We start from the raw sequence: 72,089 nt of genomic DNA, 5'->3' as shown, positions 1-72,089 counted from the left end.
GCCAGGCTTTGAATACATTATCCACAGTAATCGTGAGGACACTATTGCTCTTCCTTATGCTTCATGGGCCATGCCAGCTAACATGCCTAATTTCACATTCTGAAGCTCCAATGGCTTCCCAAATTACATAGTGTGGAATAAGCATTAACTGACTCAGGTTATTCTGTTCACTCACCTGCTACAGAAAAAGAAAAAAAATTACTTGGCTAGACAGAGAAAATTCATTAGCCAAGTTTTACCATATTTAAAAATGAATGAGAATGAGCTCTCTCTTGGCTGTGTTACCTATGTTCAGTAGTTGTTTTATAACAATATTTTTTAGTGGCTTCTAGCCCATTAAAAATATGTTGAGCCTATATTCAAAAGGTTAAAATAGTCTTTGACCCTCAAGAGCTGGGATGCAAATTAAAAGCATTACACACTTGCCCAGAATTACAACACAGAATCACAGAACTTTAGAGGTTGGAAGGGACCTCCAGACATCATCGAGTCCAACCTCTCTGCCAAGGCAGGAACACTCAGGGTAGTCTGCACAGGAACACATCCAGGAGGGTTTTGAACATCTCTAGAGAAGGAGACTCCACAACCTCTCTGGGCAGCCTGTTCCAGTGCTCTGTCATCCTCACTCTAAAGAAGTTTCTCCCCATGTTGAGCTGAAACCTTCTTCATTTCATTTTGTATCTGTTGCTTCTTGTCTTACTTCTGCTGACCACGGAAAAGACCTTGGCCCCAGCTACTTGACACCCACCCCTCAGATACTTTTACACAATCATCAGATTTCCTCTCAGTTTTCTCTTCTCCAGAATAAACAGCACTAAGTTTCAGTCTCTCTTCATAGGGGTGATGCCCAAGTCCCTCAGCCAGTTTAAATTTTTAATACAGCTGAAGTCTGTGCAGCCATCCAGTGAGACCTGGACAGACTGGAGAGCTGGGCACAGAGGAACCCAATGAAGATCAACAAGGAAAAGTGCAGACACCTACATCTGGGGAGGAATACCAAACTCCATCAGTACAGGCTGGGAGGTGATCTGCTGGAAAGCAGTCCTGTGGAGAGGGACCTGGGGGTCCTGGTGGTTAACAAGTTAACCATGGCATAGCAGTGTCCCTTGTGTCCAAGAAGGCCAATGGGATCCTGGGGTGTGTTAGGAAGAGTGTGTCCAGCAGATTAAGGGAGGTTCTCCTGCCCCTCTACTTTGCCCTGCTGAGATCTTATCTTGAATACTGTGTTCAGTTTTGGGGTCCTCAGTTCAACAGGGACAGGGATCTGCTGGTGACATCCAGTGGAGGGCTACAAGGATGATGAGGGTACTGGAGGGCATGGCTTATGAGGAGAGGCTGAGGGACCTGGGGCTTTTTAGTATGCAGAAAAGAAGACTTAGAGGGAATTTGATAAGTGTTTATAAGTATTTGAAGGCTGACCAGGAACAGGGGCACAGGCTCTTCTCACTTGCTCCCTGTGATAGGACAAGGAGCAATGGGTGTACGTTGCAGCAAAAGACATTCTACCTCAACACAAGAGGGAACTTCTTTCCTGTAAGAATCACAGAGCACTGGAATAAGCTTCCCAGAGAGGTTGTGGAGTCTCCTCTGGAGACTTTCAAGCCCTGTCTGGGTGTGTTCCTCTGTGATCTGTGTTAGATAGTATTGTCCTGCTCTGGCAGAGAGGTTGGTCTCTATGACCTCCTTGGGTCTCTTCCAACCCCTAATGTCCTGTGATCCTGTGATCCTGTGAGTAAGAATAAATTTAAAGATCTGGATACATGCACAGGAAACACAGGAATTCAGGTTTAACTGAATCTTTGGGAACAGTTTGTTTAACAACTTTTGTTCAGAAATTCAGGATCTCACACTTTTTTCATCATTCCATTGCATTTCCTGGGTGAAATATTTCAGATTTGAACAGCAACTGATGAAAAGCACAATGTTAGATGCACAGCAGAGTATGTTTTGGTATAAACCCAGACTTTACAAGAGCCAGAAAAACTGTACATTTAGATGCATGGTCATTCCTTAATGAAACAAGCTTGGAAATTCTATAGCATCTGCACATAATTGTACAATTAGCATCTCACTGAAGCAAAATAAACATCACATTACGTTTCTAGATTACTTTTTCTTTTATCCAAATATATTTCCAGTATGGTATGTTCATGACAGCAGCTTAATCTATAATAACTAGTTTAGCAGATAATAATTTTGATGTCATTTGCTCTTCTGAAGACTTCTTAAAATGCAGATATATTGGTGTGAACAACATATTTTTCCTGTCACATTTTATATTAATCATCTGTACTAGTAATAAAAATATCAATATTAATCATTAGAAAAAAGTTACAACTGCAAGACTGTTTGAGAGGACAGGACAAGAAAGGCATAGGTAGGAAGATTTTGAGTCTTTGACAATAAAGAAAGATAATCAGAGATTGTTAACTTCCCCAACTTTTTACCCTACTCCAGTGAAATTCTTGTAGAAATAGGTCAACTGAGATTGATTTTGTAGTGGCTCTGAACTGCATTCGCACCCCACACTCATCTTTTGAAGGGCAGAAGTACAATCTAAGCACTACAAAAGTGTTTACAGAGAGTACGTTAGCTTTCTCAGATGTATAGAGCTACTTGCTGGCCGGATCCCAGCAGCGCCACGCACGGTGCTGCCCCTCGACGCCCTGTGTAGTCTCACGAGGCACGAAGCCTTGAATTCACTGGCCAAAACAGTGATGCTGGTGCCTATTGGCCGGGTTCATTTTCACATTAATGCATTTAACGGGGGTATGATTCAGAAGGCAGGCCTTGCAGTGCTGACTCTCCACTCTGAGGCACACCGCATTTGTGGCTCATTTTAACTGGGAACCACCATGGCAGCCACATGTTCGTGGCTTGCAGTGGCATCTTAGCAGCAATCCAATTCCCTCTGCCTCTCTCTCTCTCTCTCTCTCTCTCTCTCTCTCTCTCTCTCTCTCTCCCTCTCTCCCTCTCTCTCTGTCTGGAATAGTCTGTATTTTTACCCCTGGGATCATAATCACAGTTTTGGAAGCATCTTTATATGGGAAAGAGACGCAGAGAACCAGTGGGTTGTGAGTATATGTGCCTGTGATGTAGCTTCAGATTTTCCATGTTTTGCTTCTCTATTTTCCAGGTTCTGATTGTTCAAACTGATTCATTCTGTTTTAATAACTACACTTTGTGCAACTACTTCCTGTCAACCAAGAATCAAAAAGAATCTTAAGAAATTTTCTCAAATTTTTGAATATTTTTAATAAAAAATAATATTCATACCCAAATTAACACTTATAATTCCTATTTGGTTGTTAATTTCCATAACCCCTATCTAGGTAAGCATGTAGGGAGTGGATCTGGTCATGGCTGCAGAGGCCCTGTTTGAAACTAGTGGCAGGTAGAAGCACTAGGGAAAAAGAAAAGGAGCACTGGAAATTGTAGATTTAGTTTCAGGTATGGGTAAGATTTAGGAAGCTTGCTATGAAGTGCTGTATATTCTCTGCAATTTTTCTATATCTTTCTTTTCAAATGTAATTCCTTTTTTTCTTTCCAATTCATCTGAGAGAGTCTCATCTGTCAGCTCATTAACAAACACGACACAAGTGTTGGATTATCATTGATTATGTATTGCATGCACGCAATGTTGCTGTGGGAGCCAGATGAAGAGCAGTCATGTGTTGACTTCAGTTCAACATGCAGTTCCATCTCACAGAATCACAGAAACATTCAGGTTGAAAAAGACCCTTGGGATCACCAAGCCCAACTGACAAACCTACTCTACAAGGTTCACCCCTAACCATCTCCTTGTGCCAAGAAGTAACATCCCACAGGAGATAAATTCCACTTGTCTTGCATTTTAAAATGATCTAAGTAAGACAGACTCTATGCAACTGCTTTTATTTTTCTCTCAACTGCATCAAAGAGTGCAAACAAGACACATGTCTGGTTTCTAAGCAAATAGGAGAGAATAAATGTTTGGTGAATTTCAACCCACCGAATATTTCAAATCTGAACATTATGTATATTACATTTTAAAACAGCAAGACAATTCTGTCTTTTCCTGATGACTGAAACTTAAATACTTATCACAGTAACTTGCCACACTAAAATTGTGTATGTGATACAGGAGAGAGGAAAAGGCAAACAAACAGAAGATCGTATACCTGCTTTGAAAAGCTTCAGATATGGTATAAAACAGGATAGGAGGATTATAGATAGAGTTTGGGAAATTATTTTCTGGGAGCATAGCAGTTATGACCTTTCTTTCACATAGCTGTCTTACTGTACCAGTGCTTAAAGGTCACAGCCAAACTGAAGACAATGAACCTTTTGCCTGATTAAGGACATGAGAAGATTAAAGTAATAATCATTAAAATCAGGGCCCTAATACACTTCATCTCATTTGGACTAATCAAAGCGGCAAAATGAAAGTCTGCAGCATTAATGATTAGGTGCATATATAAAGTAATTCGCAATGTAAATCGTAGTGTAAATGTAAGAGATTTTCAAGGTAACTGAGATCGAATTAAAAATAGAAGCTTGAGTGATCTGTGCAATGCGTTAGCTTGAAAATCTATATACTTCAAGACTACTTTAAATAATACTTGATTTGTTCATTACAACTTTGTAAGAATAGCTGTAAATATTAACAGAATATTAACTAAAAAAAATACTCACTGCAGTCTTTTTGACTTTCATTTTCAAACACTGTTTTCATATGCAACTATCCCCATTGTGATATAATTAACTGCTGGGTGTTTTTTGTTGTATTTCCTGAAAATCTAACTACCAATAAATAACATTTTTCCAACACCAATGGCAGACTATTTAAGAGTCCTGGGCATTATTCATGCATTCCATTTTCTTCTAGATGATAATTTGTTTAGAATGTAGTTCTTCATTTTTTTTCTTTCCTTAAAGTAAAGGCACATAGGATATGAAGGAACTTTCAGCATTTCTGCTAGAACATCTTGTTAGTTTTTCTGCTTAACAGCCTCACCAGATTAAAGTACTCAAATTGCTGTTCTAAACATTGTGCTGCTGGTAAAAGCTGTCAAGCATGGATTTAGTTGCAAAAGAATCAGGAAGAGTTTTGCACTGGTAACTGTAGATTACCTTCCTATAACTTTTGGTGCTAAATATATACTCTCAGATTTCCGATTGAACTCAGATTGACATTTCTTGATGAACTAAAAACCTGACACAATACTTTTCCCAGTAGCTAGCTTTAAAATCATGATGAAGTCAGAGGGGAGAAGAAAAGCCTGCAGAGTTAATATTCTTAGAGTGTCAGATAAAGCATTTTGGGCTTTGATGTTCAGGCAAAGTTTGAAGAAAAGGATCCGCATAGAGGCAGATACATATCTCAGGAAGCTTGGCTAAGAGCACTTAAGTGCCTTCTTTTTTATTTAGAAAACACTATGTGGGAGCACATTGGGACCCCGTCTGTGTCCGGCTTTTGTAATGACTAATACTCAGACTGCAGACAGCTGGCTCTTGGTAACAGGTTTTAACAGTCCTAAGCCAGTCTGCCTCCCAGTGGGGAACAGAGAGATAAAGGTGGTACTCCAAGTTTAGACGTCCTTGGTTTATATACATCTTTACTTCCCCGTACCTGAGTTCTAAATGGGGGAAACTTCAGGCAGCACTGAAATTCCCACTTGATACTGTGAGGGGTTAAGTTATTCACTGAAAGTCTTCAGCACAGTAAACTAGAAACACATAATATACAGAACATACCACCTCCTCTGAGCAACAGAAGCACAATTATTTTATTTCCCCACTGTTATCCACTACCCATATTACTTCAAAAAACCTTTCTTTTCCAAAACTCTATTTAAAATTAACGTGCTATATTACCTGATGATTCTTGTCAAATAACAATTATTATGTCTTGGTTGATGTAAAGTTCAACATGAGCCAGGAAAGTGTGCACATAGCCCAGACAGCAACCATGTCCTGGGCTGCAGCAAGAGCAGCATGGCCAGCAAGGCAAGGGAGGGGATTCTATGCCTTTGCTCTGCTCTCCTGAGACCCCACCTGCAGTACTGTGTGCAGTTCTGGAGCTCTCAGCACAAGAAGGACAGGGAACTGTTTGAGCCAGTCCAGAGGAGGCCACAAAGATGCTCAGAGGACTGCAGCAGCTCTGCCATGAGGACAGGCTATGAGAGTTGGGGCTCTACCGCCTGGAGAAAAGAAGGCTTTGAAGAGACCTTGGAGTGGCCTTCCAGGAGCTGAAGGGGCCTACAGGAGGGATGAGGTCTTGTAGTGACATGATGAAGACAAATGGGTTTAAATTGGCATAGGGGAGATTTCAATTGGATGTTAGGAAGAAGTTCTTTCAAGTGAGGGTGTTGAGACACCGGCACAGGTTGCCCAGGGAGGTTGTGGCTGCTCCCTCCCTGGAGGTGTTCAAGGCCAGGTTGGATGAGGCCTTGAGTGATCTGTTCTAGTGGGAGGTGTCCCTGCCTATGGTGGGGGGTTGGAACTGGATAAACTTGGAGGTCACTTCCAATCTAAACCATTCTATAATTCTGAGTCTATGTAACTAGGGAACTTCTCCACATGTTTTGACTTCAGAGCACTTCATTTCCTTTAAAAGCATCTGAAAATGCCTAAAAATTAACTTCTATCTAAATTATTTCACTAAATGAACTTTCCCAGAAGGAAATTTACACAACAGATACTCTCGCAGTGTGGAAGTAATTTGGGGACGATAAGGTGATGGGTTTGCACTTTGGCACCTTTATCTCTGTGCTTGCTCAAACTTACCCAGCAATGCCATTTGCAGGAAGCTGTAACCACTACACTTTGTCCAAATTAATTTTGTCAGAATCTTACACGCTGTTAGCTGACATTTTGGAACTTCCAGCCTTTTGACACTGTGTGCCATGACGAATATAACCTTTAACGTGGTACTTCCAGGCTAGTGAACACTACTGACTTCAGTACCTCTGCTTGTTGAATATATTCATCAATGACCTGGATGAGAACACAGAGTGCACTGTCAGCAAGCTCACTGATGACACCAAACTGGGTGGAGTGGCTGCTACACCAGAAGGCTGTGCTGCCATTCAGCCAGACTTGGGCAGACTGGAGGGTTAAGCAGGAAGAAATTGAACGAAATTCAACGAGGGCAAATGTAGACCCTGGCACTTGGGAAAGAACAACCCAGGGATCAGGATAGACTAGGGACTGACCTGATGGAAGGCAGCAAAGGGGGAAAGGATTTGGAGGTCCTAGTGGATGGGAGGTTGACCATGAGCCAGGTCAAACTAATGGCCAGGAGGAGCAATGTCATTCTGGGCTGGATTTAAAGGGCTGTAGTTAGTAGGTTGAGAGAGGTTCTCTTGCTCCTCTGCTCTGCCCTGGTGTGGCAGCATCTGGAGTGCTGTATCCAGTTCTGGGCCTCCCAGTTCAAGAGGGACATAGAATTGCTTGGGACAGTCCAAAAGAGAGTCACAAAGATAATGAAGGGAAAGGAAAATCTCTGTTATGAGGAGAGCCTGAGGGAGCTGGGGCTGTGCTGTTTGGAGAAGAGGAGACTGAGAGGTGACCTCATCAATGTTTGTCAATATGTGCAGAGTGAGTGCCAGGAAGATGGAGCCAGGCTCTGCTGGGTGATGCCCAATGACAGGATAAGGGGCAATGGGTGGAAGCTGAGGCATAGGAAGTCTCATTTAAACATGAGGAGGATCTTTTTTTTCCCTATGAATCATAGAATCATAGAATCATAGAATCATAGAATCATAGAATCAACCAGGTTGGAAGAGACCTCCAAGATCATCGAGTCCAACCTATCACCCAGCCCTAGCCAGTCAACTAGACCATGGCACTGAGTGCCTCATCCAGTCTTTTCTTGAAGACCCCCAGGGACGGTGCCTCCACCACCTCCCTGGGCAGCCCATTCCAATGGGAAATCACTCTCTCTGTGAAGAACTTCTTCCTAACATCCAGCCTATACCTACCCTGGCACAACTTGAGACTGTGTCCCCTTGTTCTATTGCTGGTTACCTGGGAGAAGAGGCCAACCCCCACCTGGCTACAATGTCCCTTCAGGTAGTTGTAGACAGTAATAAGATCACCCCTGAGCCTCCTCTTCTCCAGGCTAAACAGGCCCAGTTCCCTCAACCTCTCCTCATAGGATTTGTGTTCCAGGCCCCTCACCAGCTTCGTTGCCCTTCTCTGGACATGTTCCAGTACCTCAACATCTTTCTTGAATTGAGGGGCCCAGAACTGGACACAGTACTCAAGGTGTGGCCTGACCAGTGCTGAGTACAGGGGAAGAATAACCTCCCTTGTCCTACTGGCCACACTGTTCCTGATGCAGGCCAGGATGCCATTGGCTCTCTTGGCCACCTGGGCACACTGCTGGCTCATCTTCAGCTTACTATCTATCAGTACCCCCAGGTCCCTTTCCTCCTGGCTGCTCTCCAGCCACTCAGTCCCCAGCCTATAGCGCTGCTTGGGGTTATTGTGGCCGAAGTGCAGAACCCTGCACTTGGCCTTGTTAAATCTCATCCCATTGGCCTCTGCCCACCCATCCAGCCTGTCCAGGTCCCTCTGCAGGGCTCTCCTACCTTCCAACAGATCAACACCTGCTCCTAGCTTGGTGTCATCTGCAAACTTACTGATGCTGGACTCAATCCCCTCGTCCAGATCATCAATAAAGATATTGAACAGGACTGGGCCCAGCACTGATCCTTGGGGAACACCACTTGTGACTGGCTGCCAACTGGACGTGGCACCATTCACCACCACTCTCTGAGCTCTGCCATCCAGCCAGTTCTTGATCCAGCACAGAGTGAATCTGTCCAAACCATGAGCTGCCAGCTTGGCTAGGAGCTTCTTGTGGCAGACAGTGTCAAAGGCTTTGCTGAAGTCCAAGTAGACTACATCCACAGCCTTCCCCACATTCACCAGGCGGGTAACCTGATCATAAAAGGAGATCAGGTTGGTGAGGCAGGACCTGCCCTTCCTAAACCCATGCTGGCTGGGCCTGATCCCTTGGCTATCCTGTAGGTGCTTTGTGATGGCACCCAAGATTACCTGTTCCATGACCTTGCCTGGCACTGAGGTCAGGCTCACAGGTCTGTAGTTTTCTGGCTCCTCCTTACGACCCTTCTTGTGAATGGGAATCACACTGGCCAGCTTCCAGTCTTCAGGGACCTCTCCAGTGAGCCAGGACTGCTGATAAATGATGGAGAGTGGCTTGGCCAGCTCAGCTGCCAGCTCTCTCAGCACCCTAGGGTGGATCCCATCCGGTCCCGTGGACTTGTGAGGATCCAAGTGACTTAGCAGATCCCTTACTGCTTCCTCATGGATTAGAGGGGGACTGTACTGGTCCCTGACTCCATCCACCACTTCAGGAGTCCAGCTGTCCTGGAGACAACCTGTCCCACTAGTGAAGATTGAGGCAAAGAAGGTGTTAAGCACCTCTGCCTTTTCCTCATCCTTTGTCACTATGTTCCCCTCTCTATCTAACAAGGACTGGAGGTTGTCCTTGGCCCTTCTCTTGCCATTCATATATTTAAAGAAATGAGGTTGACAGAACACTGGAACAGGCTTCCTAGGGGTGTTATGGAGTCTCCTTCTCTGGAGATATTCAAAACCTGCCTGGATGTGTTCCTGTATGATCTGGTATAGATGATTCTCTCTGTCAGGGGATTGGACTGGATGAGCTTTTGAGGTCCCTTCCAGCCCCTGACATTGTGATTCTGTGAATCTTGTAGAGTAGAGTTATTAGGTGGTCTTGGTGATCCTGAGGGTCTTTTCCAAACTGAATATTTCTGTGATTCTATGATTCTGTGAACTTGTCATCAAGAAAATGCAAACTATGAGAATCCAGCTCATCCCATGAGATGCTCAACTCTCCATGTCCATTGTTTATAAAGCACTGACAGTCTGCTTTGACATAATATGCACATCACATCTCTTCATACATAGGTTATACAGAAGAATCTATCATTGATGGTGTTTGTTGTGGACTCAGGGAATTAATGGAGCCAAGTCAGGAATATATATAAAAATAGAATTATTTTATTTTCCCAAAACCCACTCCCAAAACTATATACAGAAATTAATTTAGTTTTAATTAGCAGATTGAGTTTGATTAAGAAGATCTTACAAGGATACCATGGATAAATTTGACTATTTTAGAAGTCAGGAGATGGAAAAGGCTAAGCTACTAAATGTAGCATTCCCCATTATTTATTAATCAGGCTGAGCCAAGCTTACTCACAGATGAGTCAGGCTGAGGGAAATGGCAGTCCAGATGCTTGTCTGCCAGCTCTCTTTCAAAAGACATCCAAGGCTCGTTAAGGCCTGTCAAGCCTGCATAAAGGGGGTGCTTATGGTGGGAAGCTGTCCAAAGCAGGGAATGGCCCTGTCCCCCAGGAGCTTGTCCTTTGGAGTGCCAGGGGACTCCTCTGCAGGAACTATTCAGGAGGGGGAGAACTGTAAGGAGGGAACCCCAAGGCAGGAAGTCCCCCAATATTTATATCCTTCTTAGACAAAGAGCAGAGTTACCACTTCCTAGACACGAAGACCACAGCCAATCCCCAGCCCAATTCCAGCACGGCCATCTGCACAGGCACTCCTCGTGACAGAAGGACCCCTTGCTCCCCCGCTTCACGCCTGCAGGGTGTGTGTGTGTGTGGGGAAACAGGTCTTTTTGTGCTTTTTCCTCTCCCATTAAAACCACAGAGGGAGAGGAATTTTGGGGTATACAGGACTCCAGGACAGTGCTTGAGTTATTTAGTGTTACATTTTATAATGGCAGATATTCTAAAAGAAATTTATTTCTTAAATATTATTTATTTAGAAATTCTATTTATTTTAATTTGTTTTTAATAATCTCAGACCTCTTTAAAAGCAGAATGTTGTTAGTCCTTCATCTTTGGACTAGCAATAGGACCCAATGTATATAAAAGTGTTTTCCAACCTTAATGATTCTATGACATAGCCAAGTAGGAATTGATCTCAAGCTGAGATTGGGGAGGTTTAGACTGGACATTAGGGGAAAAAAAAACAAAAAACAAAAAAAAAACCCCAACATGGAGAGAGCAGTCAGGCACTGGAATGAGCTGCCCAGGGAGATGGGGGAGTCACCCACCCTGGATGTGTTTAAGGGTCATTTGGATGTGGTGCTTAGGGATATGGTTTAAGGTGAATCTTGTAGAGTAGGGTTATAGGTTGGACTTGGTGACCCTGAGGGGCTTTTCCAACCTGGATGCTTCTGTGATTCTGTGAATTCATCACTTGCACAGCAGAAGACAGCAAGCCTGTAATGGTGAGTAAAAAAAAATATTGCCTTTGGTGAAAAAGGTAAAATAGAAGAGCTAGGAAAGTTATATGCAAAACCAGAATTTACTGAAGAAATAATTTAACTTTCATCCCTTTCTGAAAGCAATTGTGTGCTTTCAATGCATCATTTCTCCTCTGTGTGTGAGTTTCTGGGTGATTCTAAATAGTTCTATCACTGCTTTCCAAAACTATGCATCATATAGCACAGCACAAGAAACTAATGTAGCCTCTGAACATACAGAAATCGTTTCATCTTAATCTCATATTAATGCTTCTAAACTGTAGGGACCTCTTTTCTCTTTAAGCTCAATAAAACCAATTTCTTTCCCTGTTCCTTAGAAGGAGAGCCAGGTCAGGTCTACTGTGGTTTCCTGAAGGAATACCTTAGATTTTGGGAAATATGAATGAAATACAGGAATAACTGTAAGAAAACTGTGCTTGAATGCAGATTTCTCCAAAGGGCTGTCATATAACATTAAAGCTGATATGCTAAGTGTCTGGTAGCTAAGGGAAGAAAAAAAGATGAAGGAAAGTGGTACATGGTGTGATTCTGATTAATTCATATTGGCTTTCTGGGAGATACACACATGAAAATGCTAAATGCAATGACATTAAAGCCTTTAAAGATATCAAATGAGAAAGAAAGAAAGAAAGAAAGAAAGAAAGAAAGAAAGAAAGAAAGAAAGAAAGAAATAAAGAAAGAAAGAAAGAAAGAAAGAAAGAAAGAAAGAAAGAAAGAAAGAAAGAGAGAAAGAGAGAAAGAGAGAAAGAGAGAAAGAGAGAGAGAGAGAGAGAGAGAGAGAGAGAGACAGAGAGAGAAAGAGAGAAAGAGAGAAAGAGAGAAAGAGAGAAAGAGAGAAAGAGAGAAAGAAAGAAAGAAAGAAAGAAAGAAAGAAAGAAAGAAAGAAAGAAAGAAAGAAAGAAAGAAAGAAAGAAAGAAAGAAAGAAAGAAAGAAAGAAAGAAAGAAAGAAAGAAAGAAAGAGGGGAAGGAAGGAAGGAAGGAAGGAAGAGGAAGGAAGGAAGGAAGGAAGGAAGGAAGGAAGGAAGGAAGGAAGGAAGGAAGGAAGGAAGGAAGGAAGGAAGGAAGGAAGGAAGGAAGGAAGGAAGGAAGGAAGGAAGGAAGAAAACACTAAAGTCACAACATCTCAAAGGCTCTTTAAAAGTCTTACTCAATAAAATAAATTTGCATGAAAATAATTTGAGAATCTGCCAAGACAGATACAGGTTAGTAAGTCAGAAATTTATTCAAGAGCTAAGTACAATTGTCTTGATTCTATTTTAAACTTCCCAGAGACTAAAATAACATTAATAGAACCAATAACAATTACAGGATGCCTTTCCCTCTTCTCCCTTTTTTTCAAAGAAAAGGAATTAGATGTAGAGAGGAAAAAGCAAAACACACCCAAATAAATAGTCTCACTTAGATTTGGAAGCTAAAAGAGAAAACATTAAGAATAAATAAAAGGTGTTCGAGGTAGGGGGGTTACAAAGAGGTACAGGGAAGGGAAAACAAAATATGACATATATATACATGCAAACAGATTGACAGCAGTAAGTTTGTCCACCTCGTGGAATGATGGCCACGGGGTAAAACAAAGAGCAGCAGGAACAGGAGGGTGGTGCTGACAGGCAGAGAGGCAGAGCAAGAGAGAATGAAACAGGAAGTTGTTGGAGTTTAAACCGATGGAGCACCTTGGGTAAATGACTCTTTGTTCACCGATATGGTTAGATGGTCAAATCCCCCTTGTTTCTGTGACACAGTGACTTATATGCATTCTAGGAAGAGGCGTGCTCCACCAAGATTGGTTACAGTCAGAGGGTCCAGGATTACTTGTAAGGCATGGATAGGTCAGCATACCATAACATTCTGAGGATCAGCCTCTGGGGCTGGCTAATCTCTGCCCACCTGCAGCTGCATGTGGGGGGAAGCCACCCTGTGCCTGCTATCTAAATTCCCTGGATGGATTCAGGGTCTTCCCAGCACGAGTTGCTCATGTTTATCACTTCTGTGTGCTTCTGCTAACAAGAATTTCTCCAACAGGAAGTCCCTCTGTTTTTATGAGGGGCTACACAGGAGGTGGGAGTGGGCTAAGCACTGCACCTGAAGTAAGGTTCAAACCTACTCATGAGGAGTCAGGAGGACTTGGGGTCAGGGTCAAGACCACTCCCCCAGAAGCATTAACCCTTTACAACCTTGAAAGTCAATATGTTAAACCTGAATTCAGTCCCTTTAAGAGCCACGCTGGGTGACGTGCCTGTAAAACTGATATGAAAGGAATTGTACAACTAGACTGAATAACACTGGGGTTTACCTGCTGGAAATCTGAAGGTACAGTACAGAGACAAACATACCTTAGGGAGCATTAACCTCATGGCACAAGTATTACTGTTTAGGGAGGCAAGAAAGCAGAAACATAAGACCTTTTACTGTGACTCAGGGTATGCTGGGAAATCATCAACTGATTAAAAAAAAAAAAACAAAATACTGTCTAAAAGTTAATAAATTAGAAACAGTTTGACACACATAGCCAGATAGCTAGGAATGAACTTAAAATAATATTAACAGTAGTGACAGTGAAATAAAGCCTATTTCATGTGCATTTTTTTTCTTGTTGGTAAGAATAAGAATTATATTATTCCATGCAGAAATTGTTTTCTACTGATCACCAGCGCACTCTTCCAAGGCCACAAACTACTTAACCCTAACTTTGGCTTGAGGGGGTCTATAAAAGTAACTTTTAATTATTTATATTGCATAAAGCCTCAAACTATTTTCTTTTTTTCTAGAAAGCAATAAAGACCATAATTGCATGAATCCAGTATGAGATTAGAAAAACTCTCACAGCCTGATTTATTTCACAATTGTTTTTACTGGATTTCATTTTCTGCTCATGCAGAGATTCCCTTGGGACTCCTGTTGGCTGACCTTTGGACGTATAAATGCTTTATAATTTTTGAAGCACCAGACAGTGCTTTACAGCTGTGCTAACTGTGGTACCAACCAGCTTGCTTCTGTTGTTCTTGTCCATAGGAAAACAAGAGCTGGCAATGTGTGCGTGCAGCCCAGACATCTAACCATGTCCTGGGCTGCAGCAAGGACCAGCAGGGCAAGGGAAGGGATTCTGCCTCTTTGCTCTGCTCTCCTGAGACCCCACCTGCAGTACTGTGTGCAGTTCTGGAGCCCCCAACACAAGAAGGACATGGAACTGTTTGAGCCAGTCCAGAGGAGGCCACAAAGATGTTCAGAGGGCTGCAGCAGCTCTGCCATGAGGACAGGCTATGAGAGTTGGGGCTCTGCAGCCTGGAGAAAAGAAGGCTTTGAAGAGACCTTGGAGTGGCCTTCCAGGATCTGAAGGGGGCTACGGGGAGGGATTTCTGACAAGGTCTTGTAATGACAGGATGAGGAATAATGGGTTTAAAGTGGCAGGGGGAAGATATAAACTGGATGTTAGGAAGAAGTTCTTTCCAGTGAGGGCGTTGAGACACTGGCACAGGCTGCCCTGAGAGGTTGTGGCTGCTCCCTCCCTGGAGGTGTTGAAGGCCAGGTTGGATGAGGCCTTGAGCAACCTGTTCTAGTGGGAAGTGTCTTTACCTATGGCAGGGGATTAGAACTGTATGATCTTTGAGGTCCTTTACAACCTAAACCATTCTATGATTCTATGATTTTTTTAAATGCAACTTATGGAAGATGTTAGCAGTGTCAGCCATGCAGCAATAGCCACAGTCCTCAAAACAATGGAGTCATTGAAACACTTTGCAGGAAAACAATCTCAGAAATGGAAGTGAATCCCCAGTGAAGGCTACCAGAGCACGCAGCATGAAGACTGACAGAAATCACCCAAAGACACTTTGATCTGTAATGCAGTGTTACATTACCTGGGAACAGAAGAGCAGCAAGACAGAGAACGCTAGCACCCCAGTGCCAGACCCAACTGAAGTAATTGCACCTTCTCACGGTAAGAGTTATAGGGCAAAGCAATGCATTACAAAGTAATGCACAGCCCTAGGAAAACACTGGCCTGGAAATAAATCTAAAAAATCTAATTACTTGTTCTAAGCCTGTAGCACATCCTGCTAAGTAGTGAAAAATGTTATAAGGGCACTTACAAATTGAAAAATCTTATACTATACAATTTGTCTTCATTAACACATATCTATTATTTTGTAACACATTTCTGGTCTTTTGTTCATAATGTACTTCCCTTTCGCATCTTCCAGTGCTTTAACAGTATCAGAGGTTTTAATGATACACTGCAATATTTAATTTAATGTTGCCTTCTTTTTAATATGGTGCAAACAAAAGCAAATTGCTACGTTTGCCAAATTTAAAGCAATTGACTCACTGATGACCCACTCTTTCCGTGGTGAATTGTCTGAATCTTATCTTTAACCTTCATTTCTCACCATTTATACTATAATAACACTTTATCTTGCTAAGATTTTAGCAGTTAGATTTTTCTTAAATTAATAATTACTTCTGGTAACTAATGAACAGTCTGTGCTCCTGCCCTATTCTCCTAGTGCTTCTCACAGTTTAAGGGGTTCTGAAAATCATTTTTCTCTCCTGTGCTGCCTTCTGATGTAGCGAACGGGATCAAACACTTACACAGAAACTATTAGTTCTTACACACTGGGTATATTTCATGGACTTGCACTTCAGTATGATCACAGATATTTCATTTCTACTTCATGGTGCTAGCTGCATCTCCCTAGGAGCCAGGTGCTTACCAAACACAGTATGATGAAGTATTGCTATGTTTCCTCATCTGGAAACTGACAACTTTTCCTGCCACTGAAGTGTACACTGTGCATTACAAATCTCTCCAAGACCCACAAGGAGGAAAGAACAAGTGTAGAGGTCAAAAAGGAATGCTTTAGGAAACTTGGAAAGAATGAGTAGTGTCATAAACAAAATAGGTTTACAACTGCCTCCGAGAACTACTTCATCAAATCGTCCTCCTCAGGGAAATAACAAAATTAACTACTGCTCTGGACTCAAAAAATCATTGCACATCCCTTTAAGAAACAATTTTTCTAAATGCTTTATTTTTTCCCAGGAATGTTCCAGACTGTCAAGAAAATGCACACTTCCATTCATCAAAAGAAAAATAAAATATTTTTGCAGGAACCTGCTCTTTCTTCTTGTTAAGGCCTAACTTATATTGGGAGGCTTCAAGTGAGATGTAAATCTTTATAGATTTTTATATTAACTCAGGGCCAAAAGTGTCAAAGATAACATCCCAGGGATGCCCTATAGAATGTAAGCAGGATTTCATACAGTAAAATACACATTCCTGGTTTTTTGGCAGGTAATTTTCTTTATGGCACAACTGTTGCAGACCCTTGTCTATCACCTCTTTCTTTGGGAGATGAAAATATGCCTCAAGCAGGTTACAATACTTAATGTAGTTGCAAGAACAAGATTAGGAGCAGTCCACTCTAAGTTTTGTTCTGTTTTGTTCTTTTTAACTAATCCTGTGCTTTGAAATTTGATTATGTTACACATGAGAGAGATGAAGAATTACCTGGATTAAAATTGTAAATGCAGATCTCATGGCTCCATTGCAGTAGTGTCTGGCCTCGGGTATGTACCTGATAGTTGCACTCTCAAATACATCCTCCAAGGTCTTGAAATGCAACATCTGATCCTGTCAGAATTTGCTGACTTTAACAGGTCTTCAAATTGTGTAGTGATAAATTTGGCTTTGATAAGGAGTAGAACTGGGCAAAACAAAGAAAACCAGAAAATGCTTCTTCCACACTTTGCAGATGGAAAGACACAGATATTTAATATTAAAATAATATCAACAAATGTTACTTTTATTATTGTTGTTAACCTGTGAGCAACTGTTTAATCTCACCTCTCTTCAGTGATAATTTTCTTCACACTATTCATGAAAGCAGTTGAGTTTGAAGACTGCATGTAAAGTTAAACACTGTACGCTTGGCCTAAGTACAGTTTGCTCAAGGTTATGTGAAATCTATTAACAAAGGTGGCATTTTGAGACTGATAGTTAAAATCCACTGCCTTAAGCATCAGCTCTTCTTTTATTTAAATAGCACTTTCTTCTATGCATACTTGTGAGAGCTAGTTGACCTGGACCTTCCTACCCTAGGAAGAAGGCAGAGAAGTAGAATTCAAAGTGCAACTGTGTCCTTAATTATATCCATGTGTGTTTGTGTGTGTATAAATACTATATACACAGTAGAGACACACTCAAGCCTCTCTGGCTTCAATTTTGGACCATTGTGGAAAGATTTGTGGGTCTGTGTAGACCTGAAGGTGTTAATTCTCTGACCATAAACCTCATACTAGACTAACCTCACTATTCACTGCTGTAGGACTCTGTAACTAAATCTCTACTGGTTACCATTTGAATTCTCATATTCACATTCCTTCCTGAGAGCACAGTGCTTGGCTGTCTCACTGGGTTTCTACTGAGAGACTCCACTGGAATCATCTGAGAACAGCAACAGGTCTGCAATGTACTACAACCCTGAATTTCCATGTTATGAATGTGGAACCCTCTGACAATAATGCCAAGAGACAAAGTAAGAAATCACTAAGACAGTGCCAAGCAGATATCTTCTAATTATTGCTGTGACATTGACAATGTTCTCATGAATGTATAAAAGCTCACTTACTCTAAATAAGGGCCATTAAAATTTTAAGTGCAAGGACTTGGGAGAAAAGGTTACTCAGCCAGCCAGATAAATACAAAACTCCTCCTTGCCTGTTCACGTTAAATTCCCTGAACATGATCTGCAATTCTTTGTGAAATCTGTAATGATTATCACTTGAACAGCTTTATTTGAAAGGTCTGATGACAGCTGAACTTATCATAATTACTAGAGAAAAAAAAAAAAAGAAAAAAGAATATGCAACTGCCATGAGAAGCAAAACCACTTAAAGAAGCTGCAATTGTCAAAAACTTCATAAAATGCCACGAAATAACTATTTTGTGGAAATGTGTAGTCATTCTTTTGGACATTTTTTAAACACTTGTACCCTTTATGATTGCTCTGTTATACACAAGCAGAACACAACAGAATAAGGCCTTGCAAAATTAAAATCCAAAGCAGAAACTGAGGCTTGTTAGCTGACTTGATGTAGTGGGTGCAGTCACACTTTGACAAATGGCTTCTTTTGCAAACGAAGGAATACTCAGGAGTAAATTCTTCTGAGCATTTTCTTAATGCAGAGAGGAATGAGGAAGGACCCTCAGATTATTTTATCTTTGGTGATATTCAAGCTGATTCCAGAATATGATCCTAATTGATGAAGTCTAGCACAAAGACTCTACCTTGTGCTACATCCTCCTGTATCTGAGCAGAACTTGTAGTTTCTGCAGCTCTGATTATTTTATAACTACATTTACTTTTTATATCTAAATTCACATTTGCAGTGTTTGCAGTCGTTTCATGGAACATGAGATTTCCCCTATTTTTCTGGTCATCCGTGCCAAGCTACACAATTTATCCTGTTCCACATTCAACATATTCTTAAATGAGTCAAATGCAGATATAATGTCACTATTTTCCTAATCCTAAACATTCACAAACTGGAATGTTCATGATCAGGAAAATAGTGACCTCAGAACTTGAAACTCCGCAAGTCAAAAACAAGAAAAAAAATTACATATATATACACATAAATGTATTTTGTTACTTATCATAGAATCAACCAGGCTGGAAGAGACCTCCAAGCTCATCCAGTCCAACCTATCACCCAGCCCTGTCCAGTCAACTAGACCATGGCACTAAGTGCCTCATCCAGGCTTTTCTTGAACACCTCCAGTGATGGTGACTCCACCACCTCCCTGGGCAGCCCTTTCCAATGCTAATCACTCTCTCTGTGAAGAACTTCCTCCTAACATCCAGCCTATACCTCCCCTGGCACAACTTGAGACAGGGTCCCTTTGTTCTGTTGCTGGTTACCTGGGAGAAGAGACTGACCCCCACCTGGCTACAACCTCCCTTCAGGTAGTTGTAGACAGCAATGAGGTCATCCCTGAGCCTCCCCTTCTCCAGGCTAAACAACCCCAGCTCCCTCAGTCTCTCTTCACAGGGCTGTGCTCCAGGCCTCTCACCAACTTTGTTGCCCTTCTCTGGACACATTCCAGTATCTCAACATCTCTCTTGAAGTGAAAGGCACAGAACTGGACACAGTACTCAAGGTGTGGCCTGACCAGTGTTGACTACAGGGGAAGAATAACCTCCCTCGTCCTACTGGCCACACTGTTCCTGATGCAGGCCAAGATGTCATTGGCTCTCTTGGCCACCTGGGCACACTGCTGCCTCATTTTCAGCCTACTATCTGTCAGTACCCCCAGGTCCCTCTCTATCTGGCTGCTCTCCAGCTACTCTGTCTCCAGCCTATATTGCTGCTTGGGGTTGTTGTGGCCAAAGTGCAGAACCCTGCACTTGGCCTTCTTAAATCACATCCCATTGGCCTCTGCCCACCCATCCAGCCTGTCCAGGTCCCTCTGCAGGGCTCTCCTACCTTCCAACAGATTAACACCTGCTCCTAGCTTGGTGTCATCTACAACTTACTGATGCTGGACTCAATCCCCTCATCCAGATCATCAATAAAGATATTGAACAAGACTGAGACCAGCACTGATCCTTGGGGAACACCACTAGTGACTGGCTGCCAACTGGATGTGGCACCATTCACCACCACACTCTGGGCTCTGCCTTCCAGCCAGTTTTTGACCCAGCACAGAGTGAATCTGTCCAAGCCATGAGCTGCCAGCTTTGCCAGGAGCTTCTTGTGGCAGACAGTGTCAAAGACTTTGCTGAAGTCCAGGGAGACTACATCCACAGTCTGCCCCACATTCACCAGGCAGGTAACCTGATCATAAAAGGAGATCAGGTTGGTCAGGTAGGACCTGCCCTTCCTAAACCCATGCTGGCTGGGCCTGATCCCTTGGCCATCCTGTAGGTGTTTTGTGATGGCACCCAAGATTACCTGTTCCATCACCTTGCCTGGCACTGAGGTCAGGCTCACAGGTCTGTAGTTTTCTGGCTCCTCCTTACGACCCTTCTTGTGAATGGGTATCACATTGGACAGATTCCAGTCTTCAGGGACCTCTCCAGTGAGCCAGGACTGCTGATAAATGATGGAGAGTGGCTTGGCCAGCTCAGCTGCCAGCTCTCTCAGCACCCTAGGATGGATCCCATCCGGTCCCATGGACCTGTGAGGATCCAAGTGTCTCAGCAGGTCCCTTACTTCTTCCTCATGGATTAGAGGGGGACTATACTGGACCCTGACTCCATTTGCCACATTAGGAGTCCAGCTGTCCTGGAGACAACCTGTCCCACTATTGAAGATTGAGGCAAAGAAGGTGTTAAGCACCTCTGCCTTTTCCTCATCCTTTGTCACTATATTCCCCTCTCTATCTAATAAGGTCTGGAAGTTGTCCTTGGCCCTTCTCTTGCCATTCATATATTTAAAGAAACACTTTTTATTTTCTTTGACAGCCGCGGCCAGCCTGAGCTCCAAGTGGGCTTTTGCCTCTCTAATTTTTCCTCTACAAGACCTAGCAACACCCTTGAACTTCTCCTGGTCCACCTCTCCTCTTTTCCAAAGGTGATACACTCTCTTTTTAATCTTTAATTCCTTCAGCAGCTCCCTGCCCATCCAGTCTGGCTGCCTCCCTCGTCAGCTCATCTTCCAGCATACTGGGACAGCTGCTCCTGTGCCTTCAGGAGTTCTTTCTTGAAGTAGGTCCAACCTTCCTGGACCCCTTTTTTTTAAGGGCTGTTTCCCAAGGAAATTTCTGACTTAGTTTACTAAATAAGCCAAAGTCTGCCCTCTGGAAGTCCAGTGTGGAGGTTTTGTTGATGGCCCTCCTGGTTTCATCGCATACTGAAAACTCTACAATTTCATGGTCACTGAACAACAGGCAGCCTCTGACCACCACATCTCCCAACAGCTCTTCTCTATTTGTGAACAGCAGGTCAAGCAAGACTGCATTCCTGGTAGGCTAGTAACAGCTGAAATAAGAATTTGTCCTCCATACACTCTAGGAACCATCTAGACTGGCTCTTCTCTTCGGTGTTAAAGTCTCAGCAAATGTCTGGAAGGTTAAAGTCACCCACAAGAACAAGGGCAGGTGATCTTGAGGCAGCCTCCAACTGCTTAAAAAAATAATAAATTAACCTCTTCTTCCTGGTTGGGTGTTCTATAACAGCCTTGTTGGCTTTCCCCTTAATTCTCATCCATAGGGACTCAACCCTATGTCGTAAGTCCTCAGTTTCATGATAACTCATGTACTGAATTGAGCTGTGAATCGATGTTATTCAATTCAAAAGTACCTTGTGGGTATGGCAGATGTTGAATAAACCTTTATTTTGATGGCATTTACCTGGCATTAAAGCAGATGAATATATTTACAAGTAGTGGATGGCAAATCCTTGGAAGATCAGACACTCTTACCACTTCTCTATTGCTCAAAATCTGCAGGTGTACTGATACTTAAAGCAGCATTTTTAAGTTCCAATTTCTACTTGTAACACCATATCTTGCAGTTCCATAGAGCATCCTTAGCTGTTTCCTTCCCCTTCCAAACATTGATGTGAAGTATACTTTGCAGTTTTGAGGCTGTGCAGTCTTCACCCTGAGGACTTTTCAAGACCAACCAGATAAAAACCTGAGAAACTTGATCTGCTCTGGCCTCAGAGATGAAAGAAAAGTACCTAAAAATGACTTCCTAAATTCTATTTGAGCATTGATGCAAGAGGTCTTGCCCTCAAACTGCAATCTCTTGGCTTAATTGATACTTATTACTAAAAACTCCCAATCCTTTGCAGTGCAGTTTTGACTTTGCTAGTGGAACTCCCAAATTTTCCAGAAGATAAAATTTCAGAGTGACTCATCTATCTTTGCACACTTTGGGCTCAATTAGTTTTGCAAATATTTTAAGTCTAATCTAGCTGTATCCTAAAAGCATATTCCAGCAGTATTGGCTTAAACATATCCATATGGCTCATGTAATATAAAATCTAAATCTGACAGCTTCTCCAAGGAATGTTTTAATTTCTTTTCATCTACACTAACACTCTGTAGGAAACAGATAAAGCACATGAAAGATTACTCATAGAATTAAGAAAAAAAAACCTCAATACATTCCAGTCAGAAATTAAACATCTTTTTACAGTCAACATGTCAATTTTAACTTATATATATTTTTTTCTGTCAAAAAAAAAAAAAAAAGTAACCATTTTAGCATTATTTTTATGCATTATTGGTAATACAAATATTTTCCTTTATATCTTTTAAAGAATGTAACTGAAAACTCCTTTGGAAAAAAATCTTTTCCCCCCCTCACAAAAGTAGGATTTTCATGGATTTTTTTTTATGCTAAACTGACATTTCTTCACCAAGCAGCTCTCATTAAAAAAAATATAATATTACTCCATTTCACTAAACTGCTATTTCTGTGTCGTAACTTGACACTGGCATTTTAAAAACATATTTTGGTGACACTTTTCACTTACTAACATTTCAGGTATCTTCTTAATCTGATTTGCAGATATAATGGCTGACAATATTATTGTCTCAGAGAACACAAATTGCCTGGTTTAGGAGCAATAAAAAATGAAATTACAAGAACTTTAAAGCAGAAATGGATAAATTCAGGCTATTTTCCCAAAAAGTGTAGAGCAGAGTTACTTCACTGCCTGATTTTTTTTATCTCACTTTATAAATGTTATGCTTAAACCAGATTAAAGGCACAACATTCTTCACAATATTTTTTTTAATAGGATAATATTGCTTGTCCTTGTGGTTCTCATTGATTTCTCTCATAGATTTTGTTATGGAATTGTGAATTATGAATATCAATACAATTATTTATTATTTATTGCTACACATAATTATGTTCTTAACTCATATACTGGTTTTCTTGTGCTCGGATGTGCAAATAAGTTGCGGGATGTGTACAGGGCATAGGGCAATACCAAATAATTTCAACAGTAAGCTTCGGGAGATTCTTGTGGTGCAATATGTTTCTTGCCCTCTAGGGGGACTCCAGAGACTCCTTTCTGTCGAAGCAGAGAGGGTAGAGAGAACTTTGTCATTAAAGCAAGCAGAGAACTTACTACAAAGGGACATTCTAGAATATTTACTCACAAGTTAGTATCTTCACGTCTCTGGGGCTGCATCATAGACCAGACCGTACCCAAAGCACTTGGAGGGTTGCTGTCTGTGTCATGGTAACTGTTGGAAACTTTTAGAGTTTCCCCAGGGCTCTGGCTGGGTGCTAGAACTTGCACAGTCTCTGACTGGGTCTTGCTCCGTCCTCAGGCAGACAGTGTCCTTCCAGGCTCTGGGCTCAGCACGGAGGTTCTCAGGTGTGCAGGCAGGCAGGGACCTTGCTGCGAGGCAGTAACCTGCTGTCTCTCACCGGGCAGGCTGCGGGGAGATCTGTGTAAGTAGCTCTCCAGCTAGGGGCAGCTTATGGCTTCCCAACAGCTGTCACTGCTAGTGGCAGTAATGCAGCCTGCTTGGGGGCACTTGGCATTCCAGGTCTTACCCCTTCTGCACGGCCCAGGCTGTCATCCCCTACTGGTAGGGTTGTTCATGCTACAGCTGCCAGTTTTTTGGGCAGCTTTTGGCAATGACTCTTGTCTACATTGTGAAGGGCACTTATACTTCTCCCTGGTAAACTGAAGCATGGCAAAGTTCCCAGCTAGACAAGCTTGAAGCATCAAAGCTTGGTATAGCAGCAAGGCCAGTCTTGAAGCAATAAGGCTTTCTGGTGCCCAAGTTAACAAGGGGAGGCTTGGTAAGGCAAAGCTTGGCAAAGCAAAGCAAGGCAAGGGGAAGCAAGGCATGGTGAGTTGTTTACAACTTCTGGACTACTTTTATCAATTAGCTGAGCCTTAACTGCTTTAGCAGGCAAATGTGATAAGCATATCCATTAACCAATCAGAATGACATGGTGCCAGAACTAACCATATTAGGTGAAACCATGGGTTTGCTTTACCCAAATTTGGGAAGACACAGGCCTTGCACGAGACAGGCGCAAGCCAAGTGTGTGTTCCTTGCTTACCACAGGATGTAAACAGGAGCAAAACAAGTCTGGACAAGCCCTGATTTCTAGACTCAGTGGCTCTTTCTCATCCTTTTCCTGTGTGTCTCCCTACCCCAGAAAGGAGAGAGGGAGTGGGTGACCATGCCTGGACATGCCAGGACACATATTAGACCTATTTTGGGCCTACCACGACAGATTTAGCTTCACAAAATGTCTTGTTTTGATGTATTTTTCCCTCTATCTAGGTATTTACTTGAACATAGAAAGTTGCGCTTTCCTAACCATTTGACTGGATGTTGCGACCAGCTTTTCATTTGCTACAAACCTAACAGGTCAAAGACCTCCTGAACACCCAAGAGACTATTTGGCACTTTCAGGGCAGGAGATGAACCTAAGGATAGAGTTGGATATGGCTGATCTGTGAGCTCCTGTAAGCATCCTGCCCTTGAAGACATAGATGTGAGTTTATGAGCCATTAAATGACATTGTGGATATGTTTTTTTTTTTCAAGTGCCACAGAGAAATTCAGCATCATGGGATGTCAGGGGGTGGAAGAGACCCAAAGAGATCAACGAGTTGAACCCTCCTTCCAGAGCAGGACCATACAATCTAGCTCAAGTAACACAGAAACACATCCAGACAGGGCTTGAAAGGTCACAACCTCTCTGGGGAGCCTGTTCCAGTGCTCTGGGACCCTTACAGGAAAGAAGTTCCCCCTTCTGTCTAGGTGGAACCTCCTGTGCTGCAGCTTATTATCCATTGCTCCTTGTCCTATTCCAGGCAGCAAGTGAGCAGAGCCTGTCTCCCCATCCCTGATCCCCTGTCTTCAGCTATTTATAAACATTTATTAAATCTCCTCTCAGTCTTCTCTTCTCCAGACTAAACAGCCCCAGGTCCTTCAGCCTCTCCTTATCAGGCAGTGTTCCAATCCCCTAATCATCCTCGTAGCCCTCTGCTGGACCTTCTCCAATAGATCCCTGTTCCTCTTTAACTTAATTCAGCTATTCACTCTAAAGTCTGTTCTAGTTCGAGCCTAGCTGGGATATTTGTAGTGAGAGAAATTAGATTATTCCTGTGAAAAGGAAACAATGTTGATGTCTACTTCACTCATAGGCTTGCTGAGATGTATAAAAAACAAGAACAGAAACATAGATACCAAAGTTGCTCTCTGGCTTTGGCTGCATGCACTTCTCTCTCTAAATTGCTGTCTGTGTAACGAATCCTTCTTCATTCTAACCCCCCTGGCCAATCATCTAAACTCACCCTGCATGTAAGGAAAAGTCTGAGGATAAGGTAGAGGGGTGGAAAAGAGGTGGAAGGGTGGTTGGGAGCCCCCCTGGGGACTCTGGTTTCTGGGAGGGGTAATCTGTTTCTGTATTACTTTTTAACTTGTATATTTCTGTATATAGCTGTATATATTGTAAAGACATGTTTGTATATTGTGCTAACCTGTAAATTTAGCTTCATTCTTTAATTTTCAGCTGTCTGAGTCTAGTCTGGGTGATTTTCGTGAGGGATGGGGTGGTGTGGGTAACTCCCAAACCATCACAAGTCTTACAAACACATGCTTTCTGAAGTGAAAATTACCTCAGAATACAGATGGCACAGTAACCCATTTGACTAATAGATAGACAAAGTAACCAAAATGCTATGCTTTCAATGCGATCTGCAACCCCCAGATAAAGTAATGCCTTAACTTGGGAAAGACATTCATTATCAAAAAAGGTTCCATTGGGGGATATAGGGACAAGGGGGATTAAACCAATGCAAAATCTCACTAATGCTATTAATGGGAAGCAACCAAAAAGTATAAGCAGTATACATTAGTGCCTACTGTTTCAAAGGAATAATAATAATTTTTAAAAATAATGTTTACTTCAAAACCAGAACTTGGACACAAAAGAATCTCAGCTGGTATTGTCGCTCTAGATGAAAACTGAAACAACAAAACCAACCCAAAACTACAGGGACTGGTTTGTTAACCATTGTGTGATTTGAATGTCTCATTTTCAATTCAGGCAGCAGCACTAGATACCAACTCTATGCTAAAAGATAAGAGCTAGAGTTAGAATCAAGGTTAATACTCACGTTTAGAAGGACTGGTGTAGCACGGTCTGAACTGTCGCTAAATCCTGTCAGGTTGGGGGAGCAAAGCCAACAGTTAACATCAGAAGATAAATGTGCCTTAGTTTTACTTTTTTTGTTTAGTTCTTACTCCTCCACTTCAATGAAGGATGGATTTAGGACTGAAATTTGAGAAAGCAAGGGATGAAATTAGTGCTGTAGGCATCAATAGCTATACAAGAGAATGAAAAGCTCATATAAGTAGCCCTGAATACCTAATTTTACATTTCCAGGCTTCCAGATTCCTGTTCGCATGTAAAGTGTAATGGTATCATCGAAATTAATTCATATGGCCATATAGATGAAGAAACTTATTGATCATTTTTTTCCAAGACTGTAATGATAAACAGAGTGCTACCACTAGAAGACTCAGAAATCTTAATTTAGGAGCATCAGGCTCCTTTCAAGCATGGGAGTATGGCCCCTTTACAAAATGAAGGCAAGGACAATTCAGGAAGGCAAGAATGACAACGCTTCAGCTTGCCAAGCCAGTAGAGGTCACCTACTGACAGGTGTGAAATGATGGTTCAGTTGTACAGAGTATCAGTATCCAGAGCAGCTGTATCAAAAGGCACTGCCAGTGCCACTTCCACTATCTTTCAGATTCCTTCCCACATTCCTCATCCAGCGGTTGTTAAATGGCTCAAAAGGACCATTCAGTAGTGTGGCCTGGAGACATTTACTACCCTTGTAACTGCAGTTCTGATTACATCTTTGCAGAGTTGGGGCAATTTCAGTTAATCTTAAGTAGGATTGTTCTCATCATTATGAAGCAAATGGTCAAAATTTCCAAATCCTGGAAGATGCCTTTGGGTAGGCTCCTTTATTGCCTCTTTTTATTGCTTGCAATTCCAAGCATCAGAAAGGACTGAGTTTAAGGCCATATTTGAAACAAGAGATTTCCCTCTGAGTGCCATTTGCCCTCTTACTTCCTTAAGCACCTCTTCTGTTTGCTTCTTCAGTAATTCCTCCCTACAGGACTAAAGTGGAGGAGACAGTGAGGAGACTGAAAGGCTACACTACCTCTGCTTTGGTTTTCTACACCAGAAAGATAACTACAAAGATATTTTTTTGCTGGTGCAGGAGCTCCTTTTCCCCTTAGGATCTTTAAGATTTTATGGATCCCAAAGGCTAAAAAAGGCACAGTGGGACAGACTCCTCTGACCCATTCTCACAACAGAAAAAAACACCACACAAAGAAATAAATTAAATGTTAACCCAGAACGTGACTTGTTGAGTGAGTTAGTTATTAACAGCATCATTAAGAAAGTTCATATAATCATTCCTATTAAACTGAAAAATGAACACTAAGGAGGAGGAGAACTCTACCCTCTGTGCCAATCTGAAGAAGTCATCAAATCTTAACTGTCAACTGTTACACAACCATACTGAACACAACAACCAGATGTTTAACGTCTCTCAGAAAGATGTGATAAATCCATTAGTGGCTATTAAGCATGATGATCTACAATGCAGCTCCTCAGGAAATTGCTAAAGCAATTCATTGGAGGTGTGAGGAAAAGATCATTCTATGCTGCTCTGCTCCTTCCATGTGTATTGGATGCTTTTGAACAGTAAGGCATTAGCAGAGATGAACCTACAGTTTGTAACAACAAAGTGATTATTTTGTTCTTAAAGACCGAGGCATATGCCTAAGGTGCATCATGACTCTTAGGATACCTCTAGGATACTGACTAAAAGGTGCAGGAGAGAGTAAGGCAACATAGAAAAATGACAGTTGGCAACACTGTGAGTCTTCAGAGCATGCTAAAGAAAAGACAATTTTAAAAATCCTTACACTCAAATAAGAATGAAAAAAAAAAAAAAAGAAAGATATGCTGACATCTATCTGTTGTGGAACTTCAGCTGCTAGTTTTGTGATCTGTGGAGAAGGGCTGCAGCAAGAGAAGTGTGGCCAGCAGGGCAAGGGAGGGGATTCTGCCCCTCTGCTCTGCTGAGACTCCACCCGCAGTACTGTGTGCAGTTCTGGAACCCCCAACACAAGAAGGACATGGAACTGTTGGAGCGAGCCCAGAGGAGGCCACGAAGATGCTCAGAGGGCTGAAGCAGCTCTGCTATGAGGACAGGCTGAGAGACTTGAGGCTTTGAAGCCTGGAGAAGGGTTTGAAGAGACCTTAGAGTGGCCTTCAGGGATATGAAGGGGGCTACAGGAGGACTGGGGAGGGAGTACTGACAAGGTCTTGTGATGAGAGGACAAAGAGTAGTGAGTTTAAACTGGCAGAAGGGAGATTTAAACTGGATGTTAGGAAGAAGTTCTTTCCAGTGAGTGTGTTGAGACACTGGCAGTTTGCCCAGAGAGGTTATGGCTGCTCCCTCCCTGGAGGTGTTCAAGGCCAGGTTGGATGAGGCCTTGAGCGACCTGTTCTAGTGTGCCTGCCTATGGCAGGGGCAGGGGTTTGGAACTGAATGATCTTTGAGGTCACTTCCAAACTTAACCAGTCTATGATTCTATGATCTAAAAACTGCCTTTCAGTTTGACACAAGTTATTCTATGCAGTGCCTGAAACCACTGCTGTGAATTGACAGAACACCAAAATACGTATTCACAGGTCAAGCTTGGCTTCTATTTTTCTAATCTAATTTCAGCAGCTATGTAGACAGAACACTAAACATTGGGGGTTTTTTTTTGTTTAATTTTCTTAGTCCTGAAGTGTTCTGTCAATCATAGCAATCCTTGCTCGTGGGAACATTTACAAAGAGAGACCTCTCCATTGTGATATTTATGTTCTTGCTAAGATCCTAATACATCACTTCTTGGTGTTAATAGCCTGAAAACTATATATGACTGGTGTGCACTCCAAATTACTCAATTTACCTGAGGTTCTTATTTCTTTTCCTTCTGCTAAATATGCCTTTTACAACTTTCTCATTTGTGCACAAGAATATAACTTGAATGTATCTTTCAACAGTTTTCTATTGAAGAGGTTTCACTTTGTTGTTGTTGTTGTTGTTTAGTTTGATACTTTTATTACTTTTCACCCTCAGAAAGAGTTACAGCATGTTCAAATTGTTGTAATTCTTTTCTCCACTATTCACAGTTCACCCTATAATTCTATTCCAAATTATAAGATGTGTAAAATACATATTCAACAAAATGTGTGAATATTCTCAGCTCTATTACTAGCCAATCTAACTTCTTTGGTATTTCCTTCTCAATACCAAATGTATTATACTCAAGATTCCTTGAGGTTGTTATAATACTGGGATACTGAGCAAGGCAACAATTTTCCCTCTTACTCATACTTCTTTTTTTCAAATGTGAATACATAAAGTTCTCACAGCCCACTCTTCCACACAGCATTGCCTGGCACACCAGAGCTGTGCACCATCTGACTTTTGCATTTGCTATTCAAATGCCTGATCTATTCCTTTGAAAGATTAACACTTTTAGCTAGATGAAATTCAAATTTTTTTTTCTTCTTTTTTTTAATCCCAAACGTTATTGTATTCCATGCTGGCACCATGCAATGCTGACAATAAAGCTCAGCCACACTGCTGGTCACCCAATCATTTTTCGTCAACTACTTTACAGCCATTGCTATGACTGCCTGGCACTATAACGGCATGCACATCACATACCTGACAATAACAAAAGTGTCTGGGCACGCTAGAAACCCTACTGAGGTTATGGTAGACTTATAAAGCATTTTGAGTATTGCTCTGCATCTGCACATAAATTAAGCAACTTAAACATAGCTTGACTTCTGTGCTTTTGTGCTGCCCAAACACTTCCACTTCTTCAGGATGTAGATCACAGGATCACAGGATGTTAGGGGTTGGAAGGGACCCAAAGAGATCATTGAGTCCAACTCCCCTGCCGCAGCAGGACCATACAATTTAGCTCAGGTCATACAGGAACACATCCAGACAGGCCTTGAAAGTCTCCAGAGAAAGTGACTCCACATCCTCTCTGGGGAGCCTGTGCCAGTGCTCTGAGATGCTTACAGTCCAGGAATTCCCCCTTGTGATGAGGTGGAACCTCCTCTGCTGCAGCTTACATCCATTGCTCCTTGTCCTGTCACAGGGAGCAAGTGAGCAGAGCCTGTTCCCCTAGTCCTGATCCTCAGCCCTCAGACATTTATAAACATTCATTAAATCCCCTTTCAGACTTCTCTTCTCCAGACTATACAGTCCCAGGTCCCTCAGCCTCTCCTCACCAGGCAGTGCTCCAGTATCCTAATCTTTCTCATAGCCCTCCCTTGGACTCTCTCCAGCACATCCATGTCCATGTAATACAGGGGAGCCAAAAACTGATTGCAGTATTCAAGATGAAGTGTCATCAAGGCAGAGTAGAGACAGAGGAGAACCTTCCTCCATCTGCTGGACACAGTCTTCTTAATCTACTCAGAGAAGCATGGTGCAATGTTTGTAAAATAAATGCTGCACAAACTTACGTTCATCAAATACTTCCTTACAGAACTAATATTGGCAAACAACAAAAACAAGTAACAGCAAATACAGATTCTTGTGACCTGAATCTTGTGAAATACATCTCATTATGTAAGTGGCCCCTTGAAGAAAACCAAGCTGCTAATGACAGTAATTACAGAAAGAAAAAACATAGAGAAGGTGAGTATCTGATGACTAAATCAGAATGGCAGTGCCACAAGTTTTTCTTATGCTGACAGAGGAATTTTTTACATCTTATGGAAGAGTGTAAGAGGAAAAAGGTTACCAATAGCTGAGACTATGAGACTTCACTCTATTACACCACAGAGTGAATTATGCCTGTGTGCAGGTGACTTTGAGATTTTTGTCCCTCATTTTCTCAATCTACATAGTCTACACAACACTTATCAGATTGTCCTTCAGACCTGTATGCCTAAGTAATACTGCTTTTACTATTGGTATAACCGCTTTAATCATTGAATCATAGAATCACAGAATGGTTTAGGCTAGAAATGACCTCAAAGATCATCTAGTTCCAATCTCCTGCCAAAGGCAGGGACATCTCCCACTAAAACAGGTCACTCAAGGCCTCATCCAACCTGGCCTTGAACACCCTCAGGGAGGGAGCAGCCACAACCTCCTTGGACAACCTGCACCTGTGTCTCACCATCCTCACTGGAAAGAACTTCCTCACATCTGGTTGAAATCTCCCCTCTGCCACTTTAAACTCATTACTCCTCATCCTGTCATTACAAAACCTTGTCAACAGTCCCTTCCCAGGCCTCCTGTAGACCCCTTCAGATACTGGAAGGCCACTCCAAGGTCTCCTCAAAGCCTTTACTTCTCCAGGCTGCAGAGCCCCAACTCTCATTACCTGTCCTCACAGCAGGGCTCCAACCCTCTGAGCATCTTTGTAGCCCTAATGACTGAAATGCACTGAATAAAATAAGCAAATAAGCTGTTATTCATTATTTGATGATTCCTTTTTACTCCTCATATTAATATTGGCATTACTTGTCCATCTCTAACATTATTGACTCCTTTGTGAAATTTACTTTGTGGTTTCTAATTGAAAATAAAAAAATCAAAAATGTTTTTTGTGCTTCAGTCACAGAACCTGTAGTGACATTGTCAAGTTTGTAGAAAATAAACTGTAACAGTTACATCTGTGCAAGGTATATATGACTTACTTCTGCCTACAAGCATCTGACTGCAATCAAACTGCATAAATAATGGTGAAGGCCAGGTAAAAACAGTCTGATAAAAAAAAAAATATCAAGATGGGTTTAAGATTAAATTAAATCCTGTGAAGTTCATTTAGTTCTGAATTAGCTTCCACATATGCATAAAGATTAACATTATCTACTCCAGTAGCTGTCTATCTACACTACAAAAAAGTCAAATCTTTTCCAGGATCAGAGCCAATGTTATCCAATTTACAGCCATATTTTCCTCTCACAGCATACTAAAAAAAAAATGGATTTGTCACAACTGAGACTATTATCTAGATTCTTCTACCATTTTACAGACAAAAGGCCTGCATGCAAATATTAAATTGGTCAAAGACCAGCTACAGGGAATGAAATAATCAGCAGACATGAGCAGTCAAAAAGTCTGAAAACTCAAGGTATTTTTCTTTATACATCTGTAGAGCATTATTTATTGCATGAGAACAGGCTTTTAAGAGAAAAAAAAAATCTATTTTGTATATATATTACATAGAAAGCCAAGGCACTTTGACACTACAAAGGTTATCAAGCATTAAACAGCTTTTCCTTTATTGATTGTAAATATCTAATTTTCTATTCTGAAGACTAGAAAGTAGATTCACCTAACCCATATTACTAAAACTGACTTTCACAAAACCATTATAAAGATCACTGTGTTATCCTCATATCCTACAGTGCTCACAATTTTAGTGAAAGACGATTAAAGAAGGATTTTGTGCCCATTCCTTATATAGCTAAATCCTTGAACTAACGATTAGTCACAAAATCTGCAGTCCGTTAGCCACAAGCTGTAAGAAGGGGCTGCTCTCTTGATTACATAACATTCTTTGAATGGTTCAAAACAGTTTAGTATTTTGAGCTGATGGAGAAACACTCTTTGCCAACTTTAATGCTCATTCAACAGTATTACCCTTAACACTTGCGATAATTTGGAAGTTACTTGCCCCACCACCATGAGTTCACTCAGACTAGACTCAGATGGCTGAAAGTTAAGGAATGAAGCTTTGTATAGCACATTATACAAGTAGATATTTAAAATATATTACAAGTATTTACAGCTATGTACAGAAAGATATACACTAAAAGTAATACAGAAACATAACACCACTCCCAGAAACCAGAGTGCCTAGGAGGGGCTCCCAACCACACTTCCACCTTCTTTCCAGCCCCCTCTCTTATCCCAGAGTCTGCCTTATGCGCAAGGTCAGTTGGGAGGATCAGCAAGGGGGGTTAGAAGCAGAATGATTAGTTACATTACACAGATCCAAGCAGAAGCAGTTGACATGGCCGAAGCCCAAGGAGAAAAAAATCACATTACAGCTCCCTTATCTATGTTTGTGTCCTTGATTTTACTCACTTCAGCAACCCTATGAATGAAGTAGACATCACCACTGTTTGTTTGGGTTTTTTTTTTTTCCACAGCCTATAATCTAATTTTTTCTCATTAAAATATTCCAATTAGCCTCAAACCAGCACAACACTACAAAGGCATGTAAGCTTCTAGAACCTTTTTCCTCATCCTGAAGTCATCACTGGAACTTGCTGCACCATTTTTGTTTAATGAAATAGCAACAGATTTTGAAAAACAAACTCTTTATGTTTGAGAGTTTTCAGAGTATTCTTAAAGCACTGACACAAGCAGAAGACAGAAATTAAGTTCATTTGATGAGGCACCAGTACAGGATGGGGCTGCCCTATGGGAAAGCAGCTCAGTGGAAAAAGACCTTGGAGTGCTGGTGGGCAGCAAGTTCTCTATGGGCCAGCAATGTGCCACTGTTGTGGAGGGCCTGTAGGCCCAAAGGCAGGGTTATTTATGCCTGCTCTGCCTGGACGTGTCTCTCTGCCTGCACCATGGGTAAACAAGCACAAAGGGGCACAACAGACCAGGGCCATAAAGTCAGTTGCCCAGGGCACCTGATTGTGTAAGTCCCCACACACCCAGCTAGTGCCTACCTGGTGCTGAGCCCACGTGGTTCCCATATTTGGAGTCCAGGCCTGTGGATTTTACCTAGCATGGTAAGGTTTGGCTGACTGCCAACCTGACTGGTCATTCGAGTGGCCAACGAGACCATTAACTCTCGGCCCACATTTAATAAATAGGGGTGCACAGGCTCACATGCAGCCTTCCCCACTTTACTTACAGCTCTGCCACATTGCTTGCTTGCCTGCCTGCCTGCCTGCATGCTTCCTTGAAGCTTTATGCCTGCCTTTAGTCAGCATTAGACCCGTGCTCAGACTGCACGGTATCCTGCCTCTGCACCTGGAGATCCTGCCTGCGTACCCCTGGAGAGAGCAGCCAGCAGGATCCAGCACCATAAGGCCAGATTACCATTTCCCCTGACACCAGAGGATTCCAGCCTTAAAGTCCACAGCAGAGATCCTGAAGAATTGGAGACTTGCAGTAGGCTGACACAGCCCCAGAGGGTGATTAATGATTGATAAGAATTGTGAGTAGCTGCCTCTGAAATTTCTATTACCTATGTCATAAAGCAGAGAGCAGCTTTCTGCTCAGCTTTGCTGACCAAATAGTATAAGACCCCAGGTGGCATTAAGCCACGGGGAAAACTCTCTCTCTGTGTATAGTTTGAATGTTTGCTAGTTATTAATAAGTTTCTGTAGATATGTATTCCCATAATGTCTTCATAATCGTGTAAAGAACAATTTAATATTAAAGTTCAGTGGCTGGGGGTGGTGAGAGTTGAAATATTGGAGTTTAATAAATATATATTTTTTAATAAATATTCTCTCACAGTAATTAATTTCTCCCCTCTGCCAAATAGGCGTAGGTCAGGCAATACCCTCCTCCGCGACAGCCCTTGTGGCCAAGAGAGCCTGCATCAGGAAAAGTGTGGCCTGCAGGGCTAGAGAGGTTACTCTCCCCCTCTACTCTGCCCTGGTGAGACCACACCTGGAATACTGTGTCCAGTTTTGGGTCCCCAGGGACAGGGACCTGCTGGAGAGAGTCCATCAGAGAGCCACAAGGATGACTGGGGTACTTGAGCATCTCCCCTGTGGAGAGATATTGGGATCCCTGAGGCTGTTTGGTCTGGAGAGGAGAGGACTGAGAGGAGATCCGATCAATGTGTACAAATATCTGAGTGGTGGGTGTCGAGTGGCTAGGGCCAAGATCTTTTTGGTGGTGCACAACGAGACAAGGAGCTATGGATACAAACTGGAACACAGAAGGTTTCACTTCAACATGAGGAGAAACTTTTTTTACAATGAGCATGACAGAGCCCTGGAACAGGCTGCCCAGAAAGACTATGGAGTCTCCTTCTCTGGAGACTTTCCAAACCCTCCTGGATGCATTCCTGTGTGAACTACGCTAAGTGATCCTGCTTTGGCAGGGTGGTTGCACTCAATGATCTCTGGATATCCATTCCAACCTCTAACGTTCTGTGATTTTGTGATCTTTGTGGGCAATTAACAGCATTTTTCGAACAAAGGAAAAATACTGTGAGATGTTGGTGGTGACTGCTGACCAGCTATGCCTGAAGCTGTCTCACTGCTCTACACAGATATTTGTTGTATTTTCTAAAAGTGGCTGAGAGACAGAGATATTTAAATGCCCTTATGCATTCATTACTTATCCAAATGTTTTTCTGGACTTCATTAGTATGGACAGAAATGCCATGTGAGCCATTCCTCTGGATTCACCAGAATGAGGCTACTTCTGGAAGCAGTCAAATAAAAGGAAATTCTGTACTCAAGAGTTAGCCTTCCACTAGCATCAAACCATTGAGGTCATTCTAGTAAAGGGTGGGTTTATATTTATTTACTGTAGCAGGTTAATACTTTTATAAAGCAGGTTTACGCTTCCTCCCATTCATTTGCTTGGAATCACCAGGAACATTTTAACAAAACACAGAGATAGGATCTGCTTGTTTCTTGTTTATTGCTTCCAACTGTTAGTCTACATTTAAGGTGGTGGATGGGATGTTGAATAAATAGGTAAACCATTACCGAATATACTTAGAGCAGAAGGACGGTATAATGAGCAACAAATTATTGCAAATAAAATACAAAAAGCTGATGGAGCTCCTTAGAAGTGTTTTAAAAATTAAGAGCAAGCAAACAAACAAAAAAAACCCAAATAAAATTTTAAACAAAGAATTTTTGAAAAATAAATTAAAAAAAATATTTTTCCTATTTTTTTCCACAGGAATTAATAACTATGCATTATGTTTCAGCTATTCACCTGGTACTTACATGAGATGGTAGCATAAAGACAGCCAAATAGTACCAATGTCTTTGTGCTCTTCTCTGCAGATTCTCTGGAGGATTGGGCAGGAAAAAAATGAATGAAATTCAACAAGGGCAAGTGTAGAGCCTTGCACCCGGGAAAGAACAACTCCAGGGATCAGTATAGGTTGGAGGCTGACCTGCTGGAAGGCAGTGAAGGGTATAAGGACCTGGGGATCCTAGTGGATGAGAGGTTGACCACGAGCCAGAAATGTGCATCTGTGGCCAGGAGGGTCAATGCATTTCTAGGATTAGAGGAACTGTGGTTAGGTCTATAGAGGTTCTCCTGCCCCTCTACTCTGCCCTGCTGAGGCTACATCTGGAGTACTGTGTCCAGTTCTGGGACCCCCAGTTCAAGAGGGACATAGAGCTGCTTAACAGAGTCCAACACAGAGCCACAAAGATAATAAAGGGAATGGAACATCTTTGTTATGAGGAGAGACTGAGGGAGCTGGGGCTGTGCTAGTTGGAGAAGAGGAGACTGAGAGGTGACCTCATCAATGTTTATCAATATGTGCAGAGTGAGTGCCAGGAAGCTGGAGCCAGGCTCTGCTGGGTGATGCCCAATGACAGGATAAGGGGCAATGGGTGGAAGCTGAGGCAGAGGAAGTTTCATTTAAACATGAGGAGGAATTTTTTCCCTGTGAGGGTGACAGAGCCTTGGAACAAGCTGCCCAGGGGGTTGTGGTGTCTTCCTCTCTGGAGATATTCAAGACCTGCTTGGATGTGTTCCTGTATGATCTGGTATAGATGATTCTCTCTGTCAGGGGATTGGACTGGATGAGCTTTTGAGGTCCCTTCCAGCCCCAGACATTCTGTGATTCTGCTGTGGGTTAGGCCAGAAATGACAAATTGATGATAGCTGAATCCACTGAGTGCTAAAATCTTTGCAAACCCATATACAATAACATGTTTAAAAGCAGTACACTGTGATCACCAGGTGATGGAAAGCCTCTTCCTTGTGGATGCTAACACTGATAAGAGGATGAAGGGAAAGATTTAGGGCATGAAAAAATAAATCTCCACTCTTCCTCTCACAGAAATGAATACTAATAATGTCCCCTCCGAACAGCAAATCAAATTTGAAATAATAAACGTAGGATTTTCTATGGCATCATTTAGTTCTGTCTCCCAGAACACTAATGTAGCCCTTCATTTTTAGCCTAATGTGGCAGATAGGAATGCACACACATGGTTTAACATTTTTAATTAAAATACAAAGCATATTGTGCAACATGTGCTTGTAATTTATTTACTGAAGTAATATGTTCCAAATATGTGACTGAAAACTGCACAAATACAGAAAATTAGTCATACAGATGAGTTGCATGGAACACAGCCTCAAGCTACACCAGGTGAAATTTAGGCTTGAAGTGAGGAGAAAGTTCTTCACTGAGAGTCATTGGACACTGGAATGGGCTGCCCGGGGAGGTGGTGGAGTCGCCGTCCCTGAAGCTGTTCAAGGCAGGATTGGACGTGGCACTTGGTGCCATGGTCTAGCCTTGAGCTTTGTGGTAAAGGGTTGGACTTGATGATCTATGAGGACTCTTCCAACCTTGGTGATACTGTGATATTGTGAACTAAGAAGCACGACCAAGAGGCTACAAAAGCTTTCTCTGCTTAACTACTTGAAAAGACTGAGTCAAACAATAGTTTCTGACAGTTTTAGCACAACATCGTTTACACCTCAGTTGCATCAGCAGCACCAAATCTCTGCCGCATTTTACCTTAATAAAACATTAAATAAAACTGCATAATGGAAAGTGCAGTTTTGGTTAAAAAGTGCATCTGCAGCAATTTTTAAAACAGTTATAAGTATGTAGCAAACACCTTTGGTAATCAAGCTTTTATGGAATGGGATTTATCTGCTACATATTTTTCATGGAAATATCTAGATTGTTTAATATTCTTTGCTGTAATCTGCCAAACCACATTGTGTGTCCCCAAACACATTTTACACACACAGGGGTTAGAGTCACAAGCTACTATTTTGTTATAGAGACAGAGAAAAAGCAATAGCAAGCAATGAATGATGGTGACCAAAACACACACTGATGATAGAACATACATTGGAGATATACTTTGGAGACAGAACAAAGGGGAATGGCCTCAAGTTGAGGCTGGGGAGGTTTAGATTAAACATTAGGAAAAAGTTTTTCATGGAGAGAGTGGTCAGGTACTGGAATAGGCTGCCCTGGGAGGTGGTGGAGTCACCCACCCTAGATGTGTTTAAGGGTCATTTGAATGTGATGCTTAGGGATGTGATTCAAGGTGAATCTTGTAGAGTAGGGTTATAGGTTGAACTTGATGATCCTGAGGGGCTTTTTCAACCTGTTTCTATGATTCTGTGAACCTAACTCAAAACTGCAGCAAACCTTCACAATTCTTAAACAGGGAAACTGCTACTTGTGAGTCAAAACTAGTAAATAGTGAACACAGAAAAGGGTCCAGATATAAGAAAATACAATTAAGGGATTTTAAGATTGCATCATCAGGATGGTATTAGAAGTGTAGAATTCCTCAGCATCAGATGAATTTAAGAGGATGTCAATAAAGTATAAAGAAAACTTATGACTGAAATTCCTTTTTTGAGATAGTTAAAATTGGTGATAAGCAAGAGAGTATGTAAAAGGAAAATCCTGTGCTGAGAGGCAATGAAGGAAAGATGCATCGGCAGGATGACAGGTCAGTTTGTTTCTAACACTTGTACTTTCTAAAGCACTGCCAATATCTTGGAGGAAAATGCTCACTGATATGACCATCTTCCCCAGCAGCACCTTTCAGGAGCTCTTGGCACATATCTGGAAGCACACCGTGACTGTTCTCACACATTCCCAGCACACAGTCATCTGTTCTCAGCAGTAGGAGGGGATGCAGGCAGCAATGGCTGCATCCCCATGGTCACATACCAGCATGCTGGGGGCAGGGCGGGGGGTGGCAAGTACATAGTGGATTCACATGGTTTAGTCCTTGTTCAGTGCCACAGTATATTTGGGAGCATTTTTTTAAAAAAGCTTTTATTGGAATTCTTTCCACATATAGGTTATTGATGAATCTCATTCCTATTGCTACAGGTCACATGTTTCAGTTCTTTGGCAAAAATGTAGTGTAGCCTTGAGACCAGGCATGCCTGGGCAATGCTATAATATAATGACAGGTCTTGCAATGCCTATTAGAACATCACAGCAAATAAGATCTTTGCCTGCATAAAGGCTCTCATACTGGCTTTTGTATTCTTTTTTTTCCACCTCAAGCAGATAACTCACAAGTTGCTATCTCTGGGCAAGAGAAGAGCACCATATGATTCATAGAATCATTTTGGTTAGAAAAGACCTTTAAGATCATTGAGTCCAGCCATTTACCAAGCCTGGTGCTAAACCATGGGCCTCAGCAACACATCTCTGCATCTTTTAGATACTTCCAGGGATGGGGATTCAACCACCTCCCCGAGAAGCCTGTTCCTGTGTTTGAGAACCCTTTCACCGAAGAAGTTTCTTCTAATACTCCTCATAAGACCTGTTCTCCAGACACTTCACCAGTCTCGTTGCCTTTCTTGGGACCTGCTCCAGCACCTCAACATCTGCGGAATACGTAATGCAAGGTAGAGGCTTTGTTTAATCTACATGATGCTAAAAATGGAAACATATTCCTTTTGCTTTATTAGAAGTGGTGAGTAGCACCACAGTGAAAGAGAACAAAATTTGCTCATGACAAGAATGAGTTTTTAAACAAAGATGCTGTGCTCTGGCAGGTATCAAGTTTCACTCAAAATTCTGCATTGGTTTATTGCTGACAGAGCTGATGTCTTTCAAATTTAACTTGGGTATAGGGGAGGAAAATATTGTTTCGTGTTTCCTTCAAGGCAGGGTGTGACATTAAGGTTTCCTCACAGCAGACATTTCTGTATTGTCCAGCTATGCAGTGTAAGAGGCTCACTATGTTAGTCCCCTTTGGTATGAGAAAAATCAAGTAGTGCTGGTAGAGGGTGTTACAGAACAGATGCACATTTTCAGAGTGTGCAGAAATGTTTGTTTATGGTAATCAGTTGATATGCAAACCTGAACAGTGGCTACCATAGAAGTGTCTGCAGTTACTTGTTGGAGATCTGTGATATGTAATCTAGTAAAGGTCCAGGCCTGCAGTGACTAAGGAAAGCAGGAAGGAGATAAAGGAGAAGCAGAAATATCCTGACATCAGTCATAAAGAAGGGTCTACTGACCACAGATGAAAAGACCCTGTGAGGAAGACTGTGTTGGTGCTTATCTCAGATACCCACCTCAGTGGTCTTGAATGGTTTGGAACTGGGGTGGAGAATGGAAAAAATACCTATGCTAATGAACACCAAGAAATAATTGTAATAACTCTACCTCTTGCTATGAATATGCATGCTCTTGTAACATAAACTGTGGCTTGGGCCAACACGGGGTGTGCAGGATTGATGGAGCGATTGCCATCCTACCTTTGGTACAGAGAGGAAATTGGGGTTTCTTTGTACCTTGTAACTTTGCTCAAGTTTTATGGTCTATAAAATGGCCCCTGGTAACATTTTCACAAAAGCCTCTTCAGGGCTCTAAAGGGATCACCGCTGTGGTAGGAAAATGTTTTCTTTCTCTGGTATATTAGAAATGGAAGGTAAGGCTGTGAATGAGAATTCTACTGCCCTCAGCTTTGTTGCAGATATCAGGTACCTAAATCCAGCTTTTTCAAAAACTTGGGCTAAGGCCCTTTTGCATGCAGACCGTTTCTCAGATGTGAACTAGATGCTGCCGACAGCCCCACAGGCAAGTATAGTTCTTCTCTGTAAACCCATAGCTCAGAGTTGCTTGCTCAGGTATGTGTCTACACTGCTATATTTCTAAAACAAGCATAAACTTTGTCATAGAGACCAGAGCTCTGACAAGCCGCACTGGGTACTGCAGCTCAGACTGGGCTGTCCTAGCCCTGCACTATGACCTGGTTGCTTTGCTATTCCTCGCAGCTTATCACAGAATCATAGGATATTAGGGGTTGGAAGGGACCTAAGGAGATCATCGAGTCCAACCCCCCTGACAGAGCAGGACAATACTATCTAACACAGATCACAGAGGAACACATCCAGACAGACCTTGAAAGTCTCCAGAGAAGGAGACCCCACAACTTCTCTGGGGAGCCTGTTCCAGTGCTCTGTGACCCCTTACAGTAGAGAAGTTCCCCCTTGTGTTGAAGTGGAACCTCCTGTGCTGCAATTTACACCCATTGCTTCTTGTCCTGTCCCAGGAAGCAAGTGAGCAGAGCCTGTTCCCCCCTTCATGGCCAGCCTTCAGATACTTCTAAACATTTATCAAATCCCCGCTAAGTCTTCTCTTCTCCAGACTAAACAGCCCCAGGTCCCTCAGCCTCTCCTCATAAGCCATGCCCTCCAGTTCCCTAATCATCCTCATAGCCCTCCACTGGACCCTCTCCAGCAGGTCCCTGTCCCTGTTAAACTGGAGAGCCCAAACCTTAACACAGTATTCAAGTTGAGGTCTCACCAGGGCAGAGTAGAGGGGGAGGAGAACCTCCCTTGATCTGCTGGACACACTCTTCCTAACACATCCCAGGATCTCATTGGCCTTCCTGGCCACAAGGGCACATTGCTGTGCTGTGGTTAACTTGTTATCCACCAGGACCCCCAGGTCCCTCTCCACAGGGCTGCTCTCCAGCAGATCACCTCCCAGCCTGGACTGGTGCATTTTGTTATTCCTCCCCAGGCGCAGGACCCTGCACTTGTCCTTGCTGAACTTCATCTGGTTCCTCTGTGCCCAGCTCTCCAGTCAGTCCAGGTCTCTCTGGATAGCTGCACAGCCTTCAGCTGTATCGGCCAAGCCTCCCAGCTTGGTGTCATCAGCAAGCTTGCTGAGCAGACACTCTGTGCCCTCCTGTGCCAGCATGCAAACCTACAGCTGTTGGGCTGCGGGGAGTGCCGGAGGGCAGAAAAAACAATACCTATGTGAGGTGTCATCAGGGAAACAGGACCTGCTGAGCCTGGTGGCAGAGCTGAGAGCGGAGCTGGGAAGGCTAAGGAGTGTGTGTGGGGGGGAGCGTGACAGGGACACAAAGGCAACAGGTGGAAGCTTCACGAGAAGCAGAGGATCTGCAGCTCTCTTGTCACAGGGCAGAAGTGAGGAGCAGGAATGGAAGCAGGTTCCCACTCGGGGCATCAGGCGAGTCCCCTTCAGGCCTCCCTCACATTCCCAGTTGCCTCTACACAACAGATCTGGGGCTCACAAAAAAGGCAAGTGAGGATATAGGTGAAGGTCCACCCAGGGAGTTGCCTAGAGCAAGTCAGTCAGCCTCACACATTACAGCTGCCTCTGCTAAGGAGAAAGAGTACTTGTGGAAGAGAAGAATACTGAAAGGTACAAGAGAACACACCAAATTAACACACGGCTCAGAGGCTGGTGCCATCAGTTGAATTTTGTGGGTTTTGATTACAGGGAGGTTTATATGGCACCAGGCCTGCTGATGGCAGATGGAGTCTGGCTCTCTCAAAGGGGAAAACAGATTCTTGCCCATCATCAAGAGGACTTTAACCTAAGGTCAAGAGGGGAAGGATCAGTGGGCTGAGGTCAGTTATATGAAGTTTAATGAGGCCAGATGCCAGATTCTACACTTGGATCATAAAAATGCCATGAATGCTCTAGGCCTGGGGCAGAGTGTCTGGAATCTCCGTAGGGCTGACTTCTTCCCATTATCTCATGTCTTCTTCCATGGGACTGCTTGTAAAAAGGGAGCCTCTACCTTCTTTGTAGCCTCCTTTTAACTACTGGAGGTGATCAAAACCTGTTCTTTCAGGGTTTCCTCATATGGCAACTTCCCAGTTCTTGGATCATATTACTGTGCTCCTCTGTGTATCCTCTGCAGGCCAACCACATCTGTTTTGCAGAGCAGTGACTAAAAGTGAACACAGCACTCCAGCTGTGGCCTGGATAGCATTGAGTAGAGTGAAGATGGTCATTACCTGTCTCCCTTCACCCCTTTCCATCTTAAGGGACTAAAAAGCAGTAGGAATGATAATAGAAATTATTGTATTTTCCCTTTCCATCTGAAAAATAAAGGAACTAGAAAGCAGTAGGAATGATAATAGAAATGATTGTATTTTATTAATAGCAAAAATAACAACAACAATAATACTACAAACACAGGTCTGAGTTGCTCCCCCTCTTAACCACCAGGAGTATGATCACTGGTTTCTTTGCCCCTCCATCTGTCTTGCAGCACATGGGTTGAGGGTTTTCTTCTCAGTCCTGCTCTGAGCTGCTGATGTAGTTGGGAGCTAACTGGCTGAGGTAGGAATTATAAAAAGAGAATTATTTTTACTTTCCCCAAAAGCCCCACCCCTAAACTATACACAGAACTAGTTAAGGTTTATTTACAGGTTCTAAGTCAGTCAGGAAATCTTCACAAGGATGCTTATGGGCAAGTTTAGTAATTTAGGAAAGTCAGAAAATGGAAAAGGCTAAGCTACAAGACAGCTTTACCCTGCTTAAAAGTCAGGCTGAGCAGAAAACCTAGGTGTTGTAGTTTCTTGTGCGAGAACACAGCAGCCTGAGATTATTTCACGTTACTCTTTTTCTATGGGAGATGAAAATACAGAAAGGTTGTGTTTAAAGATGTGCAGGATTATGCGAGTGAATAGCATAATAACGATATCTGGAGAGGGCCAGTTTGTCCCCTGGGATGGAACTTAGTCTTTGTAGTTTTCTTAGGGACTCTGGAATAACCCAGAGCCCCTCAAACCATGAAGCTAGGGAACAGCAGATTGTACTCACAGAGGTGAAGCAGGACTTTAGCAGTGATCCCTGCTGAATTTCTCTGCGGCAGCCTCTGAAACTGCAAGTAATATCCCGTTGTGGATCCACGCGGCATTAAGTCAGATGCGAATAAAACCCGCCAAAGTCCAAAGTGCCTGTAGACACAGCTTCCTGTGAGGCAAAGATCATGGAGAGGCACTGTTTTAGCAGCGCAGGCAAAAAATCAAACTGCTGGCCGCTCTCTCTCTAGTAGGCCTTAAGGACTTGGGAAACTTGCAGACATGCGGGGGAGTGAGCGGTACTAGAGTGGACCTGCACAGAACGGTGCGAGCGCAGGAACCATGTGCTTTTTTCCTCACTCTCTTTTATAAGCTTCCTAGGCTTTGTGTCTGCTGCCATATGTACAATGGGCCTGCAGAATCCAGCCAATCGCCAGCCGATTCCAGCGTGGGCTTTCCCACGAGTCAGTACCCATGCGGAAAAGGGCACCTTTTGCTGTTCTCCCTTCAAGTCTGCAAGGCAGGGGGAAGCAGTTTTGCATCTTCTTCTTCTCCCATTCAAACCTCCCGAGACGGAGGGTGGGGAAGAAGGCATTTGGAGTGCCCCACAACAGTCCACCCAGGTAGCAATGGATAGATGTGTCTAGGAATTCAGAGGGATGGGTGATAACCCCTTGCAGTTCAGTGAGGGCTGTGTGCTATCTATAGGTTAGCCCTCCTGCGTGCAATACCAACAGTATTTAACAATAGCCCAAACACTGGTTAACAGCAGTGCACAGTTAAATAAGCAATTGATTGCTCTGTCCCTGGCAGAGCAATAGTAAAGTTCATGGTAGTGACTTAGCTGCTTTGAGTCCATGGCTGGAGGTCATGCATTCCAAGTCCTGACGCCATCATCCACTGGCCACATCGGTGATGTGCCTCTGTCTCCTGTGTAGATGGTCCTTCCTCTCCCAGGTGCTGGTCAAGTACTGGTCCATGTCCCAGAATCTGGTCCTCGGCCTGGCCTCTGTCCTGCAAAGAGAGAAACTTGTCTCGGCACGTAGTAGCCAGGCTTAGCAGTTAATAGCTGGGGACAACCCACCGCACACTGATGCAGTGGGTCCTCCCATTAGCATCCAGGGCTTCCCAGGCATATAAACCCCTGGGCTTAGCCAGTATCATGAGCACAACCCCACTAGAGGGCAGATTAACCAGCACAGGTTGGCATCCTGGCCTGCATCAGGAATGATGTGGTCAGCAGGAGCAGGGAGGTCATTCTGCCCCTGTACTCTGCACTGCTTAGACCGCACCTTGAGTATTGTGTTCAGTTCTGGGCTCCCCAGTTTAAAAGGGACGTTGAGATGCTTGAGCGTGTCCAGAGAAGGGTGACGAGGCTGGTGAGAGGCCTTGAGCACAAGCCCTATGAGGAGAGGCTGAGGGAGCTGGGATTGTTTAGCCTGGAGAAGAGGAGGCTCAGGGGTGACCTTATTGCTGTCTACAACTACCTGAAGGGTGGTTGTGGCCAGGAGGAGGTTGCTCTCTTCTCTCAGGTGGCCAGCAGCAGAACAAGAGGACACAGACTCAGGCTGCGCCAGGGGAGATTTAGGCTTGAGGTGAGGAGAAAGTTCTTCACTGAGAGGGTCATTAGACACTGGAATGGGTTGCCCGGGGAGGTGGTGGAGTTGCCGTCTCTGGGGCACTTCAAGGCAAGGTTGGACGTGGCACTTGGTGCCATGGTCTAGCCTTGAGCTCTGTGGTAAAGGGTTGGACTTGATGATCTGTGAGGTCTCTTCCAACCCTAATGATACTGTGATACTGTGATACTGTGAATTATCCTTGGTCCTTCCTGGCACGTGCTCAGTGACCACTGTTGCCTCAGCTAGGCAGAAGGTCTTAATCCTGGGGCTTCTATAGCTCCCCCAATGATTGTTGACCATAAGAACTGCCTGAGCCACTGCTGCCACAACTTAGTGTTTTGCCTCCTGCCTAGGAGGCGAGAAAGGGTTAACTCCCCTTCCTGGACAAGCAGAAGCCTCTCAGGGAGGTGGGAAGTGCTGGGAAAACAGCCTCGTGCCTTCTTCTTCCCCTATTCAAACTTCCAGGGACAGAGCCGGGGGGAGCACTCCAAATCCCTTCTTCCCCCCACAGCAGGTGCCACCGCAGAACGTTGGCCACAAGCGCTAGTGTCTGCTCTTCTTCTCATTCAGTTGCTTTGCCGCAATGATGAGAGGAGTCAGACTGGAGAGTGGCATGGCTGATCATAAAAATGGATGCTGTTGGAGGAAGAAAAAGAGAGGAACCGTAACTTCCCAAAGCCAGCTACTCACAGGCTCATGCAGTAGTGTTCCTCGGGTTACCAGGAAATGCACAAACAGCACTGTGGGGACCACCTGCACCTTCATGCCCAGCACCTTGCTACCACAGGCAGACACAGCTCATCATCACATTAATCCCTGAGGGGCATAAGCCATTGCGCTGGGAAGCCCAGTACGTCTAGGAAGTGTTATCCCAGTAGCGTCTAGGCCCACATGCTCCTCTGAAGACCACTGTGGGACTGCTCTGGTTGTAGATGTGCCTGCTTTCTGCAAGGGAGGGTGGACTAGATGTCCTTTAAAGATCCCTTCCAACCCAAACTAGTCTGTGATTCTTGTCATTTGAAAAGCACTGTGACTAGAGAGCACTAAGTGGGGGGTCTGTAGATGCCTTCAGGCCATAGCTGATGAGAAGGCCATCCATAGTGCAGCTGTTTCACTTGCAGCTGCTTTGGGCTTTACCTTCAGAAGCTCCTCAGCTGACCATTGCCTGTTCTCATCCACCTCCAGGCAGCAGTTCAGAAAGCCACACAACAGCTGGGAATGTTGCCTGTGGTTCTTCAGCTTTGGTGTTCCGTTCTGGGCTATCAGTTTTATCGCCTACAGAGAAAGGGAACATGACTCTCCACCTGCTTGTTTCAAATCCACAAGTGCTTATACTAGACCCCAGTCTGATTCTCAAGGTCCAGTCTCCAGCAGCAGTTTCTTCCCTGGCAGAGGGTTAGAGGTGATGTTTCTATACCAACAAATAAGTCTCCCAATTGTTTTGGGAGGTCACAGCTCTTCCAACATCTAAAAGACCTTGCCTTGACAGGCGAATGCACTGGCTCGCCCAGTTAGCTTGAATTACACCACCAAAAGCAGATTTACTTTCATAGGGGTAGTCCAAATTCTTTTGCTCTGTTCTGCATAAAAAATGGTAACCAACCGCATAAACTAATCTGGTTATCTTTCTCCAAAGACTAAGATATAGAACCACTGCAGACTGCACAGGAAACAGGGGAATCTTATGTTCTCTGACCGCCCAGAAAAAGGAGGAGACCTATGAGATGCGGGGAAATGGACGCTGCCCACTCCCCAGAGAGGCAAGCAAGTGCCCTTCCAATTTCCTTCATCTTTCCAGCTCTAGCAGCGGAGGACTGTGTGAACGAGGATGGAGATGGAAGTCCATCCACACAGTTGCCCAGAGTGCATCTGCCAGTCCCACGGCTTAGGACTAGGGCTACCCAGAAAAAAGAAAGGTGATACTAGTAGGGGACTCCCTTCTCAAGGGAGGCCTTGAGAGAACTAGTTCACACTGATGTGACTTGAGATTCTGGCTCGTGGGAGCCAAACCATGGTACAGATTGGAAAGACAGTGGTATCTATTTATTTGCCCCTTACCTCGTGAGGACGTTGGTCCAAGTAAGGAGGTTCTCCTTCCACCATTTCTATTGCTGTGATGCCAAGTGACCAGATGTCCACTTTAGGGCTGTATGGTTCTTCTCTTGCTACTTCTGGTGCTATCCAGTAAGGAGTCCCGACCATTGATCACCTCCTACTCTTCTCAGGGGTGGTATGAGCAGAGAAGCCAAAATCAGCTGAGAAGAAAAACAAGTATTGTTAAAGCCAGCTAGAGGGATGAAACCGAGCAGAAGCAATGCCCACTATGGTTGACTGTATCTGGAACAGCAGCCATGAGCTGGTTACTTAGTGCTGTAGCCAGTGAAATACTGGACTGGTCCCTTAAAAAACATCCCTCAAGTTGCATGCAGTGCCTTTTACGCACTTGGAGCTTTAGAATGTCACTGCCTCACTCTGGAAGGCACCTACCCAAACCAAAGCCACTCTTTATGCCTTTCCACTTCCTGTCCTTCTCTGCACACAGGATCTGCTCTCAGCCTGCACCAGTGGCCAGTGCACGACCATGGGCATCACCTTGGGGTAACTGGCAGTCAGTCATCCAAATTGGTAGCCCCACACCCCATCCTGGGAATGCTGTTCCTGACCAAGAGTACCTACCCAGCTTGACAGATCCATCCATTCCAAGGAGGATATTGTCACTTTTGATGTCTCTGTGGATCACTTGGTTTGAGTGAAGGAAAGCCAGGCCTTGCAGGCACTGACAAGATAAAAGAGAAACGAGAAGGTAAAATTTACCACTTGTTGAGAAGTCCCATCCTGTCCAGAGGATCCCTAACCTCCCTGCAGACAGCTGCTATCTGTCTTTCATGCATACGTACATTATGAATGAGGTCACCCAGAGAGCCTCCAGACATGTATTCCATCACCACCCAGAGGTGAGAGTTGACTCTGTAGCTGAAAAGACAACGATGTCAAAGAGATCAGTTTTCTGCTAGTGAATCTTTGGCTTGCAGTATGAACACAGGCGTGATACTAACATAAGTACGTACTTCTCTAAATAGTTCACAATATTGGGATGCTTATTTTCCTTTGGGATCAGGATTTCTCTTAGTAAACGTTTTACTGGCGTGGTTAGGAATTTCAATTGCTTTATGGCCACCTGAAATGACATTGAAAACCATACACTTGAGCAGTCTGTTGCACGAGGCCTGAATGAGCACGCTGTGAGTGTCTGTGGATGTCATTGCCGAGCTGTGCCAAACTGTCTTGTTAGGCACAGGAGCTCAGCGCCTTGCGTTACAACAGCCTCTTTCCCTGCTGCCTTGTGTGCTAGCTACAGGACAGGTGGAGATGTGGTCACTGGTATTTAAAGTCTGCCTTTTGGCCCTCCCTACACATTTGGCCAGTCGCCTCTCACCTCCCCTTGTCTAGTCTTGCTCTTGACATGGCAAGAAGAGACAGGGACACCCCTTTGCTCTCTCTCAATTCTGTTTTTCTATGGTGAGATTTTCGGGCAGGGCTTGCACAGATTCAAAACTTCTGTCTTGAGAAAGGAAATGAATGTTAAGGTGCAGAGGGGAAGCCTTTGCAGTAAAAGTCTACTGCTGACTGCAAGCTCCATCCCCAGTTCACACCCAAGGAGAGAGACGAAGACCTGCAGAATCTGCTGGACTGATGGCACTGACCTCTTGTCCTGTGTCAGATTCACGTGCATGATAAACTGTTCCCAATGCCCTAGAAATGAAACAGCAGCAAAGGAATGAGAAGATGTTTAGTCCCGATGAAAGATGTTTAGTCCTAATGAATGAAAGCAAGCCCAGGCAGGAGACAGCTCTCTGCTGCTTGTAGTGCTTCTAAGCCACCTTTGTGCAGCCACTCCTTCAGCCAGCAGCGCACAGTGCAGGAGCCCACCAGCCCTGTATCCAAGATAAAACCTAATTCCAACATGAAGGGCTGGTGCAGCAGTCCAGTTCCTTCTGATCATCCTCTTTGATTGCCTTTGTGGCTACAACCTGGTTGATTCTATGATTTTTCTGGAGGATCCTAGGGCTTGGGAGGTTTGGTAATGTCCCATGTTGAGACTATAGGGTTAAAAAAAAATCTTCTGAAGACTGGAAGATTGATATTCAATCCCATGATGCTGCCATCTCTTTATGAACTCACAACAAGGTCAGCTCGTTCTCCTTTCCTCCTCCTCCTGCCCTGTGTCTGGCAGGATCCACTTTATGGGGAAGAACATGCAAGCAGTAGGCCTGTTTGGGGGCCTCCAGAGGCACTGGGGGGGGCAGAGAGGATTGGAGCACTGGGGAGTATTAGGTTTTCTTTTTTTGGGTTGGGGGAAAAATCCAAGGGGGTTTGTCAGGGATGTGGTAATTGCATTGCAATGTCTTTTTCTGTATCTCTCTCCACATGTAATTCTGTATTTTTCCTCCAGTTTCATTGGAGAGTTTAATTTCTGTCGGCTATCTTTTAAAAACACCACACAGTAACTGGTGGCCCGTAGGGGGAACGAGATGGTTGCTGGTTTGCATAGTTTGAATTGGAAAAAATACATCATTAAAGCTTAGGTAAAATGGTGCCTCTTAGTGAAGCTGGCATGGAGAATTGAAAGCTTGCAGGGGTGAGCGGCGGACGGGCGAGAAGGGAGCTGCAGGAAGCGCCTGGAGACGTTAGAGGCGGTTGAAGGCGAAGCGGCCGAGCCCCGCAGCTGACCGACCGCACGGAGCCGAGCGGCCAGCACGGGGCGAGCTGGAGGCATGGGGTAGAGCGAAGCAGGCAGACCCGGGCGTGTTTTCCCCTCCTGATCGGAATCCGCGGGCTGTGGAAACGCAGGCGGCTCCGGCCGTGCCGGCAGCCTTCCCTGGACTCGTAGACGCAGGCAATGCTTCAAAGACGGCGGCCGTCGGAAGCAGCGCCGTCCTGTTTCGCGAGCTGATTGCTGTGGGGGCCATCTTCTTGCTGGGCGCAGCCGCTCCCAGTTCACGGGCTGAGCTGGTGACTCCAGAACAAACCGCCCAGCCCTGCACTATCACCTGGTTCTCAGGATCACAGGATATGAAGGGGTTGGAAGGGACCTAAGGAGATCATAGAGTGCAAACACCATCCCCCCCATCCCCACCACCCCCGCCCCCGGCCAGAGCACAATACTACCTAACCCAGATCACAGAGGAACACATCCAGACAGACCTTGAAAGTCTCCAGAGAAGCCACCCCTCTCCACAGGGCTGCTCTCCAGCAGATCCCCTCCCAGCCTGGACTGGTGCAGTTTATTATTCATTCCCAGGTGCAGGACCCTGCACTTGTCCTTGTTGAACTTCATCTGGTTCCTCTGTGCCCAGCTCTCCAGTCAGTCCAGGTCTCTCTGGATAGCTGCACAGCCTTCAGCTGTATCGGCCAAGCCGATAAAAATGCCATGAATGCTCTAGGCCTGGGGCAGAGTGTCTGGAATCTCCGTAGGGCTGACTTCTTCCCATTATCCCATGTCTTCTTCCATGGGACTGCTTGTAAAAAGGGAGCCTCCACCTTCTTTGTAGCCTCCTTTTAACTACTGGAGGTGATCAAAACCTGTCCTTTCAGGGTTTCCTCATATGGCAACTTCCCAGTTCTTGGATCATATTACTGTGCTCCTCTGTGTATCCTCTGCAGGCCAACCACATCTGTTTTGCAGAGCAGTGACTAAAAGTGAACACAGTACTCCAGCTGTGGCCTGGACAGCATTGAGTAGAGTGAAGATGGTCATTACCTGTCTCTCTTAGCCCCTTTCCATCTTAAAGGAACTAGAAAGCAGTAGGAATGATAATAGAAATGAATGTATTCTATTAATAGCAAAAATAACAACAACAATAATACTACAAACGCAGGTCTGTGTTGCTCCCTCTCTCTGTATTAAATGCCTGGATACAATGTGGGTTTTTTTTTGCACTATGCATACTTCATCCCTTTTCACAGAATCACAGCTTTGTTGCCCTCCTCTGGACCTGCTCCAGCACATCCACGTCTCTTTTGTATTGCATTTTCTCAAAGACTACCTAAACTTAGGAACAGCTGATGAGATATGCAGACAGTTCCAGTGTCCTGACTTCTATTTTTCCTTACAATTTTTCAGTGCTCAAATGCATTTTAATAATGTGTACTTCATAACTTTTGCAACTCCACCTCTCCAAACCAATTCAAGGATTTGTATGGGTCTTGTGACATTTTAAACCAAGCCACCAAGATGCACATTTACAAACAATGTCATTTTGCTTAATTAATACATTTCTGACATTTTTATCTCTTTGAGGCAAGATAGGACACCACAAACCCTGACTCTTAGTGGTGTTGCTGTCTGCAGTAGGGATGTACCACACAAACTGTAGATCATATTTTCACTTATTTGAATCACACAGAAACAGGCAGAGATTCATGATGATCCCCTAAATCAGCATCAGAACAATTTGATTGCAATATCACTCACTGGACTTGTACACCCCTCTGAACAGAAATTTCCCCTTCATTTAAAAATAGAATAGAATCATAGAATGGTTTAGGTTGGAAGGGACTTCAAAGATCATCTCATTCCAAGCCCGTGCATTGGCAGGACTTCCACTAGAACAGGGTGCTGTATATTGGAAACATTTCAGAACAGAATGACCTCTTTGCTATGAGGAAGGTATTCCATGCTTCTATAGATAAAAGGAGCAGTTTCTGTCCTAAGATCACTTTCAACTTCCACACAGTTGAACAGCAGGGAAGTCACCAGCACAGGTATTCACAGCAAACACAAGGTGTGGTATTAATGATATTATGACAAACAACGGAGCTAGGGAAGCATCAGAGTGAGATTATTCTTGGCTGCCTAAAGTATCATCAGGAAATATGATTATTACCTTGAGTAGATTACAAAGGCTCTGTCATTCTAGCCCACTCATCTGTTTCAAATTAGCCAATTAACACAAATAGCATGATAAGTTTGTTAATGATTTGGTTTATATGACATTATTGATCACAAATTGTCATAGCTCTGTTGAATTGTTTCATCAGACCTTTTCCTGAGCTTTAAAAATACACAAAACCCACAACTTCAGACACCTTTTTCATTGCCAAAACATTGAATCAATCATCCACTAGCCAAGGTTAATGAAAAAAAAAAAAGCTGTAGCTATGAGATAAACCAAATTGTAAAGTGATGCTGAAATCCATGTCCCTTTTAGACAGAACTGTTGAAAACTATCTGATGACATTTATGGTTTATTGAAATATATATTTGTATACAGGAGATTAAACACATTTGTGATGGTCTCAGCAAGCCTATGAGCAAAGTAGACACCACCATTGTTTTCCTTTCACAGCCTGTAATCTAGTTCTTCACACCAAAACATTCTAGCTAGCTTCAAACTAGCACAACATTTCATTCATTTTTTCAGTCCTATGATACAGCAAATCTAAGTAACAGCTTAGAAACAGCTTTAATTAAATCTTGAAAACAGACATTTTGGTGTTAAGATGCCCTTTCATGCCAAAAGGCATTTACAGAAAACAAAAAAGATTGTTAAGTATTTTCATATAGATCAATAACATAAATTATGAAATCTGTTTAGTACATGTTCAATAATACAGTAAACATTTATAGAGAAATATTCTTCTAGAAATTCAGTTTAGTCACAGGCATTGTAATTTTATCACGTCTCACAGCATTTAACTTTTTTTTTCTTCTTTTCTTTTTTTTCCCTTCAACTGTTCATGATATTGGAGTCCTCACTCCACATGAGAATTTCAAATTACAGTTAAAACCAAACAAATGACTTTCACAAAAGATATTAAATCCAACATTAAGAAGCAAATACAATATTTTCTTACATATTAACCAAATTTAATGCTCCCTTACTGACAGGGCAACAATAATTTATCCATTTTACATGCATGGAGAGAATGCTTAACATATTCACAGGTGCAGAGCTGCATCATATCACCAGTTAAAAAAGAAAAAAAAGGTAGTTTGCTTTTTTTTGTTTGTTAAATGGAGATCTATCACTTGAATACTTAATTGTCAAGAGTATAATTTCCTGTATTTTAAAAGCTTACTACTGTAGGCACTGATGTAAGATACAGCAAAACACAGAGTCTGATCAAATTTGAAACTTCCTGAAGTTGATTCACACTATTATTCTGATTTGAATTCCCACAGCTGGACTGAAGAGAAATAAAGAGATGATTAAATTGGAAGCGGAAACATTTTCAGCAGGTGGAAGTAGAGAGCAGAAAAAAAATCCCAAGCTTGCCTGAACATGAAACAGAAAATGTTGGAGGTGATCTTCTTTTTCAAAACCTATTCAAGCTCTTGTTAAAGGCATTAACAAATAATCATTAATCATGCTTTTAGTAAGTTACATAAGGCCTGTGCTAAACATAATATCTATATTTTTTCATACAATAGAATCATACACTGGTTTAGGTTGGAAAGGTCCTCAGAGCTTATCCAGTTCCAACCCCCTGCCATAGACAGGGACACCTCCCACTAGAACAGGTTGCTCAAGGCCTCATCCAACCTGGCCTTCAACACCTCCAGAGAGGGAGCAGCCACAACCTCCCTGGGTAACCTGTGCCAGTGTCTCAACACCCTCACTGGAAAGAACTTCCTCCTAACATCCAGCTGAAATCTCCCCTCTGCCAATTTAAACCCATTACTCCTCATGCTGTCATTACAAGACTTTGTAAATAATCCCTCCCCAGACTTCCTGTAGGGCCTCTTCAGATACTGGATCATAACAACTCAGCTCTCTCCAGTAGGACAACCTCTATTTAAGTGCTCATCTCATGTTTACTTTCTTGTCATCACTACTTTCAGTTTAAATTATTACACTCTAAAACTTCCTATATCAACACCAATATTTCATATTGAACTAAGATTCCAAACATAGCTCTAGTGCTGAGTACTTCAGCTAAATTCTTGCTCGGTCTTCTGGCAACTGGGACTCAGCACTCAAGTCAGAGCACAGAAAGGCAGAGCACAGACATCTTACAGGAAGAGGACAAATTGCCTCAAGACTGCTGCCATACAAAGTACGTAACTCAATGCCCTGAGACTAACTATATGTGCTGGTTTGAGACTAATTGGAATATTTTAATGAGACATCATTGTTTGTGAAAAAGGAAAATAAAGTGATGCCTATATTACCCATTTGTTCTGCTATGCCATATAAAAACAGGGACACAAACACAGATAAGACAGTCTCTGTCTGGCCACTGCTGTATTAACCCTTCTGTCTGACCCTGCACACTTTCCACCTAACCGTTCTGCTTCTTAACCCCACCTTGCCTGTCTCTTCCAATTTACCTTGCATGTAAAAGAGAGTCCTGAGATAAGGGAGAGGGTGGGAGGGGGTGGAAAGATGGTTGAAGGGTGGTTGAGAGCCCCTCCTGGGCACTCTGTCTGCTGGGAGAGGTTTTGTGTTTCTGAATTAGCTTTAATTTGTACATAACTGTATATAGTTGTAAATAATTGTAATATATAGTAAATATCTGCTTGTACATTGTGCTAAGCTGCGTACATAAGTCTTCATTCCTTAACTTCCAGCTGGCTGAGTCTAGTCTGGGTGAATTCTTTGTGTGTGGGAGGTGGGAGACTCCCAGAACCAATACACTGTATAAATTGCTTATGCGTGCTGCTTCTTCCTTACATCGTCACTAAAATGACATTTTATTCGTTAGCTATCTGCATTTAGTGTCTCTTTTGGCTGACCTGCTACTTTAATTGTTTGGCTGTCTGTAAAACACTTGTCACTTAAACAACACCTGTCCTAGTCACTCTTCAAAGTCAAATCTGTGAAGATATTTCAAAGATAATTAAAAGACTTTCAAACATTAATAATTCAGTTTGTTGCAACAGAGATTTACTTTGATAGCAGCCAATGAATAATACTGAGCAATATTTGCATTTACAGTATCTTTTCTAATGTGTTGAAATCAACTCTCCAGTATGTATGGGGAAAAAAGTGTATTGTAACTCTGATCTTAACATTATTGACTAATTTCGTGCCACAAAGCTCAGTCTTACACTGCCATGATAAAAAGTATTAGACTCCAAGTTAAAAATACACACTCAAACCAAACATTCTGATCCAGATTAGTGTTACTTCTTTGCAATTTCATTAAAACTTCATTGAAATAATGCAAATGGAACAATACAATAACTAGATTCCTTTTTAAAAATCTGGTCTTCATCTCCAGTTGGCTGAATCAATTTACAATATTAAAACAACAACAACAACAACAAACAACAACCAAACAAACAAACCCCCCACAAACCAATAAAAAATAAAGTAACTCACATCTGTGCTCCATCTCTTAATGGTTTGCTTCCCAACAGATTAGAAGTTACTCAGGTAATCACAGAACCTTAGAGGTTGGAAGGGACCTCCAGAGATCATCCAGTCCAACCCCCCTGCCAAGGCAGGATCTCCTAGATTAGTTCACACAGGAATGCATTCGGGAGGATTTTGAAAGTCTCCAGAGAAGGAGACACTACAACCTCTCTGGACAGCCTGTTCCAGGCTTCTACCACCTTCACTGTAAAGAAGTTTCTCCTCTTGTTGAGGTGAAACATTCTATGTTCCAATTTGTAGCTGTTTCTCTTTGTCTTATCGCTGCTGACCACCAACAATAGCTTGGCCCCGGCCACTTGACACCCACTCCTCAGATATTTTTACACATTGGTCAGATCTCCTCTCAATCTTCTCTTCTCCAGACTAAACACCTCCAGGGCTCTCAGTCTCTCTTGGTATGGGAGATGCTCAAATCCTCATGGCTCTCTGCTGGAGTCTCTCCAGCAGGTCCATGTCTCTCTTGAACTGGGTACCCCAAAACTGGACACAATATTCCAGGTGTGATCTCACCAGGGCAGTGTAGAGGGGAAGATGAACCTTCCTAGAACTGCTTGTTACACTTTTCCTGATGCCCCCCAGGATGCCATTGGTTCTCATGTTCACAAGGGCACATTGCTGGCCCATGCAGAACTTGCTGCCCACCAGCACTCCAAGTTCATTCTCCACTGAGCTGCTTTCCAGCAGGGCAGCCCCAACCTGTACTGGTGTCTGTTGTTATTCCTCCCCAGATGTAGGACCCTTATTGAACTTCATGTGGTTAACACTTCTGCCCACAAAAATGTTATGCCTATAAAAGCAGACTGGAACACAAGGATTTTGCACTTTTATGGTACAGATATACTGAAAGGTGAGGGAAACTTATTCTGTCCTCTACCTTAAATCCAGTCTCCCAGGCAACCAGCAACAGAACAAGGGGACACAGTCTATACTTGTGCCAGGGGAGGTATAGGCTGGATGTTAGAAGGAAGTTCTTGCCAGAGAGAATGATTGGTATTGGAATGGGCTGCCCAGGGAGGTGGTGGAGTTGCCGTCCCTGGAGGTGTTCAAGAAAAGACTGAATTGGGCACTTAGTGCCATGGTCTAGTTGATTGGACAGGGCTGGGTAATAGGTTGGACTGGATGATCTTGGAAGTCTCTTCCAACCTGTCTGATTCTTTGATTCTATAATTCAAAATACAGCAGCCATGCCCTCACAAGCTTATTCTTGTGAAACACAGATTATGTAATAAGGGCAAACTGATTCTCATCAGCTGCAGAAGTCTGTGTACAAATAGTTACAATACCAGCATGACCCCAGAGGTCAGAAAACCAAAAAGAAGGCCAGAATGAGGTCCTCTTTTCATAGAATCATAGAATCAATCAATCAAATTGTAAGAGACTTCCCAGGTCATTCAGTCCAACCTATCACCCATCCCTATACAATCAACTAGACCATGGCACTAAGTGCCTCATCCAGGCTTTTTTTGAACACCTCCAGGGACAGTGACTCCACCACCTCCTTGGACAGTCCAATTCAATGGCAAATTACTCTCTGTCTCTGAAGAGCTTTCTCCTAACATCCAGCCTATACCTCCCCTGGCACAACTTGAGACTGTGTCCCCTTGTTCAGTTGCAAGTTGTCTGGGAGAGGAGATCATCCCCCACCTGGCTACAATCTCCCTTCAGGTAGCTGTAGATAGCAATGAGGTCATCCCTGAGCCTCCTCTTCTCCAGGTTAAACAACCCTGATATCTCTCAAATATGTCTTTTGAATATGTAAGAGAAAAAAGTTCCCATATTTGGGGGTAGGATGGGGAAAACACATTTATTTTTCTCTCCAGAGTCTTTGAAAATTGGAAGCATTCCCTGTATCTATATAGTTCAACAGACAAAGAATATATTCTTTTGCTGAATGCTTCCTATTGTACTAATGGAAAAACCTTACTGTGGAAACAGTTTCCATGTGAAGACTGCTTGGCATGACAGCCATGCAGCACGGCCTCCAGGAGTTACTGTCAAGTTTGAAGTGACACTGCATATCTCTTACCCCAGGACAAGTAAAGAGCAGTGGCAACTTTGATCTCTAGTACCAGATAATTCTGCCTTCAGGGCAGGTCTCTAATTTCACAGCAGATATTTTTTCATGTCAGCCCCACAGTTCACAATCCAAAGCCCAGCAAGACTGCCTGCCTAGAGTGACACAGCTCTCGTTTCAGCATACAGACCCAGACCAGGTTGTGCCTCAAGGCAGGAAATACAACCACAATTCTATTTGTTGCAATGGTTTTACTTCTGTTTCTAATACAATGTCAGTGAAGAGCTTTGTCTGAAGCAGAAGACCCAAATTTTACACTGACAAACTATCCTGGCAGATGCAGGTTTCCACTCCAGCAGGCTGACATGCCAGGGTAGGTGTGGGAGACTGTCCTGGTGGCCTCGAGGTCAGCACCATCACCTTCCACAACACAGTCATCCATCCGTGTTGGCAATCTCAGCAGCTTCTACCTCAGAGAAGCTTCACAAAAGCTTCAGTGGCTGCAGTCGTGCTTCGGAAGCACACCTGCAAATGACACTCATGGTGGTCCTGCTTTGGAAGCAGCTGTGATGCACACCACAGTAGAGATTTGACTCCCTGTTTATGGCACCATAATGAAGTCTCACCCCATAGCACCATCAGTGCAATTTCTGCTTTCCAGATAAAACTCTAATTGCTAAGCAATCTGCACTACATGTACACTGCAACACTGGGATGGCAATTTGGAAGGAGTGTTGCAATCTTTCCCTAGAAACAAACAGTAAAACTCACCTGTGAGAGATAAACTAATCAAGAGCAGCCTGTCCAGTGGGGCGAGGGAGGGGATTCTGCACCTTTACTCTGCTCTCCTGAGACCCCACCTGCAGTACTGTGTGCAGTTCTGGAGTCCCCAACACAAGAAGGACATGAAACAGTGTGCTAGTTTGAAGCAAGCTGGAATGTTTTGGTAAAAGAACTAGATAACGGGCAGTGAAATGAAAACAATTGATGTCAACTTCTCTCACAGTCTCGCTGAGAGCTCTGGGAAGAAGAAAGACTTTTTCTCTGTTTTGTTTTTCTCTCTTGCTTTTGCCTTAGACCTGGTCACATCTCATTAACCCTGCTCCCACTAACCTTGCTCCCTAACCTCTTGGCTGCACCTCTTTTCTTCCTGAGAACTGGGGTAAGGTTGAGAGGGGCCGGGGGGAGGTGTTGGGGTGGTTTGAGAGCCCCTCCTGGGGGCTCAGGTTTCTGGGAGGGGAGTTGTGCTTTTGTATTGTTTATCCTTTGTATATTTCTGTATATAATTGTATATAACTGTATATATTGTAAATAGCTGCTTGTAAATTCTGCTAGCTGTAAATAAATTGCTTCATCTATATTCCCAGGGTCCGTCTGAGTTAGCTGGGGCAAATTCAAAAGTGTGTGGGGGCGGGGTAACCCCCAAACCGTCACAAACAGTTAGAGTCAATCCAGAGGAGGCCATGAAGATGCTCAGAGGGCTGGAGCAGCTCTGCTGTAAGGACAGGCTGTGAGAGTTTGGGCTCTGCACTCTGGAGAAGAGAAGGCTTCCAGGAGACTTTGGAGTGGTCTTCTAGTATCTGAAGAGGGCTACAGGAGGGCTGGGGAGGGACTATTGACAGGATCTTGTAATGACAGGATGAGGAGTAATGGTTTAAAGTGGCAGAGGGGAGATAGGAACTGGATGTTAGGAAGAAGTTTTTTCCAGTGAGGGTGTTGAGACACTGGCACAGGTTGCCCAGGGAGATTGTGACTGCTCCCTCCTTGGAGGCGTTCAAGGCCAGGTTGGATGAGACCTTGAGCTTCCTGCTCTAGTGGGACGTGTCTCTGCCTATGGCATGGGGTTGGGACTGGATGATCTTTGAGGTCACTTCCAACCTAAACCATTCCATGATTCTATAAAAATCCCTAAGACTGCTCATATGAACTGAGCCTCATTAGAGGGAGAGACTTCACCAGGAATTTTCTTTCTACCAGAAACCTCTTGTTTAGCCCTTGAAAGAGTACCACAAATGAGAAACAGGTTCTTCTGGGGAATGTGGAAAGCCCTTCCCTGATCTCATGCTGGATTTGTTCAACATTGTGTTTTCCATGCATGGCCTAAATTAAATATAATCCTTTGATTTTAAAAATATAATTTTTTTTGTTTGTTTCTAAACCTGCAGTAGATTCCTCCATCCTTATTCAACATAAAGCTTTACAGTGTAGTGATTAAAATCACACCACCTGAGGTAACTGCATATGTAAAGGCATCTATTTGCCTACAAAAAAACCCATTTCTATAAATACACTTTTACATCTACATTTAAATTAACAACCTGTGGCACCTTCACAGATAAGACAGTACTCAAAATAGTCAAAGCTATGGTTCCTCATGACTGGGTTTAGTGCATTGCAGCTGTTTACATCTGACTGGATGATCTGCCCTTTCAAAACCACAAGGACACGATCTAACTCAATTATAACCCACAGCTGACCTGTGAAGCTCTATTAGCTGAACTTACAAAAGAACCACCAGTACCGCAAAATAACTCAGCACAGACGAGGTGGATTTTCATGGTTCACGTGTCATGTTTCACTGGTCATGGAGAGAGCTCTAAAAGGAGGTTTTGACAGACTAAGTACAGTATGTAAGATTAATAGAGCAAACAAACCCAAAATAACACTTTTCTTCTTGTAAGTACAACAGGGAAGTCTATTTTTTTTTTGGTAGCAAAACTTTATATCACCTCAAGGCATATCTTTCTCAAAGGGAACTAACACTTCCTGCCATTCTCAAATCACATTCAGTGCTGTATCCATTACTGTCATGTTGTTTGAGAAGAGTTCATCAAACAGTCTATATGGGTTTGTAATTTATGGAGAAATGGAATTGCCTTTGTAGGTACTGTGCTTAAACAGCGAGAAAACTATCAAATTGTGCTTGAACATGTCCAGAGAAGGGCATCAGTGCAGGTGAGGAGCCTGAAATACAGCCCTGTGAGGAGAGGCTGAGGGAGATGCGGGTGTTCAGCCTGGAGAAGAGGAGGCTCAGGGCAGACCTCATTGCTTTACCTGAAGGGAGGTTGTAGCCAGGTGGCGTTGGTTTCTTCTACCAGGCAACCAGCAACAGAATGAGTGGACACAGCTTCCAGCTGTGGCAGGGCAGGTTTAGACTGGATGTTAGGAAGTTGTTCTTCACAGAGAGAGTGACTGGCATTGGAATGGGCTGCCCAGGGAGGTGGTGGAGTCATCATCTCTGGAAGTGTTTAAAAGGAGGCTGGATGAGGAACTTAGTGCCATGGTTTAGTTAATTACAAGGGTTAGGTGATAGATTGGACTGGATGATCCTACCTGTTTAATTCTGTGGTTATCCAAGAAAATCTTTCTGATTTTTATTTTTCTCTATCTCTTCCTCATGCAGTCTTGGAAGCAGTGAAAAAAGATGGAGAAAATTAGGAAACATGTAATTCCATATGTTCAAATTGGTCTTAATCCATTGTGTTATCCCAGCAGTCCAACACTGCAATCACACAGCTGGATATGTATACAGGAGCAAATATCTGGTGCAAAAAGGCATTGATAAATAGCAGTACTGTTAAAGCCAAAAGTTAAGGACCAGTGTAATTTTTAAAGATATTTCAAGACATTTCAGCAGCAGCTACTCCACAGCCAGCTTAAAATTTCAGATTTTATAGATACATAAGCATATCTGAGATGTATTAAAAGGACTATGATTATCAGGTCGAGAGAGGTTCTTCTGCCTCTCTACCCTGGTGAGGCCACATCTGGAGTACTGTGCCCAGTTCTGCGACCCCCAGTTCAAGAGGGACATAGAACTGTTGGAGAGAGTCCAGCACAGAGCCATGAAGTTGACGAAGGGAGAAGGAGAGCCTGAGGGAGCTGGGGCTCTGCTGCTTGGAGAAGAGAAGACTGAGAAGTGACCTCATCAGTGTTTATAAATATGTAAAGGGTGAGTGCCAGCAGGCTGGAGCCAGGCTCTGCTTGGTGATGCCCAATGGCAGGACAAGGGGTAATAGGTGGAAGCTGAGGCAAGGGAAGGGACCTCGGAAGCTCATTCAGTCCAACCCTCCTACAGAGGAACACATCCAAGCAGGTCTTGAATATCTCCACAGAGGGAGACTCCACGACTTCCTTGGGCAGCCTGTTCCAATGTTCTATTACCCTCACAGGGGAAAAAAAAAATTCTTCCTCATGCTTAAATGAGGACTTCCTACACCTCAACTTCCACCATTGCACCTTGTGCTGTCATTGAGCATCACCCAGCAGAGCCTGGCTCCAGCCTACTGACACTCACCCTGCACATATTGATAAACATTGATAAGGTCACCTCTCAGTCTCCTCTTCTCCAAGCAGCACAGCCCCAGCTCCCTCAGGCTCTCCTCGTAACAGAGATGCTCCATTCCCTTCATCATCTTTGTGGCTTTGCACTGGACACTCTCAAGCAGTTCTGTGTCCCTCTTGAACTGAGGATCTCAGAACTGAACACAGTAGCACGATACTTACAGAATCACAGAATTAACCAGATTGGAAAAGACTTCTGAGTTCATCGAGTCCAACCTAAAACCTAGCACCTTCCAATCAACTAAACCATTCCACTAAGTGCCTCATCCAGCCTCCTTTTAAGCACCTCTAGAGGCTTATAGATGTCATCCCAGTGCAGTTCATATTGCAAAGCCAGAAGATAAACATTTAAAGCAGGAAAAAAAAATCCTACCCTAATCAAAGCTCTTAGTGGGTGATAAATACTCTGGAAGTGATTATGCATTTGCCAAGAGAGTCTGTTTATTTAAAGCCATTAAGGGAGAGTATAGCTGCCCATGGATATTAAGATTTATCTCACCTGGTTTTAGACTGTGGCACTAGAGACATCAGTTTCTGAGCTAATCACCCTGAGCTCTGTAAAACTGCTGAGAATAAGCAGGCATTTGTGTAATGTCTGTGGCCTGTTTCAGACATCTGCAGCAGGATGAGATGAACTTCACCTTAGAAATGGTTTCCATTAATGGTACAAACCATTAATTTAAATGTATGAAGAATGCTTTCCTTTTATGTGATAAAGACGATGACAAGTACTTGAAGCTGCAATAATTTCAGCTTTCATTCTTGTACATTGCTCACTTGTATCTGCACAGGTAAACCTTACATAGCCTTGCCTAAAAGCCATATGTTATTAAGGGAAGGAAGGAATATGTGGGAAGCTCAAAGTATACTTTTCCTTGGTTCAAGTGGTATGCTAAAATAATCTAGAGTAAATATTACATCCTCACACCGATTCAGAAATAAATTTCCACATTTTAAGGCAAAATTATCTTGATTAAAAATATCATGGATTATGCCAAATCTAAATTTACATTTAAATGCAGTTAATCAATGAAATGTGAGATAAAGCAAGTTCAGTACTACTCAGAATGAAATATCTTGGCTCAATAGTTTAATTAGTCACACTTGCATTGGCTGTTCCTTAATCTTTGCTCTTTAACATTTACTGAAATGTCAGCAAAAGATGAAGGAATAATAATAATAACAACAATAATAAAATAAAATATATGTGCTGAGAAATTGTGTGGTGTTTTGTTTTTTTTTCCTGAAATGGGATTTCCACTGGTCCAGAACTGGCTGACAGACTCAAAAGTCTTAGAGGTCTTTTCCAGCTAAAACAGTTCTATGACTCTGTGAATAAGGACTGTGTACAAGGACTGCATACAAGAACTGCAAAGTGAACCACTAAGTACAGTCCAAAGCACTGATACAGTCTCAAGTTTCTAATAAGGGTAGAGAAGCGGGGGAAAAAAAGCTTCTTTACAAAGGAACTCCAGTATTTGATAAAGCTTTGTAACTTTGCAGAAAACTCCTATTGGCTATTTAGGACTTTTCTCACACTTTTTATACAATGGAGCCACACTCTGTGGTGACTTTTTCTGCTATAAAAATAGATCTGGCTTTGTATTGAGGGAAACACAATAACTGATACTGTTCACCTGCAAGGCCACAAAAGACAGCAATGAAACAAACTTTTACTAACTTGAGGAAACAAAACCAGAAGTAATTAAGGGATGATTAATATGAGAAGTTTAGAAACACACATTCAAAGTTCATCAGGCACAGAACACTATGCTCAACTGAAGAAGCAAGTTTGCAATTCAAAAGAAAGAACAAAGCTCAATTCATTTCACAGGTAACAACAGTTGAGTGACAGAAAGATTAGCAATGTGCATTCTAATAACTCTTATATTTGGATAATTGTTGTTCAACTATACCTATGTGATTAAAATCACCATAAGCAATGTAGCTCCAAGGTAATCACAGAATCAGGATTAGAAAAGAACCACAGAACCTCCTAAACTCAACAAAAGCAAACAAACAAACAAACAAACAAACAAAAAAAAACCTCGAGTAAAGCTGAATGTTTTATTCTGATATAAATGTAGACTCCATCTCTCACACTTTAAATAACAAATTACCTTCAAAAAGTTCACATACTGTGGATGACTGGATTGATAATCAAATCAATAAGTGAAGCTGCTTAGGTATCTCAATAAAACTCAGCAGTGCTGTATGATGCACTGAGAATCACAGGCAAAAAAATAATTTACTATGAAGATAAAACATTGCTGAAAACATAACCTTTGAAAGAGAGTGCTCCACAAGCCATGGAAAATGGAAGCCATTGCTAAATGTCTTGAAATTAGGGATGATTTTTGCTTCCTGAGGGCTAACCAGATTCTTTTAAGATTGTTATCTTTGGGTTACTGAGGATTCAGAGACAAATTCTAAGTCAATTTTCCCTTCATTTTGGCAGTTTGAATTTAATAGGAAGATTATGCTAGTCTCACTGCCTTTTCCTTCCATCTCACATCAGTTGAAGTGGAAGATTTTGCATTATTCAAGGTCAATTAAGCCATGCAAATGCATTCTAAATCACTTTACAGTAGTAACGATAATTCTCTCTCTAGAAGGATGTACTGACTTCATTAAATTAAAAAAAAAAAAAGCTGTAGGTGTATTGGATTTTTTTTCTCTGCTCAAAATGACCAAATAGATACATGAATATAATTATCTTGGATTGGTAGTAGTATAGGTTTTAGGTACACATTTCTCATGAAATTGATCGATAGTTCTATCCTTGGAGCTACACTGATATCAGTAATTTTTTTAGAAGTCTCAAATTCTGCTTCTTGCATTTCAGAAAAGTTGTATGCTTCATTATCAGAGTACATCTGGAGTATTGTGTCCAGTTCTGGGAGCCCAGTTCAAAAGGAACATAGAATTGCTTGAGAGAATCCAGCACAGAACCACAAAGATGATGAAGGGAAAGAAACATCTCTGTCACAAAGAAAGCCTGAAGGAGCTGGGACTGTGCTGCTTGGGGAAGAGAAGACTGAGAGGTGGCCTCATCAATGTTTATCAATATGTGCAGGGTGAGTGGTAGGAGGCTGGGGGGTGATGCCCAGTGACAGGAAAAGGGGCAGTGGGGGAAAACTGAGGAATTTTTTCCCTGCAAGGATGGCAGAACACTGGAACAGGCTTCCCAGTGGGTTTGTGGAATCTCCCTCTCTGGAGATATTCAAAACCTGCCTGGATGTGTTCCTGTGTGATCTGGTATAGGAGATCCTTTCTGGCAGGGGAATTGGACTGGATGAGCTTCCGAGGTCCCTTCCAGCCCCTGACGTTGATTCTGTGATTCTGTGACACAGCAAATTTTTATCTTGAAATCAGTTTTTCAAAAACCTGCTCTAACAGTGTTCAGTCCTGTAAATTATGGAATACCTAAGGATTGTGATTTATTAATGTAGTAACAAACTTAAAACTATGTATTCTAATAAACATTGCTTGCAACATAAAATGCACTTGAAAAGCCTGATCTCAATGAAGGTGGCTTTGCCAGTATAAATGTACTATTATTTATAACTCCTTGTCAATGAGATTTTTTTTTAAACCAAAGAAAACTACATCTCCCCTCTAGCTTAGTTCAAGCCTCTCTTACCAAGACAGGCATATTGGCCAAAGATCAGTTTTGCTCTGCGTCAGCAGCATAACCAGCACAAAGGCCACATTTGTGGCAGTGTGAAGTCATGTTCTTGAGTATAAATTCAGTCCTGTTGTGTTCATATTTAATATACACATTAATTATATACCAATTACACTGGCATGTACACTGACACAGAGCATCACAACCAAATGCTGAAAGAGACGAGAAAACCACCTTGAAAAGCCAATGAAATCAAAATCTGCTTCTTGGTTATATCTCACGATATGAGCACTCAGTCATACACACAGCAGAAAGTGCAGATGAAAGCCATTAATTTTATATTGCTGAGATTTAGATTGAGTCTTCCACACTGATACTTGACAAAAGGCACGTGGAAATTGCACCTCTTCCAATGCTCATTTTTATTTAGCTTGTGTCTCCTCTAATAGGGAGCTAACAATACTTATGTTAAAATCACAGATCCAAGTTTGATTCACAATCCCCTTTTTCAATCAATTATATCTGTGAAAAATGCAGATGCTTCATTCAATGTGCCTATTTAAAGTTATGTGATATCGTTCATATGACCACAATATTTAAAGGCATATGATATATAAATAGACTCCTCAAGCTACCCTGAAACTCCTAACACCTGGCAGATGCGAGAGCAGCTCACAGAAGTTTAAATACTGCACTTTAATTCACTATTCCAAAGCAGTCAGGCTATGTAATTACTAAGTCATAAAGTTGAAAATATGACTGCATGAAACATTCCCCTTCAGATATGTCTGACAGAATGCACAGGTAATGTTTAAATACTTGTACTTGAAGTCTTATGTCTTAAAACACATTTCCTTTATCTTCCTGATTACTCTTTTCTGTTTCTTTTTCATGCCCTTTTGCATTCTAAAGTCATTTACCTGGCCAATTACCTTACATCCCCTTATACATTCTGATTACTCTTCCATTTCCCACTGTTTTTCCTCATTTCATTTTGTTCTGACAATTTCATCTTGTATTTTCCACATGCCTTTGAGTATTCTTGATGGAAAATGAGTGCTTTTATTCTGTATTAACTCATGAGTCTAAATTATGGCTGCATCTAATGAATGAAGCCAGGGCTCCTTGTCATTTGGAATGTGACCACAAGTGGATAAAGAAATTTCATGCATCTACTCCAAACTGAAGTAGGAAGGACAACTTGTTCTTGTGTGCTTCCTGCAGTCCCAGATGCACATCTATGTAACTATTCCTGCTACTTCATAGAATCAAGGAATCATAGAATCAGTCAAGGTTGGAAGGCACCACAAGGATCATCTAGTTCCAATCCTCTTGTCATGGGCAGGGACATGTCACACTAGATCAGGCTGTCTAGAGACTCATCCAGTCTGGCCTTAAACACCTCCAGGGATGAGGTTTCCACCACCTCCCCAGGCAACCCATTCCAGGGTCTCACCACTCTCAAGGTGAAGAGCTTCTTCCTAGCATCCAATCTACATCTACCCATTTTTAGCTTTGTTCCTTTCCCCCTACTCCTATTACTACCTGACATCCTAAAAAGTCCCTCCCCAGTCCCTTACCATTTTTAACATAACTAAAATGTAAGGTACTTCAGCAGAAGGGCTTTAAGACAGAAGGAAGTCTGAAGAAAAATGTGGACTTTTTAAAGGGTTGTTTATAAGACAAGTAAACATCTATAGTGTTTTAAAGAATGTTTCAAATGTGGTTATAATTGAGCTCATTAAAGGTGAATGAATAACAAAATTAATATTTCATACCAAGGAAGGTATAAAATATTCATCACATTATGGTATTTCTACACTGTTGTATGTCACACATAATACAGAGCACTGGGAGGTATGCTCCATGCTGGGAGCCCTGAGTAGCTGCTATTCATTCCTCATCACTACAGTAAGGCAGACATTTTGGAGGCCACACTTAGAAGCTCATTACCAAATTATTTCTTTCTAGACTAAAGGGGATTTGATGAAATGGTGGCTGACACAAAACCACCAGGTTTTCAGAAACAAAATATTTCGATCATGGATTTGACCCAATATCCACTGGGAAAGAATGCAAACTGTGTTAATAATTTAAGAGCTTGACTTGGGACATCAGCACAGGACTTGACTGACATACACTGGTGTGTGGGAGGTGTTTTTCTTAACACTTGTCCCTTCTTATTTCTCTTCTGTATTCTTCTTCTCTGCTTATGAAAAATCAACTTCTGTGCATGGTCACACACACACCTGCTAAGCCTTTTTTTGCTCAGTCCTTAAGAAAGGTGGGAGAAAATTTAAAAAGTTGAAAATTTCACAGCACAGAGAACTGTTCTCTATGTTGTCCTTCCTCAATGCTATAGTTAAGAGCCTCTATTACTGCTTTCTCTCAGGAGTCCATACCACTTCTCTTTTAGTATGTTCTCCCAGTAGCCACTCGCTACTAAAAACTGTAGGGCTTAACAAGAAAACTGAATCATAGAATGGTTTAGGTTGGAAGTGACTTGAAAGATCATCCAGTTCCACTGCTCTGCCATAGGCAGGGACACCTCCCACTAGAACAGGACACTCAAGGTCTCATCCAACCTGTCCTTCAACACTTTCAGGGAGGGAGAAGCCACAACCTCCCTGGGCAACCTGTGCCAGTGTCTCACCACCCTCACTGGAAAGAACTTCTTCCTAACATCCAGTTTAAACCTCCCTTCTGCCAGTTTAAACCCATTTCCCTTCATCATGTTATTACAAGACCTTGCAAATGGAATCTTGGAATGGTTTAGGCTGGAAGTGACCTCAAAGATCATCTAGTTCCAGCCCCCACTGTAGTCCCTCCCCATCACTCCTATAGCCCCCCTCAGATAGTGGAAGGCCACTCCAAGGTCTCCTCGAAGCCTCCTCTTCTTCAGGCTGCAGAGCCCCAACTCTTCCAGCCTGCCCTCATAGCAGAGCTGCTGCAGTCCTCCGAGCATCTTCATGGCCTCCTCTGGACTGGCTCCAACAGTTCCAAGTCCTTCTTGTGTTGGGGGCTCCAGAACTGCACACAGTACTGCAGATGGGGTCTCACAAATCATCTAATCTATATGAATACAGAATAATCTAATTCTATATACATAAAATTGTTCCATTGTCCCTGTAGGTGAAAAGGATTGCTTTGAGCATGTAGTACTGAAAGCAGGTACCACACTGGGACAGCATTTCCTGCAGCAGTCTTTCAGACAAAGGACTCTACCTATGTTGTTCTCTTGTTTAGGTCAGGGATAATATCTGCTATATATAATTTGCATATGTTTCACAATGAACAGTTGCTAGGTGCTTGTAAAATCAGCTATTCAGAAGAGTTACATATGTGTTAAGCAGGAACTCTTTTGTTGTTTTCTCTTACTACTTAAGTAGCATATTCAAATAAAGTGGTTTGAGAAAGCTTTAGCCTAGAAGATCCATGTTATTCCATAATGTGTATTATCACCCATTAGGATAATGAAATCAATCACCCAAACTACAGTGGAGTTTGCCTCTGCGTTTGTATGTGTGCACAATGGTTGCAAAAGAAAGCATCCATTTATAAAAATGGGCCATTGGGGTGATTAAGCAGATGTGCTCTTTGCCCTAGATTGGGACAAATTTCTGAAATGAGCAGTCATCTGCTTCTGCAGATGGAGAGCTCTGAGGGAGGATTAGTGCTTTCCCATTGCTCAGTGTAAACAACCTCAGCCCCAGAGAAGCACAGAACATCCTCCTGCGACCAACTGTGATCATATCAGCAACCTACTATAAAACGAATGTCTCTGAGCACACAGGAACTGGCCTATATGGTATATGAGTGAACAGATCAGCAGTCTGGATAGATTTTATGCAAAAAAATACCTGCACTAGAAATTCTCCATTGTTGTATTGAGTAAGAAGCAACAAATGCAGTCAAAAAGTAAATTATCCAGGTCTAAAAATAAATTACTCAAAATGGAATCTAGTTTGAGGCCTGTGACTAATGGAGTCCACAGAAGTCAGTACTGGGCCCAGTTCTGTTCAAGATATTCATCAATGACCTGGATGAGGGCACAGAGTGCACTGTCAGCAAGTTTCATGAAGACACCAAACTGGGTGGAGTAACTGCCACACCAGAAGGCTGTGCTGCCATTCAGCCAGATGTGGGCAGGCTGGAGGGTTGGGCAGGGAGAAATTGAATGAAATTCAACAAGGGCAAGTGTAGAGTCTTGCACCTGGGGAAAGAGCAACCTCAGGGATCAGTGTAGGTTAAGGACTGATTTGCTGGAAGGCAACAAAAGGGAAAAGGATCTGGGGGTTCTAATGGATGGGAGGTTGAGCATGAGTCAGCAGTGTGCTCTGGTGGCCAGGTGGGCCAATGCCATTCTGGGGTGGATTAGAAGGGCTGTGATTAGTAGGTCTATAGAGGTTCTCCTGCCCCTCTACTCTGCCCTGCTGAGGCCACATCTGTGTCCAGTTCTGGGACCCCCAGTTCAAGAGGGACATAGAACTGCTTGAGAGAGTCCAACACAGAGCCACAAAGATAATGAAGGGAATGGAACATCTCTGTTACAAGGAGAGCCTGAGGGAGCTGGGGCTGTGCTACTTGGAGAAGAGAAGACTGAGAGGTGACCTCAACAGTGTTTATCAATATGTGCTGGGTGAGTGCCAGGAGGCTGGATCCAGGCTCTGCTGAGTGGTGCCCAATGACAGGACAAGGGGCAATGGGTGGAAGCTGAGACATAGGAAGTTCCATATTAATATCAGGAGGATTTTTTTCCCTGTGAGGGTGACAGAAAACTGGGACAGTCTTCCCAGGAGGGTTGTGGAGTCTCTCTCTCTGGAAATATTCAAGACCTGCTTGGATATGTTCCTGTGTGATCTGGTATAGGTGATCCTGGTCTGTCAGGAGAGTTTGACCAGATGAGCTTTGGAGGTGCCTTCCAACCCCTGACATTCTGTGATTCTGTGATTTATTTTCCTACATATAAAAAAAGGAAGAAAAGATTACACAAATAGTCCAATGAACATTGCAACACTAAGAAATCGTTTAATTCTTTAAGTGATGGTTATTGAGGCAGGCAAATAAACCTTACAATCACAGAGTCAGGAGGAAATGTTCTACAAATGAGAAAGAGTTAGTAATCTGCCAGTTTACTGCTGGATCACTAGGGCCCAATTGACACTAGTTTGTATTGGAAATAACCACAGAGCCACAAGTGGTAAGGTGCCAATTACAATACATTTGCACACAACCAAAAAGTAACTTACTAATATCCCATACAAGAGGTACAGTTATGCTTTGGTCTGAAGAATTAAGACAGTATGTGAAGTTCAAGCTGTCTAAACAACCAAATAAAACCAATCCTCATTATAGTGCTTTTGGGGATGAATTTTTAGTGCATTTGCCTAATGAAAACAACATTGCATACTTCAGAGTAAAAGCAAGGGATTAAGGAAAACTGCATTTAATCCCCAAAGGAGTTTGGAATTTTACTGTTGTAAACTGTAGTACTGGCTTCATTCCTCTCACTGTGGATGCTGTGCAACTAGCTGAGTCAAAAATCTACAAACACTAAGAATTACTGTTGGAGACTCTTTGTTCAAAGAACACAGAGATATATGGCAAATGGTTTGTAGAAACCATGGGGAATGTGTTGACATTTCTGCAGCTGAAAAAAGCTGCAGAGAAACAACAGCAAAAAACAAAATATTTCATGAGGATTCTATCAAACTAACTTGCCAAATTTATTGCAAGCTGATTATCAGTGCTCAACGAGAGGAAGGTGCAATTCACACATGATAACTTTACATTAAGAAATTAATGAAATCATCAGAGCAAATAATACAGGAGAATAAAAACAGGCAACAGAATCCTGTGTCTGTCCTTAAAATTCAGTATTTACAAACCTTTTGTTTGAGCAAATCCTCCTTGTTTTCCATTTTTTTCCTCTCAAGTGTTCATTACTTCAAAAGAATGAAATAAGCAAAAATAAGTGGTAACTA

This window comes from Pogoniulus pusillus, chromosome 10 (genome assembly GCF_015220805.1).
Source record: "Pogoniulus pusillus isolate bPogPus1 chromosome 10, bPogPus1.pri, whole genome shotgun sequence".
In the NCBI taxonomy this organism is placed as follows: domain Eukaryota; kingdom Metazoa; phylum Chordata; class Aves; order Piciformes; family Lybiidae; genus Pogoniulus; species Pogoniulus pusillus.
Note: the sequence above shows the minus strand (reverse complement) of the source record.